Here is a 72,089-nt window from a genome sequence, read left to right as displayed (position 1 = left end):
GTCTAGTCAAGACGCCAAGTACAAAGGTCGAATTTGAAAAGGAAGTCCGTGATGATTGAACAAGGGAAAAAGAGGACAAAACCACTGGCTAATGAACCAGTAACTGAATATGAAGCTAAAGAATTTCTGAAGTTCCTAAAACATAGTGAGTATAGTGTTATGGAACAATTGCACAAGCAGCTGGCACGTACATCGATACTAGTTCTGCTCCAAAACTCAGAGGTTCACCGAAATGCATTGATGAAGGTGTTGAACGAAACTTATGTCGCTGAAGATATTTCAGTGAACAAGCTAGACCGCCTTGTTAGTAATATAAGTGCTGATAACTTCATCTCATTCAGTAATGATGAAATACCACCAGGGGGCATGGGATCCACCAAGGCTTTGCACATCACCACTCGCTGCAAAGAGTATACATTGTCGGGGGTATTAATTGATAATGGGTCAGCGCTGAATGTTTTACCCTTGTCCACATTAAATAGGTTACCAATAGATAGCTCTCGTATGAAGACATGCCAGAACATAGTGAGGGCATTTGATGGCACTAAGAAGAAAGTGATGGGAAGAATTAAGGTACCTCTGCAGATCAGACCAAACACGTACGAGGTAGATTTCCTTGTGATGGATATTACGCCTTCTTATAATTACTTGTTGGGGAGGCCTTGGATTCACTCGGCAGGGAAAGTACCGTCATCTTTGCACAAAAAGTTAAAGCTGGTGATAGAGGGCCGCTTGATAATGATAAATGCTGAGGAGGACTTTATTGCATCCGTTACTAGTAGTGCGCTGTATATAGAAAATGATGATAAAGCAATTGAATGTTCCTTTCGGTTATTGGAGTTTGTAAATGCAACTTTCATCTTTTTAGGGGGCAGGGTCCCAATGCCAAGAATATCTGAGGCTACGAGGATGAGCTTGCAATTAACAGTGGGAAAGGGAGCTTTGCCTGGAAGAGGACTTGAAAAGTATCTTCATGGACGAGTTGAGATGCCAGTTTTGGCTGACAAACAAGATCGTTTTGGCTTAGGGTATAGACCAGATGCAAAGTAGAAAAGAAAGGAGATGGAAAGGAGGCAGAAGAGACGAAGAGCACGACTGAATGGGGCAGAAGTCGAGTGGGAATCAATGACTTTTCCCTATATATCTTATACATTTGTGTCGGGTAGAGTTATTTATCCTGAATTGAAGATGACAAGAGAGGGAACAGCTGAAGACGCAATGGAAAATTTGAATATCAATGTCATATCTGAAGAGAAAGTGATGAAACATGACTTAGCAAGCATTCGCCCTTATGAGCCTGAAAGTGTTCTGAACAACTGGACTACGGAGGAAATTCCTGTAGTTTTTAGTGCTAATACAGAGTAATGTTCAAAACACACTTGTTGTTTTAAAAGCGTAGAAGCAATAAGAATCTTTTGTGAAATAGGTTCATGTTCAAAATGTTTATTTCAATATAAATGCACTTTCATTTTCCTTTCCTTTCGTTTATAATCATACTATACAAATAAAGTTATACTTAGGTCCATTTGTTTGTTGGATATTCTTTCGTGCCTACAATAGGTCTCTAGATATCAATGGCATGAGTGGCGCTGTTACAAACCCAGAGTTCCTTTTTGAGCGAGACGTGTATCTGGAGGGATCTCAAGATTTTGAAGATGATGAAGACTATAGTTTACCTTCAGATTTGTTAAGGATGGTAGAACAGGAAGAGAAACAGATTCTACCCTATAAAGAGACAATCGAGAGTGTGACCTTGGAAGAGGGGAAAGAGGTGAACATTGGAACTTGCATAACTGAGGAAACAAGATAGGACCTCATTGATTTACTGCAAGAGTTCAAGGATATCTTCGCGTGGTCATATCAAGACATGCCTGGGCTAAGAGCTGATATTGCGGTGCATCGCGTCCCCATAAAAGAAGAGTGCAATTATATTCAACAGAAGCTTTGAAGGATGAGACCCGATGTTGCAGTAAAAATAAGAGAAGAGGTCAGAAAGCAATTTGATGCCAGGATCTTACAAGTTGTTAATTATTCAGAATGGGTAGCTAACGTCGTCTCTGACCCTAAGAAAGATGGAAGGATGAGGATGTGTGTAGATTACAAGGACTTAAATAAGGCCAGCTCAAAGGACAACTTCCCCTTGCCTCATGTCGACACTCTGGCGGATAACACAACAAAGTTACTCACCGTTCTCCTTCATGGATGATTTCTCTCGGTACAATCAGATAAAGATGCATCTTGAAGATATGAAAAAGACCACATTCATAACCTTATGGGGGACTTTTTGCTATAGGGTGATGCCATTCGGGTTGAAGAATGCAGGAGCAACGTATCAAAGAGCCATGGTAACCTTATTTCACGATTTGATGCATAAGGAAATTGAGGTTTACGTCAATGACATGATCGCAAAATCCCAAATGAAAAAGAGCACATACAAGTTTAGAGGAAATTGTTCGTGAGATTGAGGAAGTTTCAGCTAAAGCTCAATCCAACAAAATGTACTTTTGGAGTTAGGTTTGGGAAGCTACTTGGTTTTATAGTCAGGGAAAAGGGAATGAAGGTCGACCCCGACAAAGTCAAGGCTATACAAAAATTACCTCCGCTGCACATTCAGAAGGAAGTTCAAGGTTTCTTGGAAAGACTAAATTATATCGTCCGGTTCATTTCACAGCTGACTGAGAAATGTGACCCTATATTTCGCCTTCTCAAGAAATACAACCCAGGCGAGTGGGATGATGAGTGCCAGAAAACCTTTGACAAAGTGATAAGATGGGAAAGAAGGAAAAGGCGATATATTACCTCAATAAGAAATTCACTGAGTGTGAAATGAAATACTCACCAATTGAAAAACTATGTTGTGCTTTGGTTTGGAATACTCGGAGATTGAGGCAGTACCTGTTGTACCATACGACTTGGTTAATTTCAAAATTGGACCCTTTAAAGTACATGATAGAGTCAGCTGCTTTGAGTGGAAGGATGGCCCGATGGCAAATTTTACTTTTTGAATTCGACATAGTTTATGTGAGTCAAAAGGCTGTGAAAGAGAGTGCAATAGCAGATTTTCTAGCCAGCAGAGCTTTGGAAGATTATGAGCCTTTGAACTTTGATTTCCCAAATGAAGATCTAATGTATGTGGCAATTACCGAAGAGGACACCTCAGAAGATCATCCGTGGAAACTGAATTTTGATGGAGCATCAAATGCCGTTGGTAATGGAATTGGGGCAGTCTTGATATCCCCAGCTGGAGATCATTATCCGTTCACTTGCAAATTGGATTTTGATTGCACAAATAATATGGCGAGTCTGAAGCATGTATCATGGGAATCCGTGTAGCCATCGAACGTAAAATTAAGGTGTTAGAGGTGCATAGGATTCGCACTAGTGATCTATCACTCAAAGGTGAGTGGAAGACAAGAGACCCAAAGTTGATCAACTATCGAGAACTAGTTCGGGATCTAATTAAGGTGTTTGATGATATCACTTTCTTTTATCTCTCATGAGGCGAAAATCGGATGGCGATGCCTTGGCTACGTTAGCTTCTATGATCGAGTAAATGGGCGAGAGAATATGAAGCCGATCCGATGAGTATTTATGAGGCTCCACTCATTGTTACAATATAGACAACGAAGAGGAAAGAGATGATTATCATTGGTATCATGATATTTTACGATATGTGAAGAATCGTGAATACCACGACGTGCAACGAAAAATGATAAAAGAACGTTAAGAAGGCTAGCCGGTGACTATGTCTTGGATGGAGAAATCAGTATAAAAGGAGGAAAGATCAGTCATGTTAAGATATGTTGATCTTTGTTGAAGGTAAGAAAATCCTAGAAGAGGTCCATGAGGGTGTCTGCGGGACGTATGCCAATGGGTTCACAATGGCCAGTCAGGTTATGAGATTCGGGTACTACTGGTCCACAATGGAAGGAGATTGCATCAGCTATGCCAAGAAATGTCATAAGTGCCAAATTTATGGTGACAATATCTACGTGCCTCATTCACCCCTTCATGTCATGATTTCTCCGTGGCCTTTTTCAATGTGGGGCATAAACGTTATAGGGTCGATTTCACCGAAGGCTTCTAATAGACATCGATTCATCTTTGTGGTCATCGATTACTTCACCAAATGGGTGGAGACTGCTTCATATGCCAACGTCATAAAGTCAGCAGTCAGCAAGTTCTTAAAAAAAGAAATCATATGTCGATATGGCATGCCAGAAAGGATCATATCTGACAACGCGTTGAATTTGAATAATAGCGTGGTAGTGGAGGTTTGCAGGCAGTTCAAGATTAAACACCACAACTGTCACCTTATCACCCAAAAATGAATGGTGCGGTTGAGGCAGCCAATAAGAATATCAAAAAGATCGTGGGGAAAATGATCGAGACTTACAGGATTGGCATGAAAAGTTACCATTTGCTTTTTATGCCTATTGAACATCTGCCAGAACTTCTACCGGGGCAACACCTTACTCATTGGTTAATGGGATAGAGGCAATTTTGCCCATTGAGGTCGAAATTCCTTCTCTCCGGGTTTTATCAGAGTTGAAGCTAGACGAAGCAGAATGGATTCAGTTTCGGTATGATTAGCTGAACTTGATTGAAGAAAAGAGACTGAAGGCTATCCGTCATGGTCAAATATACTAGAGGCGAATGATGCGAGCTTACAACAAAAAAGTTCGCCCCAAAGTATTCCGTGAGGGGGACTTAGTGTTGAAACAAATTCTCCCTATGCAAAAAAAATTTAGTGGGAAATGGATGCCGAACTGGGAAGGACCTTACGTGGTAAAGAAGGCTTTTTCTGGAGGAGCACTCATATTAACTGAGATGGATGGTAGAAGCCTACCTAACCTAGTAAATTCAGATTCAGTCAAGAAATACTTCGCTTAAGAGGTTAAAACCCACAAAGGGTGCCTAAAAAAATGAAAAGGAGAAGCCAAGGTGAAAACCCGTAAAGGGCGCCTTGAGACCAGAGGGGTTTTGAATTGAAAACCCGAAAAGGGCAATTCAAATTTTGACCAAGGATGGGGCATGTGGTAGTCTTGCTGTGCTGGAATTAATGAAGAGGAAGTACGCATGTCTTGTGGCATCGACAGAATACGTTAGATCTCCTAGGTACATGACAAGCTTAAAATGGTCCTCGTGGAGTTCATGCGGAGGAGCTTAGGTTGCGATATCTGGGATGTTCATTTTTGTTCCCCTTTACCTATTTTTGTACTCTGGCAATATTTGCTTCCCTTGATTAATTTATTTTTCTTGAATCGTTTTCCTAATAAACTTCAGTTTTGTCCATCTTTATTTTTATGTTCATGTGTTTATTGAAATAACAGTTAATGGATTAATAATACTTTTGCAAAAGAGGTTTTGCATATTACTCTGGAAGTTTCTAAATGGTGCAGGAACCTGAAATAGGACTGTCGTTTAGAACTTACCCAGCTTAAGGGTGGAATATTTGTGTTAAAATTGGGATTATCTCTTCATCAAAGATATTGATTAAAAAGCAGGATGTTGTGTCAACCAAGGCATAGGAAGGATCATGATATTCCTCATTAATGTAATGTTGGACGTACACATCTGGTTATGGTGCCCAGGGAGTGGGGTAATAGATCGAATTGATGGAAGAGGGGGTTTTAAAGAGGGGGCAAACCTTAGGTTCTAGAAGTGAATAGCCCCCGGAGTTGCAATGGGGCCAACCAGTTGAGCAAAATGAGTTATTTCTATAGGTTTTGTTGAGAAATGCTAGTCAAGTAAGAAGGCAGCATAATACGATAGTGATAAAACTCTGATGAATAGTGAGGGATGACACTTAAAGTTTTTAAAAAAAAAAGAAGAAAAAGGAAAAAGAAATCATTTTCATTTCTACATTCATATCATTCATAACACATTTGGTTAGGAGCATCTAATTCATTTCGGTCTTAGCATTCTAATCATATGGCATAAACATAAATATAAAACAGAGTCTGCAGGGCAAGCTCCCTAGAGGACAATGTAGCGACATCAGTGAAAATTACAGATCTTATCTCCATGTATCGGCTATGGAGCAGATCAAGAATGGCGAGTCTTATCTCTATGTATCGGCTATGGAGCAGATTTTAGCCACCATTCTTATCTTTCTAAAGTTGCGAGAGGCGGGTTGAAGATGCAAGTCTTATCTTCCGAAGTTGCGAGAAGCGATCGAAAATTACAGATCTTATCTCCACGTATTGGCTATGGAGCGGATCGAAAATGGCGAGTCTTATCTCCATGTATCGGCTATGGAGCGATTTTAGCCACCACCTTATCTCCGAAGTTGTAGAGAAGCGGGTTGAAGATACAAGTCTTGTCTTTCGAAGTTGCGAAGCAGATCGAAGATTGCAGATCTTATCTCCATGTATCGACTATGGAGCAGATCGAAGATGGTGAGTCTTATCTCCATGTATCGGCTATGGAGCAGATTTTAGCCACCAGCCTTATCCCTCTGAAGTTGCAGTGGAGCAAGCTCAATATACAAGTATTATCTTCTTGAAGTTGCTGTAAGACTACTTGAAGAAGAGGAGCACCAAAGAAGTCAAAGATTCAGCAAGACCGGGCAAAATTGGTCCTTTTAAGGTCTTTGCTCCGTTCTTGTTACACAACAACGCGCAAAGAGGGGCAGCTGTAGACCCAATTTTTGGCCCGGGCCCATACACATACAAAAAACCAAAAAAATAAAACAAGATATTAAATAAGTCCATTTACAAATAATAGTCGGCCCAATTACACTAAATAATAAACCTAATAAAACCCACATAAAAATCCAAAAAAGTCCAAAAATTACAAAAACAACAAACCCAATTATAAGCCCAAAATAAACCTAACCCTAGAGCCCAAACAGCCCAATACTAGACTAACTTTTCAGCAAAAAAGGAAACAGTTGCTGCTCCCCTCCACCACGTCTTGGCAAGACGCCGAAAGCACGACCCATCGCTCAAGGCGTCACGCCCCATAATCATGCACCCCTCCACAACTCCACAGCCTGCGATATTGAAGCAAGAAAATGGCCAGAAAACTGTTTGTATTTGGCTATAAAAACTTTGATTTTTTGTTTGTAAGGGAGGTTTTTTTATACTTTTGGTTAGAGAGAATATAGATACAAAATCAAAAGCAAGCAGAGATCTATAATAACAACACTTGTTAAAGGTGATTCTTGAAGTTTTTTTTTTTCCTTTTACGGTTTTACTATTTTTCTTTCCTTTTTCTTTTATGTGTAAAAGACGATCCGAGAGAAACTCACCAGACGTCGCACTCCACCACGGAGAAGCCTTGCTCCGGTCGTCGCAATCAGTCATTGAGGTGATCGAAAGCTTGGTGTTAGCCTTATTTGCGACTGGAAAAAAGAGGAAGTGGGGAAGAAGAAAAAGTTTGGGGTTTGTTTTAAAAAAAAGAAATCAAAGTTAAAATGCTTTCTTTCAAGTAAAAATTGATTTTTGTTAAAGCAGGTTTTAATTTAAAGAAATAAAGTAAAATAACATTGGGAAGGGAAAAAGTCAGTAGATGACTTGGTCCACGTGCATTTACTTTTTAAATGAGAGATTTACACTTTTAATCCCCCTCTTTTGAGCCCACTTCTAAATTGGCCCAATTCACATTTTATTGTCTTTTAAAATCTTCCCTGAAGTTTGCATACTGTTTTAATTTGGCCCGCGCCTGGGTGCTGCGTTTTGGAGATCTGGATCATTTGTGTTTTCTGTCCTTGTGAATTTGTGCGCATTGAATTGTGGTCCTTAGTTTTAATTTGATGTTCTATTTAATCATAAATTATTTCTTTAAGTTTAGTTTGTTTCAATTGAGTTCACTTATTATTTCAATATGTGTTTCTTTTATTTTAACGTGTTAAATTTAAATATCCCCATACCTTTTTATATTTTCACATCATTTAGCTTTATATATGTATATATATTACTGATGTTATACTATTTCATCTAGATATATTTTTCCCTTTTTACAATTTTTTATATAAACCTTATTTTGTCACTTTTATTAATTCAAATACTTTTTATATATTTATATTCCTATGCGCCAAGTATTTATATTAAGCCTCTTTATGTAAATTAATATGTGTATTATTTATTTTAAAAATATTCATATGTTATTAAATAATATATTATTCATTTATATCTTTTTTTTAAAGTTGTTGTATATGTGACTTGTTTTAAAATCTTTGTGTTGTTAGTATAGTAATGTTTTTAAAATTTGGTTTCTACCCAATTGTTTATTTAATTTTACTTTGAAACTTTATATTTCTTTAGTGTAATTTGATATAATATGTTGCTATATCCTGCACCCTAGTTCATTCTTCGTTGTTCATCATTTCTTTTATCCGTGTAATATTATTGCCCCGAATTTTTATTTCTTGCTCAATACTAAGCTTGCATGCTCTTTATTGCATCATGTTTTTGAATTTCAACTTCTTTTTCAACATCAATTGTTTTTATCTCCAAATAATCAAACAAATATATTGACTCATTTTTTTTGCAATTGTATTTGAAACTTCACAAATCAAGGCAATGTTTCGTGTTCGGAAATTCGAGGAATCGTGCCCTAACGTGCTGGGTTTCAATTTATCGTTGGACCAAATAACCGAATACCCTTTCAAAAATTTTCGTCGCGTGTTTTGGAAATTATAAAGTGATCTTGGTTTTTGGAGGCTTAAAATATCGTGTCCTAACGTACTGGATGTGGTATTTCATTCCTTTGGAATGAGTGAATCTCAAAATCCGATTGAGCCGCCGTGTGTTTTGGAAATCATGAGGTGATCTTAGTTTTGGAGGCTTAAAGTATTGTGTCCTAAGGTCTTTGGATGTGGTATTTTATTTCTTCAAGCGAGTGAACCTCAAAATCCAATTTGAATTGTTCATACATTTTTAAAGGAATCGTATTTTAAATTTTTTTCTAAATTTTCAACGATAGGACATTCAATAATCAATTGGTACCAATTTTGGGCGTTACGGGGGTGCTAACCCTTCCTCGTGAGTAATCGACTCCCGAACCCTTTTTCTCAATTTTCGTAGACCTAAAATTATTATTTTAATAAATCAAATGTTTTATTAAAATGATCAACCTCAAGGTGATCCGATTACACCTCAAAAAAGGTCGGTGGCGACTTCATAATTCGTTTTTTAAAAATCGATCCCCGTTTTTTTCCAAAATAAAAATGGTGGCGACAGCTTGGCGACTCCACTGGGGACTAATAAGAGAGTCAAGTCGTAAAATTGATTATTTTCTATCTTTTTGTCGAAAATTTAAAATTTAGATTTTAACGCACGATCCTTTTATTGCATTTCATGGGTTTTATGGTTTTGGTCATTTTATTCGTGTTTTACATTTTGAGTTTTTATATCTCTTCACATCATCTTGTATGACCGTTGTGGTCGCACCTTTTTAAGTGGGAGTGAGAAACTACGATCCGTGAGGTTTTCACCTCCGCATGGGCTAGTGGATCGCTACGGGATACATCCGTACCTATGCCTTCGTGAGGTTTTCACCTTCGCATGGCCATAGGAAATGTATTACCCTAAATCGAACTCGATCTGCATGAGCCTATAATGGGTGGCGTTGAGGAATCTGCTAGTTCGGTACCATTTTCTTAGAACCAGAGCAGATATAGTAAACTCTTAGAGCCCGCCTTAGGTAGAGCTATGTTGAACTCTAGTGATTACCCAGTTAGGTGTTTAATTATTTTCTATTTTGCTTAATTTTTATTTTTTGATTCTAACTTGTTGTGTTTTGTTGTGATTATGTTTTGCATGTCATTTCATATTAAAGAGGTGTCGATTTCTGTTCGGTTGCTAAATTAGAAAGCTTGTTATGAAGAGCGAATTCCTTGATAAAGTAGAGGATAATGCGGCTGTCTGTATATGGTCAGAGAAGATGCAACTTGAGAAAGGGGATAACCTAGCTGAGGGGTATACATCGGGGTTGTTGGGCTTCACTCGCATCAACATGACCCAAAACGAGTTCCAGGAATTAGGAGATATATTGGCTCGTTGGGATGATGAGACCAAGCATCTATTCTATCAAAGTTATGGTGACTTACCCTACCTGCTCGATATCAAGGTGGACAAGTACTTGTTTCGGGCTATGGCTCAGTTTTGGAACCCGGTGTATAGTTGTTTAACCTTCGAGAAGGTGGACTTGGGGCCTATTGTAGAGGAGTATACGGCTTTGCTTCGTTGTCCCAGCTTTTGTAAAAAAGTTAATGAGTATCACTGGGATAAGTGAACAATGGGTTACAGCTCGAATTCAGCAAAAGGGTGATGGTAGGTGCATTCCTTGGGTAAGTTTGAGGGACCTGATCGTAGCACATCCGGATACAAAGAGGAAAGTTGATGTCTTCGCCTTAAGTATCTATGGTTTGGTGATTTTCCCAAGGCTTTAAGGCATATAGATGAAGCGATTCTTGATTTCTTTGATCGACTTGATAAAGGGTCACACCGGTCTTGCAGTAATTCTTGCTAAGACATTCGGATCTTTGAGTGCATGTCGGAGGGCAAGTGAAGGTAGATTTATAAGGTGTGTGCATTTATTGTTGGCTTGGTTCCACAGCCATTTCTAGAAGGTAGATAAGGTTTCTTATTGGTTTTTTCTGAGAGTTACTCCCCATTAAAGGAGATAGCAGCCATGTCTAGGAGAGATGACATATCAGAAGAAAATTGGATCACGCTTCTCCGAAATCTTCAGGAAGAGGATGTTGAGTGGAGAGCTTCTTGGTTTGTTCCTAATGAGATTCTCTATCGGTGTGGGAGTTTTGATTGGGTATCTCTACTTGGAATTTGGGGAGCTGCTGGATATGCCCCTTTGCTCGTTTTAAGACAATACAGGTCAAGGCAGTTTATACCGATGACACATGGATTAGCCCAGAGTGAGTTCACGTATAAGGAGAAGAATTATAAGAAGAAGGTTTAAGAGATTTCTGATGCTTGGAAACAGACGCGCCGGATGAAGAGATTGGCTGTTGGATCAATGAGGACTCTTGAATACAAGGGGTGGTTGAGTAAAAGAGTTAATGATAATATCCCCGAGCCGAGTTTAAAGGATGTTTGTACGATGGAAGAATATTTGCAAGTAATCCTCTCCAAGCTTGAAATCGTAAGCGGGACTTCAAGAGAGAAATGCAGAGTTAGGGAAAAGATAGAACAATTAGAGGAAGAAAAGATGCATTTGAGATTGGATGTCGACGCTCGAAACTCGAGGTGAGAAGTTGAGAAAAGGGAAAAGAAGGTTGAGAAGACACGGACGGTTTGGCGATTACAAGAAGCTACGTATGTCGATGAGAACTGCGGGTTGGAGAAGATGTCAGAGCAGTGGCAATAGGAAATTCAAGCGAAAAAGGCTAGAGCTGATCAGTGGGAGAAGAGGTTTCATGATGCTCGAGCACGTGAAAGTGCCTTAAAGAAGAGCTTGGTTAAAGGCCAAGGTGAGAAAGAGATGTTGGTAGCTCGGGTAGCGGAGCTAGAAAAGGCCCTGCATCAGCACCCTGGTCGTAACTCTGATATTAAATTAAGAGCCAGCCTGAGTAGGATTGAAGATTTGAATGGGAAGGTAGAAGAGCTCGAGACTGCACTATAAAACTGTCAGCTTCGAATTGAATTACTTGAGTCGAACAATGAGCAGTGGAAGGAACAGCTCCGTCAATCGCAGGACCAGGTCAGAGATAGAGATCACATCATAGGTGAAGCTATGGCTTAGATTCGAGAAGTGGCTGATTATTTACAGACCTTAGCAGTTCAGGCTGATGTCCTAAGTGTGAAGTATGAGTTAGAGTCGGACCGGAGTCGTGAGCTAGCTTGCCTTCTTAAGAAAGTTAAAACTTTGAGCATTAGGGCTAAAATTTGATATGTGATCTATTTTATGTAAAGGATTTTGCTTTTTAATAAAGTTTTTAAATGGAATTGAATCGAATCGACGTCTCTCATCGCATTATGTGCATTAAATTTCACAAAAGAATCTGATTAAAATTATATTATAGTTACCTGGAACATCAATACTACACGGAAAAAGACCAAAGCTATGGATCAAAGGTTTGAAAAGTTGGAGCAAATGCAAAAAGAAATGCAGGAACAGATGCAAGCGCAAATACAAGAGCAATTAGCTAAGATCCAGCAAGATATGAAAGATCAAATGCTGGAATCTCAAAGGACTATGATGAGCGAACTGACTCAGCTACTAGTTGGAAAGCCAGAAAAGGGGAAGAGTCCCATGGTCAATGCTAAAGATGATAGTAGGATTCTTACTTACCCTCCGGGTTTCACCCCAACAAACACCTCAGTGCCTCCGCAAAAGGTGTCTGTCAGTATCAAACCCTAATATCAGACTAGCACTTCGGCACTACTAAATTTTTCAACAGGCTCGTGTTCTAACCCCGAAGACAATCGTGCAAATCCTACAGTTCCTGACTTCGATGAGGTCACAGAAGTAGGAAAGACAGGAGCAGAATTTCCAAAGCGGCTAGAAGACCGATACAAGTGGTTGGAGGAAAAATTCAGGGCGTTGGAAAGCGCTGATTATCATTGCGGAATGGATACCAAGGAGTTGAGCCTGGTCCTAGATCTGGTACTCCCTCCGAAGTTCAAAATGCCAGAATTCAAAAAATACAACGGAACTAGTTGCCTTGAGGCTCATATCACGATGTTTTGTCGGAGAATGACTGGTCATGTCAATAATGATTAGTTATTGATCCATTGTTTTAGGACGGTTTATTGGTGAAATTTGTGACTAAGTGGTACAATCAATTAAGTCGCACTCCAAGTCAAATCATGGAAAGACATAGCGCAGCCTTCATGAAACAATATGGCCATGTGGTGACATAGCACTTTTGATAGGATCACATTACAAAACATGGAAAAGAAGTCGAATGAAAGTTTGGGTAATACACTCGAAATGGAGGAGATTGCTACACAAATCCAACCCCTCATTGTTGGAAAAGGAAACAACCATACTTTTCATTAATACCTTGAAGGCACCTTTATTAATCACATATTGGGAATCGCAACCAAGAGTTTTACGGATAAAGTTATGTTTGGTGAAATGATTGAGAATGCAATAAGGTGTGGAAAAGATAGAGGTAGGGAAAGTACCGGAGGTTGGCCCAAAAAGAAAGAAAATGAAGTCAACAATGCGAATATGGTTTATCGAAACCAATCATGGTAAATCAACCGAAAGTGGTAGCCACGGGCCAAAGAAGCTTCGCCAAGACAGAGCCCAATACAAAGCGAACACGAGAAGCCCCGGTTTACTTCTATTCCAAAGAAAGTATCGTGAGTGTATAAAAGTTTGTTTGATGCACACGTTGTATTTCCTTTTATTTAAAACCATCGCAACCCCATACCCCAAGTGGTATGATACAAGTGCTCAATGTGAATATCATCTTTGGAATCATGGGACACTCGATGAGAAGCGTACCTCTTTTAAAAGGGTAGTCGAAAGGTTCATCAGCATGGGTATTGTGAAATTCGATGATGCACCTGCTGTAGGAAATCCGTTACCCAATCATACTGATAAAGGGGTAAACGCAATAGTTAAGAATATAGGAAGGAGAATTAAGTTCGATGTGGCAGAAGTGAGAACCCTGATGAGGGAGGTTTTGAAGAAGATGGTGGAGAATGGTCTAGTCATGTAAGACTTTTGGAGCAAATCCCAAGAAGCAGGGAACTATTGTGAGTTTCATGGAGAGGGGGACCATAAGATAGAAAAATGTAATGAATTTAGGGCCCTGGTACAGGCTCTAATGGACAACAAAGAACTGGAGTTCTTTGAGTTTACTGAGAAAGAAGATGTATGCTCCTCAGCGAAGGGGTTGATAGAGAAGGTTTCTGAGGTCAATCACCCAGTGGTGATTATTTCGCGACCGAAAATTAATGAAGTTGAAGAAAAAATTACACCGAGAGTTGTAATCCAGAGACCCGCGGCTTTTCCGTATAGGGATAACAAAAGGGTGCCTTGAAATTATAACTATAATGTGACATATCCAGGGGGGAGAGTCTAGTCAGCACGCCAAGTACAAAGGTCGAGGCTGGAAAAGGGAAGTCCGTGATGATTGAACAAGGGAAAAAGAGGACAAAACCACTGGCTAATGAACCAGTAACTGAATATGAAGCTAAAGAATTTCTGAAGTTCCTAAAACATAGTGAGTATAGTGTTATGGAACAATTGCACAAGCAGCTGGCACGTACATCGATACTAGTTCTGCTCCAAAACTCAGAGGTTCACCGAAATGCATTGATGAAGGTGTTGAACGAAACTTATGTCGCTGAAGATATTTCAGTGAACAAGCTAGACCGCCTTGTTAGTAATATAAGTGCTGATAACTTCATCTCATTCAGTAATGATGAAATACCACCAGGGGGCATGGGATCCACCAAGGCTTTGCACATCACCACTCGCTGCAAAGAGTATACATTGTCGGGGGTATTAATTGATAATGGGTCAGCGCTGAATGTTTTACCCTTGTCCACATTAAATAGGTTACCAATAGATAGCTCGTGATGAAGACATGCCGAACATAGTGAGGGCATTTGATGGCACTAAGAAGAAAGTGATGGGAAGAATTAAGGTACCTCTGCAGATCAGACCAAACACGTACGAGGTAGATTTCCTTGTGATGGATATTACGCCTTCTTATAATTACTTGTTGGGGAGGCCTTAGATTCACTCGGCAGGGAAAGTACCGTCATCTTTGCACAAAAAGTTAAAGCTGGTGATAGAGGGCCGCTTGATAATGATAAATGCTGAGGAGGACTTTATTGCATCCGTTACTAGTAGTGCGCTGTATATAGAAAATGATGATAAAGCAATTGAATGTTCCTTTCGGTTATTGGAGTTTGTAAATGCAACTTTCATCTTTTTAGGGGGCAGGGTCCCAATGCCAAGAATATCTGAGGCTACGAGGATGAGCTTGCAATTAACAGTGGGAAAGGGAGCTTTGCCTGGAAGAGGACTTGAAAAGTATCTTCATGGACGAGTTGAGATGCCAGTTTTGGCTGACAAACAAGATCGTTTTGGCTTAGGGTATAGACCAGATGCAAAGTAGAAAAGAAAGGAGATGGAAAGGAGGCAGAAGAGACGAAGAGCACGACTGAATGGGGCAGAAGTCGAGTGGGAATCAATGACTTTTCCCTATATATCTTATACATTTGTGTCGGGTAGAGTTATTTATCCTGAATTGAAGATGACAAGAGAGGGAACAGCTGAAGACGCAATGGAAAATTTGAATATCAATGTCATATCTGAAGAGAAAGTGATGAAACATGACTTAGCAAGCATTCGCCCTTATGAGCCTGAAAGTGTTTCGAACAAGCCGGACTACGGAGGAAATTCCTGTAGTTTTTAGTGCTAATACAGAGTAATGTTCAAAACACACTTGTTGTTTTAAAAGCGTAGAAGCAATAAGAATCTTTTGTGAAATAGGTTCATGTTCAAAATGTTTATTTCAATATAAATGCACTTTCATTTTCCTTTCCTTTCGTTTATAATCATACTATACAAATAAAGTTATACTTAGGTCCATTTGTTTGTTGGATATTCTTTCGTGCCTACAATAGGTCTCTAGATATCAATGGCATGAGTGGCGCTGTTACAAACCCAGAGTTCCTTTTTGAGCGAGACGTGTATGCCTGGAGGGATCTCAAGATTTTGAAGATGATGAAGACTATAGTTTACCTTCAGATTTGTTAAGGATGGTAGAACAGAAGAAAGCAGATTCTACCCTATAAAGAGACAATCGAGAGTGTGACCTTGGAAGAGGGGAAAGAGGTGAACATTGGAACTTGCATAACTGAGGAAACAAGATAGGACCTCATTGATTTACTGCAAGAGTTCAAGGATATCTTCGCGTGGTCATATCAAGACATGCCTGGGCTAAGAGCTGATATTGCGGTGCATCGCGTCCCCATAAAAGAAGAGTGCAATTATATTCAACAGAAGCTTTGAAGGATGAGACCCGATGTTGCAGTAAAAATAAGAGAAGAGGTCAGAAAGCAATTTGATGCCAGGATCTTACAAGTTGTTAATTATTCAGAATGGGTAGCTAACGTCGTCTCTGACCCTAAGAAAGATGGAAGGATGAGGATGTGTGTAGATTACAAGGACTTAAATAAGGCCAGCTCAAAGGACAACTTCCCCTTGTCTCATGTCGACACTCTGGCGGATAACACAACAGGTTACTCACTGTTCTCCTTCATGGATGATTTCTCTGGGTACAATCAGATAAAGATGCATCTTGAAGATATGAAAAAGACCACATTCATAACCTTATGGGGGACTTTTTGCTATAGGGTGATGCCATTCGGGTTGAAGAATGCAGGAGCAACGTATCAAAGAGCCATGGTAACCTTATTTCACGATTTGATGCATAAGGAAATTGAGGTTTACGTCAATGACATGATCGCAAAATCCCAAATGAAAAAAGAGCACATACAAGTTTAGAGGAAATTGTTCGTGAGATTGAGGAAGTTTCAGCTAAAGCTCAATCCAACAAAATGTACTTTTGGAGTTAGGTTTGGGAAGCTACTTGGTTTTATAGTCAGGGAAAAGGGAATGAAGGTCGACCCCGACAAAGTCAAGGCTATACAAAAATTACCTCCGCTGCACATTCAGAAGGAAGTTCAAGGTTTCTTGGGAAGACTAAATTATATCGTCCGGTTCATTTCACAGCTGACTGAGAAATGTGACCCTATATTTCGCCTTCTCAAGAAATACAACCCAGACGAGTGGGATGATGAGTGCCAGAAAACCTTTGACAAAGTGATAAGATGGGAAAGAAGGAAAAGGCGATATATTACCTCGAAGAAATTCACCGAGTGTGAAATGAAATACTCACCAATTGAAAAACTATGTTGTGCTTTGGTTTGGAATACTTGAGATTGAGGCGATTACTGTTGTACCCATACGACTTGGTTAATTTCAAAATTGGACCCTTTAAAGTACATGATAGAGTCAGCTGCTTTGAGTGGAAGGATGGCCCGATGGCAAATTTTACTTTTTGAATTCGACATAGTTTATGTGAGTCAAAAGGCTGTGAAAGAGAGTGCAATAGCAGATTTTCTAGCCAGCAGAGCTTTGGAAGATTATGAGCCTTTGAACTTTGATTTCCCAAATGAAGATCTAATGTATGTGGCAATTACCGAAGAGGACACCTCAGAAGATCATCCGTGGAAACTGAATTTTGATGGAGCATCAAATGCCGTTGGTAATGGAATTGGGGCAGTCTTGATATCCCCAGCTGGAGATCATTATCCGTTCACTTGCAAATTGGATTTTGATTGCACAAATAATATGGCAGAGTACGAAGCATGTATCATGGGAATCCGTGTAGCCATCGAACGTAAAATTAAGGTGTTAGAGGTGCATAGGGATTCTGCACTAGTGATCTATCAGCTCAAAGGTGAGTGGAAGACAAGAGACCCAAAGTTGATCAACTATCGAGAACTAGTTCGGGATCTAATTAAGGTGTTTGATGATATCACTTTCTTTTATCTCTCGCGAGACGAAAATCAGATGGCAGATGCCTTGGCTACGTTAGCTTCTATGATCAGAGTAAATGGACGAGAGAATATGAAGCCGATCCAGATGAGTATTTATGAGGCTCCAGCTCATTGTTACAATATAGACAACGAAGAGGAAAGAGATGATTATCATTGGTATCATGATATTTTACGATATGTGAAGAATCGTGAATACCCTGACCAGGCAACGAAAAATGATAAAAGAACGTTAAGAAGGCTAGCCAGTGACTATGTCTTGGATGGAGAAATCCTGTATAAAAGGAGGAAAGATCAGGTACTGTTAAGATATGTTGATGCTGTTGAAGGTAAGAAAATCCTAGAAGAGGTCCATGAGGGTGTCTGCGGGACGTATGCCAATGGGTTCACAATGGCCAGTCAGGTTATGAGATTCGGGTACTACTGGTCCACAATGGAAGGAGATTGCATCAGCTATGCCAAGAAATGTCATAAGTGCCAAATTTATGGTGACAATATCTACGTGCCTCATTCACCCCTTCATGTCATGATTTCTCCGTGGCCTTTTTCAATGTGGGGCATAAACGTTATAGGGTCGATTTCACCGAAGGCTTCTAATAGACATCGATTCATCTTTGTGGTCATCGATTACTTCACCAAATGGGTGGAGACTGCTTCATATGCCAACGTCATAAAGTCAGCAGTCAGCAAGTTCTTAAAAAAAGAAATCATATGTCGATATGGCATACCAGAAAGGATCATATCTGACAACGCGTTGAATTTGAATAATAGCGTGGTAGTGGAGGTTTGCAGGCAGTTCAAGATTAAACACCACAACTGTCACCTTATCACCCAAAAATGAATGGTGCGGTTGAGGCAGCCAATAAGAATATCAAAAAGATCGTGGGGAAAATGACTGAGACTTACAGGGATTGGCATGAAAAGTTACCATTTGCTTTTTATGCCTATTGAACATCTGCCAGAACTTCTACCGGGGCAACACCTTACTCATTGGTTAATGGGATAGAGGCAATTTTGCCCATTGAGGTCGAAATTCCTTCTCTCCGGGTTTTATCGAGTTGAAGCTAGACGAAGCGAGAATGGATTGATTTGGTATGATTAGTGAACTTGATTGAAGAAAAGAGACTGAAGGCTATCCGTCATGGTCAAATATACTAGAGGCGAATGATGCGAGCTTACAACAAAAAAGTTCGCCCCAAAGTATTCCGTGAGGGGACTTAGTGTTGAAACAAATTCTCCTATGCAAAAAAATTTAGAGGAAATGGATGCCGAATCGGGAAGGACCTTACGTGGTAAAGAAGGCTTTTTCCGGAGGAGCACTCATATTAATCGAGATGGATGGTGAAGCCTACCTAACCTAGTAAATTCAGATTCAGCCAAGAAATACTTCGCTTAAGAGGTTAAAACCCACAAAGGGTGCCTAAAAAAATGAAAAGGAGAAGCCAAGGTGAAAACCCGTAAAGGGCGCCTTGAGACCAGAGGGGTTTTGAATTGAAAACCCGAAAAGGGCAATTCAAATTTTGACCAAGGATGGGGCATGTGGTAGTCTTGCTGTGCTGGAATTAATGAAGAGGAAGTACGCATGTCTTGTGGCATCGACAGAATACGTTAGATCTCCTAGGTACATGACAAGCTTAAAATGGTCCTCGTGGAGTTCATGCGGAGGAGCTTAGGTTGCGATATCTGGGATGTTCATTTTTGTTCCCCTTTACCTATTTTTGTACTCTGGCAATATTTGCTTCCCTTGATTAATTTATTTTTCTTGAATCTTTTTCCTAATAAACTTCAGTTTTGTCCATCTTTATTTTTATGTTCATGTGTTTATTGAAATAGCAGTTAATGGATTAATAATACTTTTGCAAAAGAGGTTTTGCATATTACTCTGGAAGTTTCTAAATGGTGCAGGAACCTGAAATAGGACTGTCGTTTAGAACTTACCCAGCTTAAGGGTGGAATATTTGTGTTAAAATTGGGATTATCTCTTCAGTCAAAGATATTGATTAAAAACAGGATGTTGTGTCAACCAAGGCATAGGAAGGGATCATGATATTCCTCATTAATGTAATGTTGGAGGTACACATCTGGTTATGGTGCCCAGGGAGTGGGGTAATAGATCGAATTGATGGAAGAGGGGGTTTTAAAGAGGGGGCAAACCTTAGGTTCTAGAAGTGAATAGCCCCCGGAGTTGCAATGGGGCCAACCAGTTGAGCAAAATGAGTTATTTCTACAGGTTTTGTTGAGAAATGCTAGTCAAGTAAGAAGGCAGCATAATACGATAGTGATAAAACTCTGATGAATAGTGAGGGATGACACTTAAAGTTTTTAAAAAAAAAGAAGAAAAAGGAAAAAGAAATCATTTTCATTTCTACATTCATATCATTCATAACACATTTGGTTAGGAGCATCTAATTCATTTCGGTCTTAGCATTCTAATCATATGGCATAAACATAAATATAAAACAGAGTCTGCAGGGCAAGCTCCCTAGAGGACAATGTAGCGACATCAGTGAAAATTACAGATCTTATCTCCATGTATCGGCTATGGAGCAGATCAAGAATGGCGAGTCTTATCTCTATGTATCGGCTATGGAGCAGATTTTAGCCACCATTCTTATCTTTCTAAAGTTGCAGAGGGCAGGTTGAAGATGCAAGTCTTATCTTCCTGAAGTTGCAGGAAGCAGACTGAAAATTACAGATCTTATCTCCACGTATTGGCTATGGAGCAGATCGAAAATGGCGAGTCTTATCTCCATGTATCGGCTATGGAGCAGATTTTAGCCACCAGCCTTATCTCTCTGAAGTTGTAGAGAGCAGGTTGAAGATACAAGTCTTGTCTTTCTGAAGTTGCAGGAAGCAGACCGAAGATTGCAGATCTTATCTCCATGTATCGGCTATGGAGCAGATCGAAGATGGTGAGTCTTATCTCCATGTATCGGCTATGGAGCAGATTTTAGCCACCAGCCTTATCCCTCTGAAGTTGCAGTGGAGCAAGCTCAATATACAAGTATTATCTTCTTGAAGTTCCTGTAAGACTACTTGAAGAAGAGGAGCACCAAAGAAGTCAAAGATTCAGCAAGACCGGCAAAATTGGTCCTTTTAAGGTCTTTGCTCGTTCTTGTTACACAACAACGCGCAAAGAGGGCATTTGAGACCCAATTTTGGCCCGGCCCATACACATACAAAAACCAAAAAATAAAACAAGATATTAAATAAGTCCATTTACAAATAATAGTCGCCCAATTACACTAAATAATAAACCTAATAAAACCCACATAAAAATCCAAAAAGTCCAAAATTACAAAACAACAAACCCAATTATAAGCCCAAAATAAACCTAACCCTAGAGCCCAAACATTCAATACTAGACTAACTTTTCACAAAAAGGAAACATTGCTGCTCCCTCCACCACGTCTTGGCAAGACGCCGAAAGCACGACCCATCGCTCTCAAGGCTCACGCCCATAATCATGCACCCTCCACAACTCCACAGACTGCGATATTGAAGCAAGAAAATGGCCAGAAAACTGTTTGTATTTGGCTATAAAAACTTTGATTTTTTGTTTGTAAGGGAGGTTTTTTTATACTTTTGGTTAGAGAGAATATAGATACAAAATCAAAAGCAAGCAGAGATCTATAATAACAACACTTGTTAAAGGTGATTCTTGAAGTTTTTTTTTTTCCTTTTACGGTTTTACTATTTTTCTTTCCTTTTTCTTTTATGTGTAAAAGACGATCCGAGAGAAACTCACCAGACGTCGCACTCCACCACGGAGAAGCCTTGCTCCGGTCGTCGCAATCAGTCATTGAGGCGATCGAAAGCTTGGTGTTAGCCTTATTTGCGACTGGAAAAAAGAGGAAGTGGGAAGAAGAAAAAGTTTGGGGTTTGTTTTAAAAAAAAATCAAAGTTAAAATGCTTTCTTTCAAGTAAAATTGATTTTTGTTAAAGCAGGTTTTAATTTAAAGAAATAAAGTAAAATAACATTGGGAAGGAAAAAGTCAGTAGATGACTTGGTCCACGTGCATTTACTTTTTAAATGAGAGATTTACACTTTTAATCCCCTCTTTGAGCCCACTTCTAAATTGGCCCAATTCACATTTTATTGTCTTTTAAAATCTTCCCGAAGTTTGCATCTTGTTTTAATTTGGCCCGCTACTGGTGCTGCGTTTTGGAGATCTGGATCATTTGTGTTTTCGTCCTTGTGAATTTGTGCGCATTGAATTGTGGTCCTTAGTTTTAATTTGATGTTCTATTTAATCATAAATTATTTCTTTAAGTTTAGTTTGTTTCAATTGAGTTCACTTATTATTTCAATATGTGTTTCTTTTATTTTAACGTGTTAAATTTAAATATCCCCATACCTTTTATATTTTCACATCATTTAGCTTTATATATGTATATATATTACTGATGTTATACTATTTCATCTAGATATATTTTTCCCTTTTTACAATTTTTTATATAAACCTTATTTTGTCACTTTTATTAATTCAAATACTTTTTTATATATTTATATTCCTATGCGCCAAGTATTTATATTAAGCCTCTTTATGTAAATTAATATGTGTATTATTTATTTTAAAAATATTCATATGTTATTAAATAATATATTATTCATTTATATCTTTTTTTTTTAAAGTTGTTGTATATGTGACTTGTTTTAAAATCTTTGTGTTGTTAGTATAGTAATGTTTTTAAAATTTGGTTTCTACCCAATTGTTTATTTAATTTTACTTTGAAACTTTATATTTCTTTAGTGTAATTTGATATAATATGTTGCTATATCCTGCACCCTAGTTCATTCTTCGGTGTTCATCATTTCTTTTATCCGTGTAATATTATTGCCCCGAATTTTTATTTCTTGCTCAATACTAAGCTTGCATGCTCTTTATTGCATCATGTTTTTGAATTTCAACTTCTTTTTCAACATCAATTGTTTTTATCTCTAAATAATCAAACAAATATATTGACTCATTTTTTTTGCAATTGTATTTGAAACTTCACAAATCAAGGCAATGTTTCGTGTTCGGAAATTCGAGGAATCGTGCCCTAACGTGCTGGGTTTCAATTTATCGTTGGACCAAATAACCGAATACCCTTTCAAAAATTTTCGTCGCGTGTTTTGGAAATTATAAAGTGATCTTGGTTTTTGGAGGCTTAAAATATCGTGTCCTAACGTACTGGATGTGGTATTTCATTCCTTTGGAATGAGTGAATCTCAAAATCCGATTGGAGCTGCTTCGTGTGTTTTGGAAATCATGAGGTGATCTTAGTTTTTGGAGGCTTAAAGTATTGTGTCCTAAGGTGCTGGATGTGGTATTTTATTTCTTCGAAGCGAGTGAACCTCAAAATCCAATTTGAATTGTTCATACATTTTTAAAGGAATCGTATTTTAAATTTTTTTCTAAATTTTCAACGATAGGACATTCAATAATCAATTGGTACCAATTTTGGGCGTTACGGGGGTGCTAACCCTTCCTCGTGAGTAATCGACTCCCGAACCCTTTTTCTCAATTTTCGTAGACCTAAAATTATTATTTTAATAAATCAAATGTTTTATTAAAATGATCAACCTCAAGGTGATCCGATTACACCTCAAAAAAGGTCGGTGGCGACTCCATAATTCGTTTTTTAAAAATCCCCGTTTTTTTCCAAAATAAAAATGATGGCGACAGAGATTATATCTTAATTTAATTCAGGATTTAACATTTCTTATAAAGGCCTTCTCAACATCTGCTGAAAAATTGTCATTTTAGCTTGATTAAAATTAAAAGTATATATTGTTATTTAAAAAAAAATCATTGGGCACCTTTTTATATAATAGCTTTTATAGATATAGAATTCAAGTATGGTTTGATTATTATTGTAATAATTTGAGGGAGTTTTTTATAAGTAAATTATACCAACAATCACTCAACTTTAATCTCAATTATAAAACAGTCACTCAGCTTTCAAAAAATAACAAATCAATCCTACAAACCATTTTCCGTTACAGACATAACGAAAAGTTAACTTGTCATCCCATTGTGTAAATGACGCCGATTTAAAACCCTAGCTGGGCTAGGCAGTAAAAGAAAAAGAAGAAGCAGAGAAGAAGAAGAATAAGAAAAATAATAAGAGGAGGAGGAGAAGAAGAAGAGAAAAATTCTAGAGTGGTTCAGCAGTAGCATGAGGTTGTGGATCGCAACGACGGTGGTGGGGCAAGCTTCACAAATAACAGTTTCGATGACGAGAATGATCAAGAGCTTTTCTTTGTCGTATCTGGCCAAATGCACTATTTCGACAGGAACAAAGCAAGATCCTTTGTTATAATACCCCATCTGATTTCAAATTTGGGATCCGGCTAATCACTGACCCAACCCAGAGTTTCATTTGTCGGCATTTGGCTGTCCCTTTGAAGGAACCGCTTCCTTTGTTCCCGAAAATCATGGGTTCAATCGATTGTTTAGTTTGTCTGGATGTTCTCCTTATTTTGCTTCTAATTTTGTTTTATACAACTTAGTAATTGAGTTAGTGTTGTTTAGCTTAATTGATGATCCTTTTGTTTATATCATCATATCCATGAAGATCTTGACAAATTCGAGTCATTTTGGTCCTTGAATCACTTGAATATTGTCTTGGAGGATTTTCTCTTCACCGGTTTGATTGCGGGCACTGATAGTTTGACCCTAAATTGTCTCCAATCCCATTTCAATATGATTTTTTTCAGATTTGATGGCTTTGGGCAACAGAAAAAGACAATTAGATCCCAACTGTGGTGGCTCATCTATTAGGGGGTTGAAAAAGAAAAGAAAAGAGGATAGGGTGGTGGTTTGGAGGTCAACGATGGTGACGCCAAATATGGTTGTGGAAGAGGTGGCGATGGTGAGATTGTTGGTATGAAGAAGAAGAAGAATAAACATATTGGATCATTTACGCAAAAAGTAAAAATATTGGGCCATTTTTAAAAACACGGAAAAGGCAAGACTAAAAAGACAATCACTCAACTTTGCCTCGTCCAACTTGACAAGTTAACTGGCCATGTCACCTGTCCCATTAGGCTTGTAATGGAAAACGTTAATGGATGACTGATTTGTCAATTTTCGATAACGTTAATAACTAATTTGTTAAATTTTTAAAGTTAAGTGACTCTTTTGTCATTGAGGTCAAAGTTGAGTGACTATTGGTATAATTTACTTTTTTTTTATTAAATATATGTATTACAATATTTAAATATAAAATAGAGAGTAATTAGTAGTTGAAACATCGGCATTGTTGTTAGTACAAGAGAATGTGGTTTCGGGTGTGGCGCTAAAACATATTATCTTCTTATTTAAGGGTCGAAGAGGAGCTATGAATAGTTTCTTCTAGGTATTGTATTAAAAAAAGTAAGAGAGAGAAATTTAATTTTAAAATTAGATAAATGAATAAAATAATACATTTTAAAATAAACAAAAAATTTATTCTCTTTTCTCAAAACAAATCATGAGAATAACTAAAATTACCAATTAAAATTAATTAACAATTAAAATGTTCCTACCAAATGTAAGAAATTATTTAATAATTTATTTTAAATTATTTAATTTAAATTACTATTTCAATAATAACATTATTTTTCAAATTTAATCATAAAATATAAACAATGTAGTAAAAACAATTACAGTATTTTATTATTTTTGAGATAGTGAACTAATCTTAGACTTACTTTATTTTCACTCGAGATAAGAAATTAAAAAAATAATTGAACCGTCACCCAACTCAATTTATCAACCTTACAAAAGCTTTCATTTTATAAATAATAAAATTATACTAAAAAGTTTTTTAATTCCTTAAAATAATAAATTAATAAATTAATACATAATAAAATTATATACTTAAAATGATTAATTAAATTAGTGTCATGAGTCAAACCATACTAACTCAATTAAAAATAGAGTAAAACATCATTATATTTAAAAAGTAATAAATATCATTATTAGAGTATTTTATTTTTAAAAAATTTAAATAGAAATTATTTAAAAATTATAAATCCACATATTACCAAATTTGAACTTAAGACATCAAGATTCAACTAAAACTTCATTCATCTTTTTTATGCAAGAATATCATGAAGACACTTGTACTAGGAACTGTATTGTATTTTATACCTTTAACTAGAAAAAACGGGTACAATAGTCTATGTATGTTAGATTAAAGAACAAACCGGTTCATCTATTAAAAATTACATCTATTTCTACGGTTAAAAATTGATCTCTATATGTCAACATGAGATAAATGTGGCACATCATGTGTCACTTTCTGGTTATTTTATCAACTACGCTAGTTTTTACTAATACAAATGGATAACATTTAAAAAAAGAAGACCAATTTGCTCTTTTATTTAATGTACAAGACTAATTTACTCATTTTTTAAGTAGAGTGGCAAAATGCAATCTAACTCTTAGATATTGGCCTCTATGGCAATTTTATCTAAATCTTTTTATATATTCTTCGATTTATTACGCGCGTGTGTGGTAAACTTATAATAAAAATATAAAAGGAAAAGGAAAAAAATTGGATTTCCCGCTTCTCCCGCTACCCGCTTGACTAAAAAACAAAAAACTGTCCCTCACCTCCTTTCCAACAATTTCCTACCGTTTCATTTCATTTCAATGCAATCCCCCAACGGAAATTCGTAACTCATAATCAATTTCCATTTGAATTATGCAACTCTTGTCACTCTCTCCGGATGTGTAAGCTCTCTCTCTCACTTTCGTTTTTCATTGTTTCCAATACGATTAACTTGCGAAACGTAGTTTCTTTTCATCAATTCGTAATTTTCTAGGGTTTATTGATTTTTCTTTTTCATTTTCTGGACAGCTAAGTAGTCTGATAACGAAATGAAAACGTGATCAAGCGTTAAGCGCTTAAGGTTTATTCTTCTTGTTATATGATTTTCAATTATCTCAACTGAAACGAAATAGTTTGGCCTTTAATTTAATTTATTTTTCACATGGCATGCATTTGTCTGCTAGTTTTTTTTTTTTTTTTGTTCTTTTCCCTTTTCCCTTTAGCCTTTATGTTTTTTTAGTATTGTAGTATTATATAGGCATATTCTCGCTTTACTAGCACCATATCGTGTTAAAGATGAGCTACTCGTTCGACTATGGTCGATAATTAAAGCTTCGTGGCTTGGCTTTCTTGCTAGATCGCGACTAATGCTCAAGAGATCATTTCTCTATCATGAGTATTTTGTAATTAAGATTTGATTAAATATGTCTGCTTATATTTGTAAATTTGGTGTCAGAATGATACAAAAAAGTTAGTGTGCCTAGGAAATTCAATCAATACGAACTATGGACGCGAATTTCAGATGTTCGTTTTTGTAGCATGTTCTTGATAGACTATACCAGTTTTACCATTTTTCTGCTTTTTCCAACTTTTTGAATTGCTAAAATGTGAAATCGGGAGAACTTATTGTTTGTCAAGCAGTTTTGGTATAGTTATCTATTTTCAAATCCGACTGTGTATGGGATATTATTATTGAACTTTTGTCCCCAATGGACTGATGGAGTTGGTCTTCTGTTGAATTTGGCTAAGTCATGTGCAAAATCCCTGCAGGAATCTGCAATGAAATCCTTGATTCTTGTGTCTAACAAGTACTAGAAGCAATTAAATGTTTAAGGGCCCTGCTTCAGCAAGTTGGATGACAAACTTTATGTGCTGCTCACATTATGGAAAAGGACAACTATGGTGGCAAGAATGCAACAGTTTCTCTGATTGATGAAAGACTAGGGGAAATTACTGATGGAATTCAGAAAGTTCAGGGAAAACCTGAGGAGACACGAAGTCTGAATGTCAGTAATTACAATGTTATTAAGTTAGATGAGGTTAATGGACAAGACAGATCAGGTGATGACAGGGATCAGAATCAAGCCTTCGAATCTAGAGCTGTTCAGGACAATTTAGGTGATAAGAAAAAACATGTTAAAAAATGTGACAAGATGGATAAGGATAGGGAATCATATTCTAAAGCACTAGAAGAAATGTATGAGACTGCAGAAGCAGTTCATTTTGAGGAGCCAGAACCTGTCTTTGATGGTACAGAGGTTCCAGGGATGGAGTCCAAACTAAATTCATCAACTTGTTCCTCGGGTTTTAATCTGGAAGAGGGATATATGTGGCCTGAGAAAGCAGTGGTGCTTAAAAATTTTGTGAAGGAGAAGGGTGCAGTTGCAGTGACCAGTGTCTTGCATCACCTTTCTTTTAAAAGAGATGATGTTGAAATGGGCACTGTTCGTGTTTATCAGGGTGCCCCAGGTTCTTCTAAAATCGGGGAACAAACTGCAGAAAGATCTGCCTGGAATCCCCTAAACTATATTAAGATGTCATGTACAGCTGATGCAGGATGGAAAGCTGAACAGGGGGAGGATGACACTGAAGGATCACTTATTCCTGTTGTCACAAAAGGAAAAGTTTTGTTATATACAAGGTTAGGATGCCAAGATTGTAGAGAAGTTAGGTGGTTTCTGCGCAGCAAAAGACTTAGATATGTTGAGATCAACATTGATTTATATCCCAGTAGAAAATTGGAGCTAGAGAAGTTATCTGGATCTTGTGCTGTTCCTAAGGTCTTCTTTAATGAAGTACTGATTGGAGGCTTGAGCGAACTCATACACTTAGATATGTCTGGCAAGCTTGCAGAGAAGATTAATTTTTTGATTACTGAAGCACCGTCCACTGAAGCTCCTTTATCACCTCTTTCTGGTGAAGATGATGTTTCTTGTAAAGGGCCTGTGGATGAGCTAGCTCTAATTGTCCAAAAAATGAAAAGATATATTGTTGTTAAGGATAGGTTCTACAAGATGCGCAGGTTCACTAATTGTTTTCTAGGTTCTGAAGCGGTGGATTTCCTATCAGAAGATCAGTACCTGGAAAGGGAAGAGGTTAGTTTGGATTATTATGTTCTCTCAGACCATTATAGTGAATGTCAGGTGATAACTGTTTGCTTCACGGATTTGTCATCTATTTCTATTATTGTTTTTCTCCAGAGAGTGTTAGGACCCAATATTTCCTGAATTAGAGCACTATTTTAGTGGTTTCCTATGGTGAATGCAGAGTAAAGCCAAAGAAACATTTTTTTGCTGCGTATTAAAATTTTAATGAAGGATGGTATGAAAATTTTATCTTCTGAAAGTTCCGTTGATGTCTTTTCTTTCCGTTCTTCCTTTCAACTTTCAAGTGGTCAGATGAAAAACTAGATAATGAATAAGTGTGTGCATTATAGATGGTAATTTTATCTTTACTTTCATGTCTTATGATAAACAATCTCAGAAATATAGTTGTACATATTGCAATAATGGCTCTTCTTGTTTTCCTCGTTCTCTTGTTTATTTGCTGTAAACGAATGGTTTTGGGAGATTTTATTTATGGGGTTAATATTTGGTACTCTGGCAGTGTACTGTTTTTATTCCATAAGCTGCCTTAAAAAATTGCCACATGTCTTTTTTCTTAATATTTTACTATACTCCTATAGGACACTTATTAACCCTCTAATCCTACTTGTGGAGTCCAAAAACTCCACTAATAGTGTATCAAATATTTTCCATTTATTTATTTCGTTTCTCTTAGTTTTTGACTGATCATATCAGACTACTTAAGAGTTTTGAGTTGAGTTTAAAATTCCAGATTTTGTATGCCTGCTCTTTTTATACATTCTTGGAAGTGGTTATATCAGCATTATTTCCCCCTTTCTTTTCCTTTTCATCGTGTAACAGGCTGTTGAATTTGGGAGAAAGCTTGCCAGTGAACTGTTCTTTCGACATGTTCTTGAGTGAGTCCAAACCCTCCCAGTTTATCAAAACTTTTATTCAGCAGTTGACAATCCTTCTCATAAATTTTTTTTCTTGATGAGACTTAATAATAGTGAGAATCTATTGGAGGATAGTAACCACTTGTATCGGTTCTTGGACCATGATCCTGTCGTATCAACTCAGTGTCACAACACTCCAAGGGGTATGATTGAACTGAAGCCAAAGCCCATCACTGAAATTGCATCAAGATTGAGGTTTCTGTTCTGTGCCATTTTAGAAGCGTATGCATCAGAAGATGGAAGACATGTTGACTATAGAAGTGTTCATGGAAGTGAAGAGTTTGCAAGGTTTGACAACTCTTACTGTATGATATTGCTCACTCTACTGTCTTCAAAATTTTGTTTGATTCTTTTTACTTATTAAGTTTTTGTTGTTAATGGCTAAAAAATTTTAGGTATTTAAGAATAATTCAAGAGCTCCAAAGAGTAGATGTCCAGGACATGCCAAGGGAGGAGAAGCTTGCCTTCTTCATAAACTTGTACAATATGATGGCCATCCATGCAATTTTAGTGTGGGGTCATCCTAATGGTTCATTGGAATGGAGGAAGCTGTTAGGAGACTTCAAGTACGTTGTTGGTGGGTTCACATACTCGCTTTCATCTATTCATAACGGCATTTTAAGGTGCAATCAAAGGCCACCATTCAATCTTTTGAAACCATTTGGTGTCAGAGATAAACGGTTACAGGTGAGACCATGTTGGTAAAATAACTAAACTAAAGCCTTGAATGTCTCATGTGGAAATTGAATTTAGATCATTCGGTGTTATATGCTTTTATCAGGTGGCTCTACCATATCCTGAGCCTCTAATTCACTTTGCCCTTGTTTGTGGTACCCGATCTGGGCCTGCTCTTCAATGCTACTCTTCCAGAAATATTGATAAAGAGCTGATGGATGCAGCTCGGGTTTTCATAAGATCTGGTGGACTTACTGTTGATTTGAGTAGCAAGGTTGCATATGCTAGTAAGCTCCTCAAATGGTAAGTTAATTCAAGAGTTTTTGTTGCACAAATTTGTATTTCTTCCCAGAGGCCATTACTGTTCAGTAGGTAAATTTAGATTTTAAAAGTTTCTACATGCGGAGATGCACACTCATGGTAACACCCATATGCACAGAGCCACATTAACATACACGTTCATGCAGTCTAATTCATTGGCATAAGGGAGCTTCTAAAAACTGATGCTTTCATTTTGACTTGTATAAGCCTACAGGAGTTCTTAGTTGTAGAGTTATGCAAGTCTTGGTCACCTAAGGTTCAGAACTCAAGACAACTAGCTAATAGCTATAAAGCAGAGCAGTCATTGGTTTAAAATTGCTGCACTAACAAATATTAATTTTGCAGTTGCCTTTAGTACACTGTACACGCATGAACTGATAAATTTCACTAAAGAGAAACAGCATACAGGAAAGATGCCATGCTGTTATGAAGTGATATTGTTTTGAATAGTTAGTAAAAGTTGGATGATTCAAATGCAAACCACTTTGTTGGCTAGCAATAAATTTTCCATAGGTATTAAGCTTGAAAATTTTACTGCCTTATAAATTTACTTCTTCTGCGGGTAACAACTTGTGTCATTTGCTGTTAATAAACAGGTTTAGAGTTGATTTTGGGCAGAATGAGATAGAGGTATTGAAACATGCCTCAAATTACTTAGAGCCAACTAACGCAGAAGCTTTCCTGGGGATAATAGCTGATTCTCAATTGAGGATTATATATCAGCCCTATGATTGGGGATTGAACTGTTACAGTTAGAAAAATTTTCCCCTTTTCTATACATCTCATATACTTAATCATACGGGTTCCCCTTTCGTATAAAATTTTCACCAGGGTTAAAACTTGTAGATTCATTGTTTTAGAATATATCACATCAGTCAGGCTTCAGTTTTATTTTTTTCATTTTTTGTACTTCTAGAAAGTAAGTTCAACAAAGTAATTGTTTAATCTTCTCTTTTAGATTCATGGTTTGGTTAATCTACATATATTTATTGAAATGTGTTATACAAAAATAATACATGGGGCTGGAATGAAAGTTTGTCTTGTTCTTTTCCCTGATAAGATTGGGGGAGCCTGTAACTGAATATCATTGTGCCATTGACTACCTTCGGGAGGTTTAGGGTCTATGACATGTGTCAGTTAGGGACGTGAGTGTTGTGGCCGTTAAGGTTGTTAGGCGGTAAAGTCTGTTGTTTTAAAAACTGTTACTTCAAAGGTTCTTTTTGTTTCTTAAATCAAACATTCCATTATCTGTTATTTTTGGGTACCCAGCAGTTATCTGTAATTGCTTGCAAACACTAAATTCAACATAAATTGCTTCGATGAATTCAACCGTACTACTAATGCTATCTTTGATAGATTTCATTCGTAATTTTTAACCACTAACTTGATTTGTTAGTGGTAAAAAAAATGAATTTTTATTTTCTATTTTAAAAAGTTCTTATTTTTCACAAGGGTTTTTCTTGATGTTTCTAATTTAGTATTAATTATTTTTATTTCATGTATAAATATTAAATAATTTTTCTCATTATTATACTAATAACCAAAAATAGCATAAAATTTTTTATTGGTAATTAAATATTTAATTTAAGATTATTAATAATTTAAATTATCTTGAAGTTTTTGATTTTTTCTCCAACTCTGATATATATTAATTATGTATGAAGCTACATTTGAAGGTAGTGATGAGCAGGAGTCATACATCCTATTTCGTGTTTTTTATATTATGATTTTAATAGAATATGATTGTTGAAAATGTTATTTTACAAATTTTGGTATAAGAAAGTTATATTTTTACGTTTGGTTCATTAAATATTTTTTTAGAAATGTAATAATAATTTATGGATTTGTCCTTATTAAATAAAATATAATATTCATGTATTTAATTTTTAAAATAAACTTTATTCTTAACAAATATTTAGATTAAGTATTTAATAATAAGATTTAATTGATAGTTTTAAATTATTTTATAATTTATAATTTTAATTGAAAATAAAATTGTTTCAAATTTGTCTTGCATATATTTTTAAATATAATAAGGAAAATATTTGGTATACTTTCATTGAAGTTTTAGATTTCACACGTAAGGTTAAGGGGTTGATAAGTATCCTATAGAGGTATAGTAGAATATTAAAAAAATATATTTTAAAAAAAGAGACTTATGTTAATTTTTTTAAGGTTACTTATCCTAGGTCTCCTTTGCTTGTTTGGACTTCAGATATGGAGAGAGGGGGACGAGAGGCATCGATTTGGAGATTTTTACATCTCCGACCGCTGTATACGGCGGACACCGGTGACCGACGGGCACCGATCCGACGACCGAAAATCGCCTAGGCCGGATTCCCTCACATCTCTCTTTCTTCTTTTTTTTTTCCTCTGCACTGACGAAATGAAAATTTCACAAATTTTTTTTACTTTTATAGCCCCTTGGTACGGCGTCGTTTTGGGGCAAATATCCAATACCCAAAACGGCGTCGTTTAATCGCCTGACCCGGACTCCGACCCGAAAACAGCCTAGGATCCGCGTGTTTCTAGACTGAGGGTCTATTTGTGCCCTCAGTCCTTCTGCTTTTGAAGCTGTTTTTGATGTTGTCCCATTCTCTTTTATTTCTTTTTTTAATTTCGCCTAGGAATTTCCTTATCGTTTCACCTGGGTCCCTGATCGAATGGTGCGTTTTGGACGGAAGGGTTTTATTTCCCATTTGGTCCTCCTTGGTTACTCGCGCATCTGTCTGGGTTACTATTTTAACCCTAGTAGCTTTTTTTATTTATGAATTAGCCTCCTTATTTTAATTTGATTTCAATTAGGTTTTGTTTAAATTCATTTTTATAGTTTTCTCTATTATTCGTGTTTATTAGTATTGGTTGTATTACTTGCATAATTTTGTTTATTTATTTGTTGTAGTCGATTAATTGTAATTTCATTTATTATATATTGTTCTATGTTTTATGCATTATTATATATATGTATATATATATACCTTGAAATGAAATTAACCTTATTTTATATATTATTAGTATTACGTTATTCATACATATAACCCTTTTTATATTTTAAATATCTATACTTGTTGATTAAAAAGAAATCACATGTTTTATACATTATCCTAATTATTATTATACATATACGTAAACATTGGTGTATACATCACTAAACTCATGTAGATTATACCTATATTTTTATATATAAATATGTTTCTAAGTCCATTGTATAATTTATAATAAAACTAATTTAATTTCGTATACGTATTCCTTTCATTTTAATTTTATTTACACATATACACATATAATTTGTAAATCTAATAAGTTCTTAAAATTATTATATATGCTTTTATTGTCTTTGCACATTTTTTAATTTTCCTTTATTATATATAAGTTGTCAATTTTAAACCAATATCCTTTAACATTTCAGTATATTATTCAATTTAAATATTTATTCTATAACATATATTTTAATGGTCACATGTATTCCTTTATTTTGTTACTGTAAAAGTGTCTAGTTTAACAATTCATATAATATATTATATATTCATCCTTTTAAATTTATCTCATACATATATATTTTTCTTTAATTTTCATTTTGTTTTGCATTTTGCATTTGAATATGTTGTATTAGGTTATATATATTATTGTGGTATATTATTTTTGTTTTGTATTGCCATCATATTGATTATTCTTCATCCATGATTAGGAAATTGATAATATTTTTTTAGATTGGTGGAATTCGATTGCTATCTTGTTAGTTGATTAAACAAATTATCTTATCTCTATTCATCCATCCTAGTATCTCGTACATGTACATTATCTTGTGTTTTTATTTCCTTTCCGATTAACAAATAGTACTCTATAATTTCTAACTCTTTAGAATTAATTATTCCATTTTTAAGTCAAATTATTGCATTTCAAGCTGGTTTTATAATTATTTATTTAAAAATTCCTTAAAACAAATGTAATATTTGATGTTTGGCAATTCGGGGAATCGTGCCCTACCGTGCTGGGTTGCAATTTCCTGTTTGTTCGAAACGATTGAATATTCCTTCAGAATTTCACCCATGTCTTTAAAAATTTTCTTTAGAACAAAGGAAATGCTCGATGCTTGGCAATTCGGAGAATTGTGCCCTATCGTGCTGGGTTGCAATTTTTCGTTTGTTCAAAGTAATCGAACGTCCCTTTTGAATTTCACTCACATTTTCTCAATCCTAAAGCAAATCAATGTTCAACGTTTAGAAGTTCGAAGAATCGTGCCCTACCGTGATGGGTTTTGGTTTTTCGTTGGACTAAATAATTGGACATCCTTTTGTAATTTTCGGGATATAAATTTTTGGAAACCAAGATTTATCATGTGCTCAAGGGAATAAAGTGTCGTGTCCTATCGTGTTGGATATTATGCTGCATTCCTTTGAAACAAGAAAATTTTGACGACCAACTTGAGCTATTCAAATTTTTAAAAGAATCATTCTTCAAAAATAGTTTCAAATCTCAGACATATGGACAGTACTTAATTAATTTGGTACCAATTTTGGGCGTAGTGAGGGTGCCAATCCTTCCTCATACGTAATCGGCTCCCGAACCCATTTTCTTATATTTACGTAGGCCAAAATCGATTTTAATAAAACAAAGTGTTTTATTAGGTGACCCAATCACACCTAAATAAAATATTGGTGGCGACTCCATGTTTTGTTTTCAAAAAGTCTATCCCCGTTTTAAAAAAAAATGGTTTCGACATACACCAAATATTTACCCATATAATAATGCATATATAAAATAAGTACATATATAACTTGTTTTGGAATATATCAATGAGCTAAACCAAAACTTTAATTTTTTTTCCCTATTGCTCGTAAATATTTATAAAGATTATAATAAAATTGAATTTTAAATTAATATACCAAAAAGAAAAGAGAAAAACAATGTAAAATAAATATAATATGCATATAAAAAGTAAAATTAAGGAAAAAACTAAATAAAATCAGGTAGGAGAAGGAGACAATAGTTTGTTTGTTTTGAGTTTATTAATAGGTTAATATTTTAAATTAATATAAAATATGGTTAATTTTGTCTTATTAATTTTTTTAAAGTTCCTAACTTATGGGAAAGTAATTTTCTCATCTTTTATTATGAGAATCAGGTTGTCATATTTATGACAAAGTAATTCTCAAGAAAAAAGTTAATTTTCAAAAAATAAAATAAAATTTGAGATACCAAATATTAGAATTATTTTTCAGCTGATATTTCTATCATTCCAAATGCTTTTGAATATTTTATTTTCAAAGGAGTGGGTTGCTTATTTTACTTTGTTTTCTCAAAATTCTTGTATTGGTCATATTTCTCTTGTAATCCTCCCAATTCTCGTTAGCTTCCTCAATGTTAGATATGTTAGGTTTCTATTTGATTACACTACAATATTATTAGCTTTTATTTTTAAATATAAAATTTAAATTTGCAAAATTACTTTTATCATATCTATTTTTTTTTTCAAGTGTTACAAACTCAAAATAAAATTTCTAAACTACTTATGCATTATACAAATTTTTTCTAGTATTCGCATATGCTTTAAAAGTGTTTCTAAGTCAAAATACTACAGTTTCAAAAAAGTCTTGAGACATAGGGTAATATGTCTTGAAACATAAAATACTTTAGGGGAGCAAAGTCTCAAGATAATTTCAGAAAAGTCTCGATTTGTCTCGAGACATAAAATACTGAAGCTAAAGTGTTGCTTCAATGGTGAAATGTCTTGAGGCAAAACTCTCCAAGTTTTGAGACATATTATGATGTCTCGAGACATTAGTCTTACTGTCTTGGGACACTCTGCTCTCACGATCATATTTTTACCTCTATGTGTTGAGACAACTCTCTTATGTCTCGAGACATAGACTTGCATATTGCATTAAATGCGCGAATTCAATGCTCTCGACGGTTAGAAATTCCCTTCAATGATTCCAAACATCATAAAATTAATGAGAGGATATAAATATAACCCAAGAATGCTCAAAAGATGATAGGAAACAAGCTTATTAAGATCAAGAAAAAAAAAATCATTTCACCTTGTTCTCATTTTCACATGTAAACAAACTTGTTGTTTTGTAATCGTAAGAGTTTTATCATTGTATATCTACCTTTTAGAGGTGCTTATTCATTCTCAATTGTATTTCTCAAAGTTGTGTGAGATTACTTAAGGTTTTTGGTAAAAAATCTTAAGGGAAGTAACTCTATCTTGTCTAACGTTGTAAAGGTTAAACCTTGTCAGTTTCAAATTAGATAATTTGAGAAATTCTTAATGATAATAAGTTAAGATAGTAGAAGTAGGTAGTTGGAGTCAAACCACTCTAAATCTTTTATGTCAATTTTCTTGAACTCCTTATTTTAATTTTTTTTAAACACCAGTTTACCCTCTCTTTGTATATTTGTTACAAGACAATATAACTTCTAAAATGTCTTTTGATGAATGTAAAATACTACCACTTGTGCTTTTGTGTTATTCTTATTTCTTATTTTAAGTCTAATTTTGTATTTCATCTCTCTATTTTATGAAAATTGAGAAATTAAATTCTTTTGTTTTAATTTGTTAAAAGTTGATTCTCGTATTTTGATAAATCTAATTTAATCATACGGTTAAACCTTACTATTAAATTATTGACTCGAAAATTAGCAATTCAACAATTTACATTTATACGTAAGTAATTAGTAAAAACTAACCTTTTCATTTATTTACTAACCATTCAACAACTCAATTTTCATAAAATATGTGAATAAACAAATTAAAGTCTCAATTTTAATGAAGTATATGAATAAAATTCATAATCAAACCTGCACCAAATTGCAAACTTTGTTCACTTTGAATTACTTTAACGAACCTGGTTGGTATTTAGAGCATTTTTCTTTTCTTTCTGGTAAGCCTACTTTCGGCATATGTTGATTTCATACAGATACACAGTCTACACGTAATTGCAAACATTTTTTTATTTTTAGTTAGGAGGATGAAGGATTAAAGTTTTTATAATATAAAAATAAGAAATTGCTGACATATATTTGGTCCAAAATGTTATAATAAACGTCGATAAAAGCGGTAGAACGATCACAAAGTAATAAAAAAAAATAAAAACACATATTTTATATAGAAACCCTTTCAGAAAAAAATCAAAGGTAGAGGAGGAGAAATTTACTAATGTTGAAAAATGAATATTACATGAGGAGTTTCGACTACATTTATTCAAGGGCTGAAAATCCTTATTTTAATCAAAGTTAAATACAAGAAGAATAGTTTTATATAAATTCAATTTGTGTTGTATGATCTTCTTATTTTGTCACTATATTTATTTCTTTAATAAGTGACGGGATTCGGGTTAGACAAAATCTAACATAACAAATCTTGCCCAAGAAATTTCTATTCAATATCTTGTAGATGTTTTCTTTTGAATAATTTATTTAATAACAATAGAGGAGTATGCTTGTTTGAAACTAAATATATTTAATCGAATATTTGTTATAAAAATAAAATTATAATGAAGGTAGAATGGTAAATGTGATTCACATCATATTGGTGTGGAGAATACAGGTATTTATATATTGGATTGGATCTATATATATATATAGATATGATATTAACATATTTTATATTTGTTTAATTCGACTCATCTCAAAATATGAGCCTAAATTTTGTCTAAGCCCGTTCGTATTTTTAAATAGTTAACTAAGCCCATTTTAGACCCACCCATATTATTTTTTAAAATTTTTAAATATATTTATATAATTTTTAATTAAATATTTAATAATTTTATAGATTTTTTATTTGTTAAAATTTTATGTATACTCACCTTAACATTTTTAATGTTTACATCATAGTAATACTATATACTATAATAGATTTAATTTTTATGTATTATAAATTACATAATAACATAATATATAAAAATAATTTAATATAAAACAATAATAATTTAAAAACTCAGTCCATATTTTAAACGGGCCTTATTTTTTTGCTCAAACACATTTTTCGAGCCTAATATTTTTACTCAAACTCTCTTAAATTTCAAGTAGGCCTTCGGACTTAAACAGGTAGCCTAACCTATAAACAAGTCTAGTAGAGAGCTACTAACGGGGTGTTTCACACCATAGATGGTGTGGAGAGCCATTAGAAATGATGATTTTTGGAGATTTCATGTGTTTGGAAAGCTTTTTGGGAAAGATTTAATGGAGCTGTAGCTTATATCCTAAAGTAGTCTTCTTTTTGTGATGGAAAGGGTATTTATAGAGGAAGAGCTTTGATGTGATTTCCACTAGAATAATGTCCTTCTATATAGGGTAGTTGTAGAGACACGAGTGTTTCATTAAGATGTGATGAGGTGACTTGATGATTGTGCGTAAGAATGGGTATAATAATTGTCACCCAGTCGAAGGGGAAGTTATAATGTGACTTACTCTGGGACTATCGAATGTGAGGCATAGTTAAGAAGGTTAATGTAGATCCTCATTTGTCATTAGCTTGTACTTCTTTAAGAATGTTTGTATCTTACACAATTGTGGTGTTCTAATATTGTCCATTGAGGTCTTAAGAGGTTACACTTAATGGAGCACTGGAAACTTAGAATGTTTTGCTGGAAATGACATTAGGGTCTTCGGAAGGCCTTCAACTAATAGGGCACTGTAACCTTAGAAAGCTTAGCCGAAAATGACAGTCTAGGCCCTCGGAAGGCCTTTGCTCAACAAGACATTGGAATCTTAAAAAACTGAGTCTATGAAAAGCTATCTTTTATGACTATACTTACTGTAGCGACATAAAAAATTTGCTTAGCTCGGTCGCTAATTGTGGCGATTTATTGAAAAAAAGTTTGAAATTTGACGTTTGATTTTTGAAATAAACAGGGAGTCGCCACCGATCCTTTTTCCTAGGTGTGATCGGACACCTATTATATCTCTTATTAAAACAAATAAAGGCTGAGTTTAGGTCTACGTTAAAATCCAGAGAAAAATTAGGGTTCGGGAGTCGGTTACGCGCGAGGAAGGTATTAGCACCCTCGCGACGCCCAAAATTGGTATCTTATAAACACGTGTTGTCTTGATTTTCAAAAAAAAATACGAGTTCAATATAACATTTAGTCGTGATTCATTTGAAAAGACAAGAATTTTCAATCTTTTTGATTTTTTTAAGAAGGATATACCGTTTTAACACGAGTCGATTGATGTTCACCCAACATAGTGATGAAAACGACAACTTAGTGTTAAACCGATATGTTGCCTTTGATTATTGAAATTAATTAGAAACAAGAATGTGATTTTTGAAGAAATGCAAAACAAAATTGATATGGAATAAAAATAAATAAAATAAAAGAGCTAGGTACATATTGAAGCAGATAATCAATGTGACAATAATATTAAAACGTAATAACAGTGCATGCAAGATTAAATGCAATGATAGTATCAAATACGAGGAAACAATGAATATACATACATAAAAATGATATTAAGAACATGCACGTCAAAACACATATATATATATAATTAGTAAAATGTTAGAAATATATTATATATAATATTTGAAATATTCATGAAATGATAAAATATATATAACAATTAATGTTAAAATATATACATAATAATATATATTGAAGGATGTATGTACATAAGAAATATATACACCAATTTGTATAATCACATTATAAAAGAAAAGAGACAAATAATAAAGTGTTGAAATGAAATAATGGAAAAAACTATATATACATATACACATATATGATGAAATATATACGATATTAATAACAATAATAAGGATTTTACATTTATGAAATAGCATGAGAAATATACACATGAAATAGTATATAAAACTAATTAATAGAGTATAAGTGTATGTACACGATATATAAAAGAAAATATATGCATGAAAATATATACATGAAATATTATAAAATATATAACTACGGTACTAAAGTACATACACGAAATAATGTATAAAAAGAATATAACTAATGATATCAAAAATAAAAAAAAGTATATACATGATAATATATATGTAAAATATTAGAAATATATGTACATAATATACGTGTGAAAAATATACACATAATATAGTATTAGAACATAATAATAATACAACATTAAAATATATATGATATATATAAAGTATAGTGTTAAAAACACATGTATATAATATATGAATAATATATATATACGTGTAATACTAAAATATTTAGGTGATGTATACATATTAGAATAGAAATCTTAGTAATAATATTACATAAGTATATACAAATATTAAGTATGTACGTATTATAAATATATGAATATATAATAAAACCTAAACTAATGCATAATAATAATAATAATAATAATAATAATAATAATAATAATAATAATAATAATAATAATAATAATAATAATAACAAGAGTATTTAATAAGGAAATAAAAATAAACGAAAAAGGACTAAAATCAAATAAAAACAGAGTTGTGGGGCCAATTTAAAATAAAAATAGAGAAAAGGGACTTAACACGCGCATAACTTGGAGGGATCAAAAGCTCAATAAATCCGAGCCTCCAAAACGTACCGTATTGAACGGGACCAAATTGAAAACCATGTAAAAATTTAGGGCCAAAGTAAAACTAACGTAAAACTTGATTATAAATGCCAGAAAAGCGGAAGGATTGCGCGCATAAATATCCCATTCATACAAAAACACGCGGATCCTGAGGCGGGTCAGGTCAGATAGTCCGACCCAGGGCAAAACGATGTCGTTTTATGCCCTGGGTTTTAAACCCAAAATGGTGCCGTTTTCAAGGGCTATAAATAGCCTTTAAATCAGAAAAAAAAAATCATTTGGGGCTGGGAAAGAAAAAAAAAGAGAGTGAGGACAGAGCGATTTTCGGTGGGACTCGTCCGGTCCGATCACGGAGCCTTCTTGTTGTGGCTGTGGCCACCGCATACCTGATGGTAGGAGAGGTAGGATTTTTCTCTTTTTTTTTCCTAGTTTTTTTGTTTTTTGTGTTTTTGTTATAATTTTGTACTTGTTTTAATATATATGTGTGAGAAAAAGAAACAAAATTGAAATTAAAATCACCTTGGATTTTGTATTTCGGCTTTCTGATTCGTGATGTTTGAATCTGACTTTGCATTATTTTTTTGCTTTTGATGTTATTCTTGTATTATTTCAATAAAAATCCAACAACCACAAAGCTTTTTAATCGGCCTTTTTATAGCCATTTTGGTTACACTATCTATATCTATTTTCTGTTCATTGTTGTGTGTCTTGTGCATGCAGTGGAGCAGTCCGTGATGAGAGGTAAGTAGGGAGAGTTGGTGGCCATGGCATGGGTGTTCTTGTTGAGGTGACTTTGTCGATGGGGGTAGGTGGGTAGGTTCGGCGCGAGTGGGAAGGTTAGGGTTTCAGTTTCTGAAACCCTAAGTCTAAAGTTGGGCTCCTAGGCTTGGGTTGAGTATTTGGGTTTAAGTTAGTTCAATGAATATTGTAAGCAGTGTGGGTAGTTAATGGGTTTGGGTAGTTTTAGGTTCAATTTGGGTTAACTTAGATGGGTATTAGTTTAATGTAAATGAAACTGGGCTGAGGGCATTGTAAATGGCCCAAAATTGGCCTATAACAGCTGCCCCTCTTTGCTCATTATCGTGTAGCGGGAATAGAGCAAAGACACAAAGAAAGGCCAATTTTGCCCAGTCTTGCTGAGCTTTGACTTCTTTAGTGCTCTTCTTGTTCAGATAGTCTCTTTCCAGTCCACTGTATCTTGTAGCTTTGGTTCAATCCACTGCATCTTTTGACATATGCCTTGTAGCTTCAATTTACTCCGATGTGACTTTAATTATATGCGACTTGTGGCTTCGAACTGCTTCACTTGTAACTTCAGAAAGATAAAATCTACAGCTTCAATCTACTCTTCTATCGCTTCAGTGAGATGAGGTTTGTGATCTTCTCTTCTATCGTTTCAGAAAGGCAAGATTTATTATCCTTGATCAGCTTCATTGCAACTTTAGGGAGACAAGACTCGCAGCTTTTGACCTGCTCCATTGCAACTTTAGGGAGACCAAGTCTAGTGTCTTCTATCAGCTTCAATCTTTATTCTTTATTCAGCATGTGATCTTGAGCTCAACTCATTTCTCGCAATATGAATTGACTCTTAAAAACAGACATTAAAAACAGAAATTGAAAATAGCTCAACACGTGAGCCAAGGCTCAACTCATCTCTCACAATATGAGTTGGTCTTTTTAAAACTTGATTTGAAAAGTAGATTTTGAAAAACAGAAATTAAAAGGCTCAACTCACCTCTCGCAATATGAGTTGATTTTTAAAAACATGAACTAAAACAGAAATTGGAAATACCTCAGCATAGCCAAGGCTCAACTCACCTCTCGCAATATGAGTTGATTTTTTTGAAAAGCAGAAATTAAAAAAAATGAAATTGAAGTTACCTCAGTGTGTCCTGAGGCTCAACTCACCTCTCGTAACATGAGTTGATTTTTGAAAACAGAAATTTGAAAAACAGAATTTGAAATTACCTCAGCGTGTCCTAAGGCTCAACTCACCTTTCGTAATATGAGTTGATTTTGAAAAAAATAGAATTTGAAAATACCTCAGCGTGTAACTCGAGGCCCAACTCACCTCTCGCAATACGAGTTAATTTTTTTAAAAAACAGAAATTAAAAGGCTCAACTCACCTCTCGCAATATGAGTTGATTTTTGAAAACATGAATTAAAACATCAAAATACCAAAACTTGTCATTGGTAGAACTCAGGCGTCTTTTCCTTTGATTCAGTGTAGCTATTATCATATCTTCTTGCTCTGCTGGAGTACCTGTATATATCATGCATGATGTTATCATGATATGCACATGTTTGTCTTAAATGCCTTTATGCCTACATGATTATGCAATGCGCCTTAGGCATGTTTGTCGTATGCTCCTTTTTTGTCAAGATTTTTGATGATCTGTGTTCATTGTTTTGACTCTTGACTTTCTCTTCAAGCTTTGTACCCGTCTCCAAGTTTCACGAGTAATCTGTGTTTCTCAGATATCACTCTTTTGTCCTTGGTTGAACTTTGTCCTTGCTTTGAGGCTCTTGTATTTGTCAAATTTTCATTCAGGTAATGCTTAACATTTCTTTTGTTTAGAGTATGTCATTTCACTATTTATCATGTAAATAAACACATAATGAGATGCATAAAAATGGTTAGGTAGGGGCAAAAAGGCTACCTCACATTTATTTATTTCAAATGTAGCAAACAAAGAAAGTTAATCAATGATAGTAAAAAGTGTCATAAAGAGAAAATGGATCGCATTCAACGAATACAAATGCTCTAGATATTCAACACATGAACTCTTCCACATTCCTTCATCTAGAATTTTTTCGAGCATGGCTTTTTGCGTAGAAGATTTCGAGTTTTCATAAATGCTTCAAATACTGTAGTCTTGCTGTTTGACCCACCGTTCGAAATGCCTTGTTCTTTAAGCTTGGGTTTGCTTTTCGGGTTTTCATCCTAATCTTTTGTGTTTAATCAAGACGCCCTTTTCGGGTTTTCACCTTGATCCTCCTTTTTCTTTTTCTTTTTTCTTTTTTCTCTTTTTTTTTAAAATGCCCTTTTCAGGTTTTCATCTTGGTTTCCTTTTTCAAGCATAATATTTCTTTACAGCATCTGAGTTCACTGGATTCGGTAACTCCTTCCCATCCATCTCGGTGAGAATCAAAGCTCCACCCGAGAATGCCTTCTTTACGATGTATGGACCTTCCTAATTTGGTGCCCATTTTCCTCGGAAGTCTTTTTGTATTGGGAGAATCTTTCTCAGTACGAGTTCTCCTTCGTGGAATTCTCTTGGCCGTACTTTCTTGTCATGGGCTGTGATCATTCTCTTCTGGTACATCTGTCCATGGAAGATTGCCTTCAGACGTTTTTCTTCAATAAGGTTTAACTGGTCATATCGAGCTTGGACCCATTCTGCTTCTTCTAGTTTTGATTCCATTAAGACTCATAAAGAGGGGATCTCAACTTCGATAGGTAGCACAGCTTTCATTCCATAGACCAGAGAGAAAGGAGTTGCCCCCGTAGATGTCCGTACAGATGTGCGATATGCATACAAAGCAAAAGGTAGCTTTTCGTGCCAGTCTTTATATGTCTCGGTCATTTTCCCAATGATCTTCTTAATATTCTTATTGGCTGCCTCAACAGCTCAGTTCATTTTCGGGCGATAGGGTGATGAGTTATGATGCTTTATTTGAAATTGTTCACATACTTCTTTCATCATCTTATTGTTCAGGTTCATGGCGTTATCTGAAATGATTCTTTCAGGCAAACCATATCGACAAATGATTTCTTTTTTCAAAAACCTACAAACTGCGGTCTTTGTCACATTGGAAAACGAAGTGGCTTCTATCCATTTTGTGAAGTAATCAATGACCACAAAGATAAACCGGTGTCCATTAGAAGCTTTTGGGGAAATTGGTCCTATAGCATCCATGCCCCACATGGAAAAAGGCCACGGAGAAGTTATGACATGAAGGGACGAAGGGGCTACATGAATTTTATCACCATAAATTTGGCATTTGTGGCATTTTCGTGCAAAACTAATGCAGTCACTTTCCATCGTTAGCCAGTAATAACCGAGTCTCATGATCTTCCTGGTCATAGTGAAACCATTGGCATGTGTCCCACAAATTCTCTCATGGATATCTTCAAGTATTTTTCTAGCTTCAGCAGCATCCACGCATCTTAAGAGCACTTGATCTTTTCCTCTTTTGTACAGGATATCCCCATCAAGAACAAACCCCGTTGCCATTCTTCTGATTGTTCTTTTGCCGTTCTCATTTGCTTGCTCAGGATACCTTTGATTCTTGATGTATTCTAAGATATCATGAAACCATGGCCGTCCATCTGGCTCTTTTTCAATGCTGAAACAGTGTGCAGGGACCTCGTATATGCTCATTTTGAGGGGCATTATTTCTGTTTCTCTACTTGCTTTGAACAATAAAGCCAAAGTGGCCAGGGCATCAGCCAATTGGTTTTCTTCTCGTGGGAAGTAATTAAAAGTTATTTCTTTGAATTCTTTAATCAGTCCTGGCACTAGATCACAGTATTTGAATAATTTTGAATCTCTCACTTCCCATTCTCCATGGATTTGGTATATCACCAATGCTGAGTCTCCATACACCTCTAAGATTTCAATGTTTCGTTCAATAGCTGCACAAAGTCCCATGATACAGGCCTCATATTCCGCTATGTTATTGGTACAGAAGAAATTCAGTCTGGCAGTGAACGGATAATGGTTCCCTTCTGATGATACTAAAACTGCTCCAATCCCATGCCCCAATGCATTCGATGCACCATCAAAGCTCATCTTCCATGACTTCTCTTTTAATGACTCGCATTCTTTTCCCGTGATGCACATCAAGTCTTCATCCAGGAAATCAAATCTCAATGGCTCGTATTCCTCCGTTGTTCAAGCTGCTAAGAAATCAGCTATTGCACTTCCTTTTATCGACTTTTGACTCACATAGATGATGTCGTACTCCGATAGTAAGATTTGTCATCGTGCCATCGTGCCATTCTTCCAGAGTGCAGGTGACTCCATCATGTACTTTATTGGATCTAGCTTTGAAATCAACCATGTCGTATGATACAACATATATTGCCTAAGTCTCCGAGCTACCCAAACCAGAGCGCAACAGTATTTTTCAATGGACGAATACTTTGCCTCGTGTTCATTGAACTTTTTGCTGAGGTAGTAGATCGCTTTTTCTTTCTTTCCTGACTCAACGTGTTGCCCCAGTACGCAACCCATTGAATTCTCAAACACAGTCAAATACAATATCAATAGTCTTCCCGGCATTGGTGGTACTAGCACTAGAGGACTAGACAAATACTGTTTTATCTTGTCAAAAGCCACTTGGCACTCCTCGTTCCATTCTCCAGGATTATATTTTCGAAGGAGTCGAAAGATTGGGTCGCACTGGTTAGTGAGTTAAACAATAAACCGAGCGATGTAGTTCAACCTTCTTAAAAATCCTCTGACTTCTTTTTGCGTGCGCGGAGGTGGGAACTCTTGAATGGCTTTTATTTTATCTGGATCAACCTCGATACCTCTTTTACTGACAATGAAGCCTAGCAACTTTCTCGAGGTAACCCCAAACGTACATTTGGCCGGATTGAGCTTTAACTGAAACTTTCTCAGTCTGTCGAACAACTTCTTCAGGTTCACTACATGCTCTTCTTCCCCTCGGGACTTAGCAATTATATCGTCGACGTAGACTTCTATTTCTTTATGCATCATGTCATGGAATAATGTTACCATAGCCTTCTGATACGTTGCCACAGCATTCTTTAATCCGAACGGCATCACCTTGTAGCAGAATGTTCCCCATATTGTTATGAAAGTAGTTTTCTCCATATCTTCAGGGGCCATCTTGATCTGATTGTACCCCGAAAATCTATCCATGAAAGAAAACAATGAATGCTTTGCTGTGTTATCCACCAACGTATCAATGTGTGGTAAGGGAAAATTATCTTTGGGACTTGCTCGATTCAAGTCACAATAATCCATGCACATTCGTACTTTGCCATCTTTCTTTGGTACCGGGACTATATTAGCCACCCACTCTGGATATTTGGAGGCTTGAAGGAAGCCAGCATCAAATTGCTTCTTGACTCCCTCTTTTATTTTCAATAACATCTCAGATTTCATTCATCTTAGCTTTTGTTGAATGGGTTTGCATTCTGGCTTTAATGGGAGCTTATGGACTACTACATCTTCATCCAATCTTGGCATGTCTTGATATGACCATGCGAATACATCTTTGTACTCGAGGAACAAAGCAATCAAATTATGCCTGGTGCTCCCTAAAATGGAGGTCCCAATCTTCACCTCTTGCTTCTTTTCTTCAGTTCCCAAATTTATTGTTTCAACAGATTCTTGATGAGGCAAAATCTGTTTATCCTCTTGCTCTACCATTCTTAGCAAGTCAGAGGACGAGACATAGTCTTCGGCATTTTCTTCAACTTTGAATTCTCCTAAACAAATAGCCTTCTCAAAATCGATTTCAGGACTCGTAACGGGTTTGTTCATGCTGTTGATATCCGAGAACCTGAAAGTTAAATGGAAAAGGAAACTATAGAGGGGCATCCCAGTATTGGAACCAACAAACAAAATGTTATGGCATGGTATGAGGCAAATGTACAGATAGGCTATGAAGTGAGAAGATGGTTATGAAATTAGTGATAATGCGAAAGATCGTGACAAAATGTATCTTCATTGATATTCATTTAAATGATAAAGAGCGAATGCAAGCTCTTACAAAAGAATTCTATTATGTCTAAGGACACAAAAGAGGGGTAATGTTTGAGCATTACTCTGAAGACTTATAAACTATAAGAAGGTCCTCGGCAGTCCAATTGTTCAACATGAAACCAGGAGGACAAGGGCGTATCGTTGAAACATCTTTAATAGCCTCACTTCCTTTGTCAATGACATTTATACTGACATTCTGAAGACCCCTTTCAATTAATAATAGCGTGCTTTGTATATTATCCTGTCCGGGGTATATCATCCCTGCAGATGTAAATGTTTTTGACAAAGGAGGGTACGTTATGGGCTCTTATTCTACTTCTCGGCCCAAAGTTCTCGCAATCATTCTCTCTTTATCCTTCTTCCACTGTTTTCTTCTTTAACGCATGTCCGGCTAGAACCCCAAACCGTATCGGGCCTTGTGGTGCACTAGCTTTAGAGCCCTGACTATTCCTTGCAGGTACCTTCCCAAACCTTTCCTTGCTCGAGCCCCCTTCCTACAGTCAGTTTGACACTCATCCTAATATTTCTCGACAGTTTTGGCTCAGGAATTCTGTTTCCCTCAGCGACGAATATGGCATTGACAAATTCAAGAAATCAGAAGAAACATTTCATAGCATCTTTACTCACTTCAATGTATGGTGTGTCGGCAGAAATAGATGCTACAATGTCTTCTTCTCCCTCAACAGTGACCAAACAGCCATCCATGATGAATTTCACCTTTTGATGGAGGGATGATGGGACTGCTCTAGCAGAATGGATCCAAGGTCTTCCCAAGAGACAATTGTATGATGGTGTAATGTCCATGACTTGAAACTCAACATCATATATATAGGGACCCACTTCTAGAAGGATCTTGATTTTTCCTATGACTTCTTGTCTTGTTCCATCGAATGCCCTTACTGTAGAATGGAGGGGCCTTAGATAGGACAAATCCATCGGAATCCTAGAAAGTGTGGCCAAATGCATGACATTGAGTGTCGATCCATTGTCGATGAGCATGTTCGGTATTATATAGCCCTTACAACAGGTTGTGATATGCAATGCTTTCACTGAGCCTCTACCATTGGGCGGTATTTCATCATCACTAAAAAAAATGAAATTATTCGTATTCAAGTTGTTCACCCACCTATCCAGTTTTTCAACGGATATATTGTTTGCCACGTAAGCTTGATTCAACACCTTTAACAAGCCGTTCTGGTGAGGTTCTGAATTTAACAGTAGAGATAATACCGAAATTCGTACTGACTGCTTACTCAATTGTTCCACCACGTTGTACTCACTGTGCTTAATAAATTTTAAGAATTCCTGTGCTTCCTCCTCGTCCACAGACTTTTTAGCTTCTTGCTTAGGCACAGTTTCATGTTCATCTTCGGTCACACGCATTGGTGCTTTTCCTTTCTGTTTCAAGTCACTGTTCTTCTTCACTGGTTCAACCTCTTTCGAATAATATCTTCCACTACGAGTGAAATGACCTACTTCCCCAACGCTTCTAGTCATGGCTTTGGTTTTTTCATCTTCAGGTATGACGATATTGACATCATATTTTCATGGTACTGCTTTATCGTCCTTGTAGGGGAAAGGAGATGGTACCTCGATTATCACTTTTGGTTTCTCCGGCTCCTTCTTCACGTCATAATAAATTATTAACGGTCGGTCAGCGCTATACGGGAAACCTGACGATTGATGGTCAGAGGCGCATATTTCTCCTCTATCGGCCTCTTCTCCTTCATAAAAGATCTCAATCTCTTTATTATCCATCATGTTTTGCAGTAATCTCCTGAACTCCTCGCAGGATTGAATGTCGTGTCCTTCAAAACCATGGAATTCGCAAAAACTTTGACCTTTTTCATTTCTTCCTTCGAATATTCTATTAAGATGATAGAGCAACCCCTTTTTAGCTAGTACCTCCCAGATTTTCCGCAGAGGTGTTCTTATTTCAGAAACCCATCTTCTACTTTTTCGTTTGTCCTCCTCTCCCACTGCGCTCACATTCCCTTCGGCGTGGTTTGGGAATGGGTTCTCGAATGTACCGCCGGTGCCATCAAATCGCAGAATACCCTCATCGATGAGTCCTTGAACTCTCCTTTTGAAGGCCAGGCAGTTTTTCGTAGAGTGCCCCTGGTTCCCGGCATGGTATGCATAACTAGCATTAGGATCGTACCATTTCGGGTATGGAGGTTTTAGGGGTGCCATGTAATGGGGAGATATTAATTGCTTCTCTAAGAGTTATGGGTACAGTTCCCCATACGACACAAGAATAAGGGTGAATTGCTGTTTCTCGGGATTGGGCCTTGTTGGTCTTGGTTCATTTCTGGGTTGGCTTTGAGCGGGTAGAGTGTTTTGTGGGAATGTAGTGATGGGCCTTTGGTTGTTCATGGCGTATACAGGGTAGGAAGGAGGTGGTGCTTGGTAATAAGAGGTCTGAGGAGGATAATAGAAATTCAAAAGATGATAATTTTGAGGTCGGGGTTGGTTTGGATATGGATTAGGGGTATAACGGCTTCCCATTCCCACTATGTGGGCTTCTAGTTCTTTCTTCTTCATGGGCGCTGCCCTTTTTGAACCTTTTAAACCTTCCATTCTACCGCTCTTGACGGCATTCTCTATGAGCTCACCGGATATTACAATATCCGCAAAATCCTTCGTGGCACTTCCCACTAGTTTGTCATAAAACGGCGCTTTCAAAGTGTTGATGAAGAAAACGGTTATCTCCGTTTTTGTTAGTAGAGGCTCCACTTGGGCTGAGATATCTCTCCACCTTTGCGCATACTGTCTAAAAGTTTCTACTGGTTTCTTTTCCATCATTTGTAGGGTCATTTGATCAGGCACCATATCTGATACATGCTTGTACTGCTCACAGAAGGCTGACGCCAAGTACTTCTAAGATCGGATCTTTTCCCTACTAAGCTGGTTGTACCACCGAAGAGCCGATCCTACTAGACTATCCTGAAAACAATGTATGAGTAGCTTATCTTCGTTCACATAACCCGTAATTTTCCAACAAAACATGACAAGATGCACCTTTGGACATCTTGTGCCATCGTATTTTTTAAAATCGAGTACCTTGAACTTCGGAGGCAGAACCAGATCGGGCACCAAGCTGAGTTCTTTGGCGCTCAATGCAGAAGAGGCTTCAGTACCTTCTATCGCCTTGAGCCTTTCTTCCAAACTCCTATACTTGTGCTGAACATCATGATCATTCATTTTCAACCTAGCTATCTCTGCTGGATCGTCCAAATCTGGAACGAGTGGATCAGCAGGACTAGCCCCCGGGTTTGATACAAACATTCCTTACCCTATGTGAGCAGGTGGCACCGCCCGTTGCTCCAGGTCTGTGGGTTCCCCTTGGGTGTACCCTCTTTGTGTTGCGTGGGCATGCGGCGGAGTGAATCCTGGGGGATAGAGCAGATCTTAACTGTGATTAACTCTTGATCGAGGTTCCTCGATGTCAGGGCTCTGCATGGGTCCCTTTCCTTTAAATAAAGCTGACATCATCTCCATCATCTTGGACATTTGGTCTCTTTGTTCAAGCGATTCTTCTCGAGACATCTTGGCCTTTTCTCGTTCAAATTCTTGTCTTGCCATTTCTAACTCAGACGGTATTTCCTCTGAGAAAGGATTCTGGACGGTGTAGTTCGTTGACGGGATTTGCTGACTATTCATCCGTTGCTTTCTCCATATGTCGTAATCTTGAGTGAGGGTATCAGCATACAGAGCCAATTCCATCAGATGAATTTTCTTTCAAGACTTTGCAGTATCTCGGACCCTTTTCATATACCCTTCTCTTGCAAAAGCGAACTCAGACTGTGCTAATCCTCCAGTGGCGGGTATGAATTGTCGCGAAGAAAATTGCCTTTGGACTAATAGCGGGGCTGATGCGGTCGTTGAGAGCACCAAAAATATCCTATTCCCTGTAAAATAACAAAAAAAAAATAGTAAAGGGGAAATAGGGTCGAATCCTCAGGGACCGAATTATACGAATGCTTGTCTCTCGAAATCCTGGGCAGAATCGTGCCTAAGAAAACCTGCGTTCTTGGAAAAAATAAAAAACAGAATTTAAGAATTGATTTTGGAAGCGAAAATAAAATAAAAACAGAATTTAAAGTTTACTGAAATTATGATTACGAAAATAATAAAAATAATAAAGAGAGTTTTAAGAGAAAATAAATTCTTATGGGAAAGTTCCAGCCTCCGGTTGTCTCATTCCACCTTGGGCTCAATCCTTGGCTTTCGGATGATTCTTCTTGACTCAAGTAAGCCAGTTATAGTGGAAGAGGACGCCTACGACCACCAGCTCCAAAGATTAGATTTACGATTTTTAGGGAACGACTCTAGCCAAGAATCTATGCTAGATCAACGCTTCTCAATGGCGAATCCACGCCATTTTGTCTCTTTGGCTCGCCAACCTCGACGATAATTTAACGAACCGACTATGCAGTCCTTCCAAAACATACAAAGCGGCCGCCTTTGCATATGCTGAAAAGCTTACTTAAGGGCCATGGACGGAAGCGTCACCCGTAGTCTTGAGAAACGATGAATACTTGGCGAGAAGGCTAAGTACGGATTCTAGGCCTCAAGAACCCTTTTTTGGGAAATATTGACAACTTTTGGCTAGAAGGGTTTTTTAGTGGCTCATGATAATGGAGGGAAAACAAATAAATAAAAATATGGAAAAAGAAATTTTATTGAAAAGAATTATGAAAGAACAAAAGACTTTTGGGGGAGAGTGTTTACAGAAAAAGATGCCCTCAAATAGAGTCACTTCACCCCCTATTTATAGTGCTAGGGAGATAGTCTAATTGAACTTAAATTCTAAAAAGATAAATACATTTAATTAAAGATAAACAAAGATAATCAAAATAAAATCCTAAATTTGAATAATCCTAATAATTATCTTAATATTAATTATCCTAATAGAATAAAATAAAATAGAGTCTTCCAAAATAAAATCTCTTCTATTTGCTTTTAAGTCCTTGTGCCTTCCATGTTCGCACTTTTGGCACCATATTTGTCCCACATTGCATATTGGCCCATTTAATCTCCAAATTGACGCTTTTTCCCTTGAATTTACTTTTCGCCTCCAATTTAGTCCCTAAAAGATAAAAAGACATAAATAGCTCAAATTAGTAGGCTCAAGCTCAAAATAAACACATGATTAATGTATAAAAACACGTTATTTTAGAGTATTATCAGGGGCATATCCAACTCCTCCCTATAACCTGAGTAGTGGTACCTAATCTTGATTTCCAACCTTGTATAATAGAACCAGAAGGCGGATCACAGTGCTCTCCATGTTATATCCTCGTGTGAAGGTTTCAAAAATCGAGACCCAATCTTTGTTCAGTGACTTCCTTTGGCCATTCTTTCTTGAGATAAGCTTCCAACGGGGCAAATATTTTTGAAAACATATGGAACGGTATGCGCTCTACTTTCCAAAAGTGACTCAAAATCCAGACATTTAGTAACTGCACGCATCCGATAAAGCGTCCTTTCCCCATTTTCCTACAACTGTTTAAGGATCTGAAGGTCTCGGCTAGGATAGTCGAGACGGGGTTGATTCCTTGTTTTAATTTTTTGAAAAAATCCACCATCGCAACTTCTATGTGTCCAAGGACTTTCGGGAAGATGATCAAACCGTAAATGGCCAAAACAAACAGATTTACCCTTTTCAACATGTCAGGATGGTTCAGAACCAATTCTCGTAGGGAAGACCATGGAATGCAAATTGTTTCATTTTTCGTCTTTATCTGTTTTTCGACCCATGCGTCAGTCATATCTGTCAATCTCACTAACTTCTTCTTGAAGGTCATCGGCTTAGGCTCCTTCACATATACTTTATAGAATTGTGCATTTTCAACACGAATCAAAGCAACGTACTCCTCTATAGTCGGAGTCATATCTTCTAGATTGAAGGTAAAACATTGGTAAGCCGGATCCCAAAATCTGACCATGACTTGGATCAATCGCTCGTCTACGTTGACAGCGATCAAATTGGCTATGTCTCCATATCTCTAGGTGAAGATACCCCTAGTGTCGGAATCCTACTGATTCTAAACCCGAACCAAATCTTCAAGGTTATTCTGGCAAACATTCACAGTTACGTGCTCGGGCAGATTAGTAATACATCCCTCCACTAGACTATCCCCTTTTTCTTTCTGAGTTTTTAGAGACCAGTTCCGAACCACGGCATTCTTCTCGGTTGTTTGCATAATTGACTCTTCCATTAGAAACCCGTTTTTTTGGCAACCAATCTCTAGTCAACACATTCCTAATATGATGCCTATAATGCATGATGCAAAATAAGAACACAGACAAATATCTTAGTTAGTACAACAAATATGAATTACGAAAAATCAAAATAGAAAGTGTAAATGTCAAAGAAATAAAAGGGAAGAGGCGTTTCTCCCATGTATTTATTTTAGTGACCATTAACGGACGGAGGTTCGACATGGCTCTAGTTAGGTGGCTCGTACGGTTCACTATATGCAGTTTTGGTTCTAGATAGGTACTCGAATTGTCCGTACTGTCATCTACTAAGATCAGTACGAAGCCTCGGTCGTAGCCCATCACAAGCTCACGAGTTCAATTCGAGGGATTACATTTACTTATGCCTATGCGAAGGGACAAGTTAACTCACGAAAGCATAAGTCATATGTATCCCGAAAGTATTCACTAGCCTGTGCGGAAGGACGAGTTAACTCACGAAGGCGTAGCGTTTACTTTCACTTAAACGGACGGAGCCTGGGTATAGAGCTCATGTTATGCAAGAATGCACGTGCACGGTGTGTGGGGAGAAACTCACAAACCTTTACGTTTTATTAAAAAAATTAAATCAAAACTAAAACCATAAAAATTTAAAGCTTTAAAACAACCAGACAAAACAAGTTAAAAGAATATATACAACACGATGCAAATGCATGATTTTTCAAAAACACAATTTTAGGATCACGACTAAACATTAATTTGAACAAGGAATTTTAAAATTTTGACAACAAGCGTTTAATCTGACTCGACTCTCAAAATGCAACGTCCCTAGCAGAGTCGCCAGCTGTAGCGACGTAAAAAATTTGCTTAGCTCGGTCACTAATTGTGGCGATTTATTGAAAAAAAAGTTTGAAATTTGACGTTTGATTTTTGAAATAAACAGGGAGTCGCCACCGATCCTTTTTCCTAGGTGTGATCGGACACCTATTAGATCTCTTATTAAAACAAATAAAGGCTCAGTTTAGGTCTACGATAAAATCCAGAGAAAAATTAGGGTTCGGGAGTCGGTTACGCGCGAGGAAGGTATTAGCACCCTCGCGACGCCCAAAATTGGTATCTTATAAACACGTGTTATCTTGATTTTCAAAAAAAAATACGAGTTCAATATAACATTTAGTCGTGATTCATTTGAAAAGACAAGAATTTTCAATCTTTTTGATTTTTTTAAGAAGGATATACCGTTTTAACACGAGTCGATTGATGTTCACCCAACATAGCGATGAAAACGATGACTTAGTGTTAAACCGATATGTTGCCTTTGATTATTGAAATTAATTAGAAACAAAAATGTGATTTTCGAAGTAATGTAAAACAAAATTGATATGGAATAAAAATAAATAAAATGAAAGAGCTAGGTACATATTGAAGCAGATAATCAATGTGACAATAATATTAAAACGTAATAACAGTGCATGCAAGATTAAATGTAATGATAGTATCAAATACGAGGAAACAATGAATATATATACATAAAATGATATTAAGAACATGTACGTCAAAACACATATATATATATAATTAGTAATAATGTTAGAAATATATTATATATAATATTTGAAATATTCATGAAATGATAAATATATATATAACAATTAATGTTAAAATATATACATAATAATATATATTGAAGGATGTATGTACATAAGAAATATATACACCAATTTGTATAATCACATTATAAAAGAAAAGAGACAAATAATAAAGTGTTGAAATGAAATAATGGAAAAACTATATATACATATACACATATATGATGAAATATATACAGTATTAATAACAATAATAAGGATTTTACATATATGAAATAGCATGAGAAATATACACATGAAATAGTATATAAAACTAATTAACAGAGTATAAGTGTATGTACACGATATATAAAAGAAAATATATGCATGAAAATATATACATGAAATATTATAAAATATATAACTACGGTACTAAAGTACATACACGAAATAATGTATAAAAAGAATATAACTAATGATATAAAAAAAAGTATATACATGATAATATATATGTAAAATATTAGAAAATATATGTACATAATATACGTGTGAAAAATATACACATAATATAGTATTAGAACATAATAATAATACAACATTAAAAATATATATGATATATATATAAGTATAGTGTTAAAAACACATGTATATAATATATGAATAATATATATATACGTATAATAATAAAATATTTAGGTGATGTATACATATTAGAATAGAAATCTTAGTAATAATATTACATAAGTATATACAAATATTAAGTATGTACGTATTATAAATATATGAATATATAATAAAACGTAAACTAATGCATAATAATAATAATAATAATAATAATAATAATAATAATAATAATAAGAGTATTTAATAAGGAAATAAAAATAAACGAAAAAGGACTAAAATCAAATAAAAATAGAGTTGTGGGGCCAATTTAAAATAAAAACAGAGAAAAGGGACTTAATTATAACACGTGCATAACTTGGAGGGGTCAAAAGCGCAATAAATCCGAGCCTCCAAAATGTACCGTATTGAACGGGACCAAATTGAAAACCATGTAAAAATTCAGGGCCAAATTAAAACTAACGCAAAACTTGATTATAAATGCCAGAAAAGCTGAAGGACTGCGCGCATAAATATCCCATTCAGACAAAAACACGCGGATCCTGAGGCGGGTCGAGTCGGATGGTCCGACCCAGGGCAAAACGACGTCGTTTTATGCCCTGGATTTTAAACCCAAAACGGTGCCGTTTTCAAGGGCTATAAATAGCCTTTAAATCAGAAAAAAAAAATCATTTGGGGTTGGGAAAGAAAAAAAAAAAGAGAGTGTGAGGACAGAGCGATTTCTGGTGGGACTCCGGCCAAGGGTCCGGCCACCGGAGCCTCGCTGGCGCCGGCGCTGGCCACCGTACAAAGTCGCCGGAGAGGTAAGATTTTTCTCTTTTTTTCTAGTTTTTTCGTTTTTTGTGTTTTTTTTATAATTTTGTACTTGTTTTAATATATATGTGTGAGAAAAAGAAACAAAATTGAAATTAAAATCACCTTGGATTTTGTATTTCGGCTCTCTGATTCGTGATGTTTGAATCTGACTTTGCACTATTTGTTTGCTTTTGATGTTATTCTTGTATTATTTCAATAAAAATCCAACAACCACAAAGCTTTTTAATCGGCCTTTTTGTAGCCATTTTGGTTACACTATCTATATCTATCTTCTGCTGCTGCTGTGTGTCTTGTCTGTGTAGGTGGAGCAGTCCGGTGACAGAGGGTAAGTAGGGAGAGTTGGTGGCCATGGCATGGGTGTTGCGGTGCTGAGGTGACTTTGTCGATGGGGGTAGGTGGGTAGGTTCGACGCAAGTGGGAAGGTTAAGGTTTCAGTTTCTGAAACCCTAAGTCTAAAGTTAGGCTCTTGAGCTTGGGTTGAGTATTTGGGTTTAGGTTAGTTGGGCTGAATATTGTAAACGGGCTGTGGGTAGTTAATGGGTTTGGGTAGTTTTAGGTTCAATTTGGGTTAACTTAGATGGGTATTAGTTTAATGTAAATGAAACTGGGCTGAGGGCATTGTAAATGGCCCAAAATTGGCCTATAACACTTACAATAGAGTGGTGTCAAGAGTTGCCATATGATACCTTGATGCATAAAATATGAGAGGTGCAGATTGTGTGTGGTTCATGCCATATAAGGTGAGAAAAGGTATTAATAATTTTTGGGATCTAGAAGTTTTCCATGTGATCTTAGTGGAGTTTTTTTTTTTTTTGGTAGAACACACTTTTTGAATTTGATCCATGAGAAAGATCCATGGGTACACCTTTTAATATGCTTTTTTAATTAGCCCACTTTTGGCTTCTGGCTAGCTTCTCTTTTGCTTGTGGTATTACATGCTTAGGATGGGTTTGGATGGGCGATCGGGTGCGGTGCGTTTAGCATACTTTTTCTTTTACGCTATAGTATTATTATAGTATCTAATCTTACTGTCACAACTATTTTTATACTAATCGCAAGTAAACGTATTGTCCGTCCAAACTCACCCTTAATCAAACTAGATATATATAATGAGATCTACATATAATAAAATCATACTTTAGAAAAATGTTTTTGAGTAAATGAGGTAGAGATATAATAACATAAGTTTTTATTAGTTTTGTAAATATAAATATAATATGAATATGTTAAATTCATAACACAAATATGACATTGGATTAGTGTCCATGACACATACAGTATTGGAACTTTGAATATTAAATTGTAGTTTGTTGTGAAGTAGTTTGAGTCTAGTATACTGTTTCTCATCCACAAATTTTGAACTTTTTCAATGGCAATGAATCAAGGAAGAAGGACTGCCATGAAATAAAAAGATGTAATAACAAATTGGTTCCCTCTAACCTTTCCCTTTTAACAAAAATGAGTAAAGACTATGAAACCCTACCAAGATGAGTTTCAATTTTTGGGCAATTATTGAGTTGTTGTAAAATTTTATGATGGGTGTGTATCGTTTTGCTCTGTGGGGTCTTCTAATAATACCTTCTTCCACATACCAAAATGAAAGCCAATCATTTCTCAAATTATTTAGTGGATGAGGACTCTGCTTTAGCTTCATCTATCACCATACTAAGTTCATGAACTTATATTATATGAATCGCGTATTTAAATTTTACATTTTTTTTTAATGTGATACTTGCGTTATTTTCTCTAATGTGATATCTATATTTGACAAACGTTGTACATTTTGATACTTAAAAGTGGCGTGTTAATTTTTAATATTTAATTGAGTTTTAGAGTTTATTTGATGAAAATTCATAATTAGCTAATAATATTAGCAATTAACTTTCACCAAACCAATCTTGAAACTTGAAATTAAACATAAAATTAAATAAATTCACAATTAACCATCATTTTATTATATTAACGAAAATATGAAAAATTTAAACTTAATAATATTAGCAATTAACTTTCATCAAATTACCCTAAAACTTGAATTAAATAAAAGTTAACACCCTTAACTTTGGATATAAAATATATAACTTTTGACAAATACATATCTTTGGATTGGACCAAAAATTAACACAAATATCACGTTAAAAATAATGTCAAACTCAAATACCAAATATTATATTAAATCTATATTAATTTATTTTTTTCATAAAAATATGTATATCCTAGAAAGCCATTGATTCCACATATATAAATGACTAATAATTATCAGAGTATTTGGCAGTTCACCTAAATTTATAAGGTGGTGGGGAAAATAATTGATGATATTCCTTCCTAGCAGACCAAGGTGGTAACAGTGATGGCGACGGCAAGTTTGTTGATAACACTGGTATGGTATCAGGGATTGCCAAGTATTATGATACAGCTGCTTGCTTACAAAACAAGTATTTGACTGGGCCACTAGGGTCTCTACCCGGGGGGTCTCACCACAAATGTTCATTAATTAAGGATGGCAATAAAATTGATTTCCCTGCTGCAAAATGGAGATATGCTACTTGTTATGAGTCCCAAATTAGGTTGGTATAATTTATGAACTTCATTCTTATGGCTGTGGTTCACAGACTCTGGTAGGGATATTAATCAATACCCAATGTCTAAATGTAGAACAGTTTTCTTTCTTAATGATTATTTATTATATATGCGTAATAATTCACGTTAATTCTGTTGAATTTGTTGATACAATCATAGATTTGTCTCATGAGCATGGGAATTTGTTATACCTCTTTTAACTTAGGATACGTTACAGTGCGATAGGTCATTTGAGGAGTGTCCCCACCCAAGAAGAACCAAGAGACCATCAGAAGCTCTACCTTCCGACTTAGCTATCCGGCTTGGTAGGAGGCAGTTGCTCGAGGAAAAAAGTCACTTGTTCTTTACGAAAGGAGACCACCACTCGTTCCTTCAGGCACTCAGTCTTTTGTTAAGAACGTGATCCTTTAGGTCACAAACTTAACGTGCGTTCAACCATTTTGTACAATGAATTAAAAGGAATGACAAAATACATTCTATCACAAGGATACTCGTCCCATCATGGACATCCACCCCATGGGTCCTACAATGATGGTCTGATAGCGAATCCGCCACGCTAATGTTACTTAACATGGGACCACACCTATAAATAGTCCCCAAAATGATGGAGCAGAGATCGACTCTCCAAACACTTTATCTTGCACTCTGCCACTTTATCCTCCACTTCCATCATGTCCACTCTCTTTACTCTCCAACCCTTCGCTAGAGAGGGTGAACAAGCTTCCATCAACACTATCACATATTTTCTTTTGTATCTCCTCCTTATTAAACTCATACATCAACAATATCTATCTCTCTATAAAAAAAATAAAATTTTAGTATCATTCATAAATTAAAAACTTGAAAGATTCCGTGCTTCAACTTAAAGAAGAAATAGTAAATGGTTTCTTTTATAAGGCTCGACAAATTTTAGGCAAAAATAATTTTTCTATCCTCTAAATTTTGAAAGTGAGAAATTTTGGATAATTAATCATAAAATTAATGTATTTCGTCAATTTTACATTATTTTGATTGGTATAATAATAAATTTAACTCTCAATGTTTACAAATTTTATTAACTTGATCTTGATTATAAAAAAATTAACAAATTTAGCCTCAATATTTATAAATTTACACACTGCAAGTAAAATTGACCAACCATGACCGAATTGATAAAATGTATAAACATTCACAATTAAATTTATTATATCAATTAAAATTATGTAAAATTGATGAAAAATATTAACCACATTTAATTACTTATTTTTAAAATTGACAAAATTAAATTATTTCTAATTTTTCAAAAAGGTGAATTAAGCTTCCAAAATTGAGATACACTGCACTGGTTTTTACCTAAAAGTTACAAAACCAAATTCTTGGTGATGATTGAATTTAGTTAAGTTGTCAAGCAATCTCATGTATTGAAGAAAGGTAGTAATTTATGTGCAACTTTTGTTTATATATATATATATATATATATTAATAAATTTAAATTATATATATTTTTAACACAATATTTATAATTATTCATAATCTTTCTTTCATAATCTTTCTTCAACTCATAAATAAAAAAATAATACATTTTAAAATATTCAACGTATAGTAATTAAGTTAAGACTTAATACAAGTATAATTTTATATTTATCCCACCGCCCAATGCACTCAACCAATCAAATTTGTTTAGTGGGACACTAATAGCACACTCCTTTCAAACAAGTCCAAAGCTAACCCTATCCAATCAGTAATTTTCTCTGCCACGTGGCAATCAATTCCTTTTAAGAATCTTCTATATCCACGTGTCATTTTCATATCTCCTGGCATGAACGTGGCAACTGCTGGTGCCATCGCAATCCATTCCATGTATATTGAACATTTACATAATTTCGTTGAAAACAAATCTTTCCTACTATTTGTTCTTTACTTCTAATTTGGCGTTATTCCACACTTAATTTATTTTTAAAATATATATTTATTGATTGGTTAAAGGGTTAATAAGCATTATTATTTTTTCAAAAAGTCAATTAAATTTGATATTAAAATCTATCAATTGAATTTTTAAATAATAACTATCATTGACTATTATTGTGTTGACATCTCAATTAACAATTATCAATTTAATTGTCATAATATTTATGTGATAATCGATGTTAATAATTATTGTTATTAACGTGCAAAATTCAAAAATTGAAGTCCAAAATGAACTTGAGCATGAACGTCGGGTTCATTTAAATATGATCTTAAATGAATTATGATGCGTATAATTTTTAATATATTTTGAAATTTTTTAAAATTATATCTTGAATGAATATAGATAAACAATTATCTAGATTAAAATAAACTTAAATACATATTTATTTAGGTTTATTCTGAACCCAATTTTAAATAAATTTTTAATTTTTAAAATAATATTTACTTTTTGAAAAGTTTGAATTTTGTGGCCATTTCAATATTACGACACCTAGTTGAGCAGCTATAGTTATAGTAAACAACAAAAATCAATAGTCAAAAGATTTAATCGATGAATTTTTAATGTTGGAACATTTATTAAGTATGCCTTTTTTTTAAGAAAATTTGGTTTGATTTTTCGAAAAAGTAAAGAGATTTATGGAAGGGTTTTTAATTTGATCTACTTTTAGATGGGGTTTTAGAAGGTAATATTTGTTTTTTAAACTTATGTATATTTTTGTCTCCTTCCATGGGGCACTTTCACCTGCTTGGCTTTCACATTAATTAGTATTTCTAAAGCATTAAACTCTGTTATTGAGTGAATTGGATTGAATTTTCAATTTCCTTTTACTGAATACGTAATTCTTAATAAACATCTAATTAAACACTTTTTTTTCTCTAATATTCTCCATCAACATAAGGTTATATATAAAAAATCAAGGAAAAAGTGAAGGTTTAAAGGGAAGATTTTTATAAAGCAAAAAACTTTAGTGTTGGTTCCTCCATGAGAAAAAAGAGTGAAAAGGGCGAAAATCCTGTATGTCCCAAGGAAGTTTCGTGGAGTTTCCAGGAGAAACCCCACTTTTTAATATCTTATACTCCTAAAATTAAACTCAATATATATCACCTTAATTAAGATGTTTTATTTGTTCGGTTAAATATTACATTCTCTCTCTATAAATCCATGCATGCAAAGGTTTCCATGGCGACCAAGAGTATCCCACTTCCCTACTTTCTAGTCTTTACGCTTCTTTCTTTTGCATTTATTTTTATATATATCCATTTGAGACGAAAGGTAGTGTGGAATAGTCCTTGTCTTCAACCCAAGACTTGACCCATCTTATATATATAGTTCTTTATTTGTTTGGATCAAAATCCAGTATACTAATCCTTCAAATCATATTACAAAAGATGGGAGTAGAAGGCACCTTGGAATACATCTCTGATTTGCTTAGCAGCGTGAAGAAGAAGAAGAAGAAGAAGCAAATTCAAACTGTAGCTCTCAAAATCAGGATGGATTGTGAAGGTTGTGCTCGTAAGGTCAAGAAGGTCCTCTCCGGCGTAAAGGGTAATCTTCATTTACCATATACCAAATAAATTATGAATCAATCACTATAAATTAATGCTGGATTTTGGTAGGGGCAAAGTCTGTGGACGTGGACTTAAAACAACAAAAGGCCACCGTGACGGGTTACGTAGAGGCAAAGAAAGTACTGGCGGCGGCGCAGTCAACCAAGAAGAAGGTGGAGTTGTGGCCTTATGTGCCTTACACTCTGGTGGCTAATCCTTATGTGGCTCAAGCTTACGACAAGAAAGCTCCTCCCAATCATGTCAGGAAGGTTCCGGCCAGTGCCACCGTTTCTGAGACCACCATTGACAACCGCTACACCAACTTGTTCAGTGATGATAACCCTAATGCTTGCTCCATCATGTAAAACACTAATAATAATAACAAGTGGTAATAAGAGGATTGTAAAGTTTTACTTGCAACACAAATTTTTCTTGGAGATTTTGTGCTACGTTGTGAGCAAATGAGGGGAACTGTATGAGTAGCTTTGGGACAATTATTGATTTGATGTGTATTAGCATCGTCTCTATAGTTGTCCTTCTGTTTTTTTCCTCTGGAAAATATAATTATATTAATAAAAAAAGTTTAGTAAAATAAGATCAGCTAAACACAAACATCATCCTCTATTGTTGTGAGAAGAGGCAATGGTGTTTTTTCTTTTCCTTCAGTGACACTTGATTTACCCAAAAGGAAAAATTATCAAAAAAAACTAAAGTTGGTTTATCTATCATTTATTCTTTATTTATAACTCAGGTTTTTTAGTGGGAGGGATGGGCTTAGTCTCAAGTCCAAAACCGAAAGGAAAAAGTGGATCATATTTGGGATCCCCATAATTCATAGGAAGCTGATCTACTCTCTTAAACCAAGTACGAGCTAGCTTGCCTGTGAATCCATAGTCACCAAATAGGACATCAGCCACCCCTTGTCCTTCACTTCCAGGTAGCCAAGCCGCTACCAGGGCGTCTATCTTGTCAACATATGGCTCTATCACAACCGGACGCCCTGACACGATGATAACCACGCATTTGGTTTCCTTGCAAACGTTCTCGATCACTGCCGGACCTGGAGCAGGGATGGTCAAGTTTTGGCTATCACCATTTGTCTCTGCGTAAGGTACCTCACCAACCACCACTATCCCATAGTCCATCTTTCCCTTGCTAGAGTAGGTATCGCTAGGTTTCTTCTTGTAAACCACTTTGGTGCGTTTGTCAACAGTGGCTTTGATGCCGTCCAGGATGGTGGTTCCTGTTCAATACAATTGAATTGTAGAGTATATGGTGTATGTTATGTTTTTGTTTTAAAATTATTTATGATAACTATACCTGCAGTCCAGTTGTTCCCACTGACTCCTTGCCATTCTATAGTCCAACCACCGCACTGATAGCCCAAATTGTTAGCATGGGATCCTGCAACAACTATCTTGCCAGCATTCTTTGGGAGAGGCAAAATAGGTGGATTTCCTGGCTTTCCATTTTTCAATAGTACAAGTGATTTCCTCACTGCTTGCCTTGCCAATTCTCTATGCTTCTGCAGTGAGTGTTTTAGTTGGTTTTTGAAAGAAACAGCTGAATATTGGGTCGAATGGAAAAAACCAAATAATTCAAATAATTCAATTCGATTAAACCTAAATTCAGTTTTTCAATTCGAATCTAATTTTGTTCATCTTTAAATATACAACAAGGTTTCATTAAAACCTGTTGTATAGTTTGTGCAATGCAACAACTCACCTGTGACCCAACCTCGTTAATTAAACTGTAATCACCTAAGGGATTTTCAAAGAGTCCCATGGCGAACTTAACACGCAATATTCTCGACACGGCGTCGTCAATTCGGCTCATTGGAATTGCATTCTTCTTAACCAAATCAATCAAGCCATCATAAAATTCTGTGTAGTTGTAAGGAACCATAACCTGGAAGCAATATCAGCGACCCTCAAACAATATAGTTTTTTAAGTAATAACATATAACACCTACAAGTCTGCAACTGACCATGTCAATACCAGCATTTATTGAAGCTTGAATTGAATAACTGTAGTTGGAATGTGCGGGAGAGGTGATCCTGTCGATTCCTTCCCAATCCGAGATGATGAAACCCTGCCATATTCATAAAATTTAAGTAAGAAACATCATAATCTGGGCTCATGAATGTGCTAAAATTAGTTTTAACCTTGAAACCAAGTTTGCCTTTAAGGTAGTCTGTAAGCAGCTGTTTATGAGCATGCATCTTAACTCCGTTAATACTTGAATAAGAAGCCATGATGGTGGCAATACCCTTGGCTACTGAATTAACGTAAGCAGCCATATGCATGCCATACAAGGCTGAGTCGTCCACGATGGTGTTGTTCTCGTTAATGCCTTTGACGGTGCCGCCATCACCAACGTAGTGTTTGGAACTACCTGCTACTTTTGTTCTAACATCATATACCACAATGATCAAATCATTGATTAATATGATATAATATATATAAATATCAGTTGTTTACATACTTCCCATTAACATATGGCATGCCCTTCATGTCAGTTTTGGCTTCTCCTTGTAACCCATCGATGATCTCAGTCAGCTGTTGGACAATTCTGTGGTCTTCACTATAGCTCTCATAACATCGGCCCCATCTAGGATCTCTGCAAACCTACATATATATATATACACCTGTAAATGTCAATATGATTTTTGTTTTTGAAAATGACTAACGAAAACTGCACCATTAATCATTAAATTATAAGTAATTTTTATTATTTAATCACTTAATTAAAAATAGTTATACTTTAAAATTAAACTATTCAAAAATCTTCATTTAAGTCAAGTTTTTATTAAAAGTCACTGGGTTGATAAATATTTTTTAAGAAAAATTTCTTCCTGTGAGTTTCAAGCAATGATTAGATAATTAGCGATTAATAAAACATACCTTAAATCTAAGTTAATCTGATGGTAAGTGTCGGAGATCGGAGAAAAAAACTGTTTAAATTTTGATTTGCAGATACCTGACATCTAAAGCTGTTTGATAAAAAAAAAAACTAAAATGTAAAAAAGAAGGGGAAAGAAAATCATATAACATTGATTTTAATAGCCGAGCTATTTAAATGAAAAATTTTGAATAGATCGCTAACCAAAACAAAAAAACATATTTATATTTTAATGATTAATGGTGTAATTTACCCAATGATTAATTATGTTGCTTACAGCAATGCAGGGGGCAAAAGCATAAGGAATGCCAGTGGCTCGAACTTCGAGTGCAGTTGCAGCTCCAATCTCTTTAAGAAGTTGGGGATCCCTGGTTACACCAAGGCCAACATTATGTGGGAAAATGGTGGCATTCATAACATTGTTATGGCCATGAACAGCATCAATTCCATAGATCATTGGAATACCAAGACGAGTGGAAAGAGAAGCCTGTTGCATGCCATTCACCATGTCCACCCACTCTTTCACAGTAGCGTTTACCTTGGGTGTACTTCCTCCACCACTCAAGACACTACCAATGAAGTAACTCTTGAGGACTTCTGCCGACGCGTTTTTACGTTCGATTTGCGTCATTTGCCCGACCTTTTCTTCTAGGTTCATCTTCCCCAAAAGGTCTTTAACCCTTTCGTCAATTGGTTCCTTTGGATCTTTGAATATGCCCTGCAGTCGCTGCTCAGTCAGTGAAGCATGGCAGCACAGTATCACAAGTCCCACTAGGGAAACTGACTTTCTACTCATCGTTGTATTAGATTTCATTTCAAGCACTGGAACCAGTATGATTAGTTACTAGGTTAATAGAGCATATATAAATAGATTGTAATGTCTTCCAACAACGAATAAAATGTAAAGAAATTCCAAAATTAAAAAAGATTAGATAACTGTTCCGCGCTTTGCATGGACATGTAAACAACCTCTGAAATTGTTTACTAAATCAATTAAAGTAAAAAGTGTCTGCCTCTACCATGTACCATGAATTTACTTAATCCTAAGCCTAACTATGGCATCCTAAAAGTGATAGGGTTTATTATCTATTATTAGAACAAAAAATTGCAGTATATTCATCTTTTAGCTACTGCATTATTACATGTTCTCCACAAACAAACAAACAAAAATCTTGTCTAAGATTTCGGCCACTCTCTGAAGCTAAAGTTTAGTTTACTTTCACACTTGAGCTTGATTTCGAACTAAATTATTATGTTAGTGTCATTTAGTATGTTCTGTCGATAATTTGCATCTTTTCTTCATTTTTAGTGATAATTGAGTCTAGAGCTAATTTGGACTTAATATGCAAGCTGAATTTTTTTTTTTTTTTTTTGCATATATTAATTTCAATATACTTGAGTACAATGAGTCATGTTCTAAATGGCTAAAGGTATCATGTTGCACATTTTATCGACAACACATGTTAACCAGTTTTTTTAATGCTATTATAAAAACTAGAATGAACCGTTAACAAAATTATAGTTTAAGTATGAGAAACCAAATATAGCTCAAAAGCCCAAAATTAGCTTTAAACCTTATTTTCAATATACAATAAGAATACAAATAGATTGTATGGAGTCAAAAAGTGAGACAATGGCTGGCCTTTGGACGGCAATGGGTAATTAATATTAATATGATAAGAACAAAGGGAGAAAACCAACTCATTGATAAAACCCGAAAAGTTTGCTAAACAACCATTTATAAATAATTCAACATTGAAAGAGAAAAAGAGTACTTGCAAAGAATACAGCCCAATGTGTTTCAGTGTGAAAAGACAACTCACAAGAGAAAAGCTGAAAGAGATAGAAAAGAGAAAGAAAGCAAAGGAAAAAGAGAGAAAAGAAGAGCAGAAGAGGAGGGCCAAGGAGGAGAGAATGAATAGAGAAGAAAAGGAAAAGAGGAAAAGGAGGGAAGAGAAAGATATGAAGAATCGAATTCAAGAGTTGGAGAAGAAGAAGAAAGAAAAAGAGAAGAAAAGGATCCAAGACTTTAAGAAGAAAGAACGAGAAAAGAAGAAAAGCAACAAGAAATAATTATCACCAGAGAGGAAGATATTTCAAATGTAATCATATGTAATCGTCAGGTTCAAACTCAGACAACCACTTCCGTTGTATATTTTATAAATTTCCTATGAAAATGTAACATTTCATGTGCTGAAGGATGAAAGTGGGAGCATTTACTAGCCAAATTTATTGTCTATGATAAAAAATATCAAAGCCAAGTCACCAACAATGCAGAAGAAGCAAAGTGGCACAATATCCTCAACCCTAAAAGAATTTGCATTCACAAGTAGGAATAATTGATACTTCCCTACACATTATTACAAAAATTAATAATATATGAGCAAAGTTTCATCACATCTGCAGCAAACAGATCAAACTGAGACTGTCCAATGATTTCCTAGCGGCACAAAATCTAATACTCGTATCAACTACAACCTGCTAAGTTTACACTTACAAAAGCTACCGGCTGCACCAAGGACTCTGCCACCTCCACTTCTCATGAAGCTACGTGAATTGTTACAGAAGATCCACGCCAGGTGTGGCAGCAAGTTACCAAAATATTAATGCAAGTAGCAGAAGAATGAGAAAACCCAGGATCTTATAGGTAATTTAATCAACCGAGCACCTTACGAAGTTCATCAACCATTTGTTTTCTGCTTGATGGCTCCATCTGCATTAGATTAACACATTTATCAATAGGTTCTGAGAGACATAAACAAGAATGCTGTAAAAGTAAGAAAAGATAGTTGGATGGTTTACCTTGCTTAGAAGGGCAGCAAGACCTTGAGGTAGAGCTTGTATATCTGAAGATGAATTGCCAATATTCGTAAGCTGAAGTAATACCTTTTGGACCCGCAGTTCTTGTAGCTTCTCACTATAATTACCCAGATCATCCTTCCATGAAAAGAAAGCTTCATCATTAACCCAAGCATCTTCTCTTCCCTTTGCAACACTGGAATCCAAAAACCATTTCTTGATCAAGTCCATTGCAGATTTATGCGACAGTTGATCACCAGCAGCATCTTTTACAATTTTGACCAGAGAACTCTCAGCAATTCTCCGGCGCAATCTTCTATAGAAGAAAGATCGTGAGCGATCCCAGTCAACTACTTCTTTTATTACCCCTTTCGCTGCCATCCTCAGAGAAGTATCATGAAGCTCGGCAAATTTAGTGGCTATCTGGGTGTATACTGGTAAAAGCTGTTTCTCACGTGATCTTATTTGCTGCTGCAGAGAATCCATCTGTGCATGGGCTCCATTGCTCTTTGCTTCCTGAAGTTTTGCCTTCATGTTTATAAGCTGTTGGTCAAGCCTGCCCATGCACTCCAGTAGCTCCTTTGTCCTAAACTTGATTTCAATCATTCCTTCTGGCTCAAGTACATTACCCTTAGCAGTGCGTTCAGCATACATTTCAATATGATCTGAATTGATCCGGCTGTCCACAACTACCCATGCCCCACCACGGAGCTCACCCATCATGGGAATGTACACAAAGACAGGTTGTTTGTATGTTCTAAGATTCTCAACAATGGTTGATCCAGCTTGAAGGATGCCCTCAAAAAGATCCCTTTGCCCACCAGAAAAGCCTCTCCAATTGGCAAGAATGAAAAGCGGAAGCTCTTCCCTATTGAAATCCATTATTGCCTGAGCTGTCTTTGTAGCAGAATCTGGAAACCATACCTGTCCAGCTTGAGGGACAACTCTCTCATGGGAATCAAGTTGTCCTGGATCAGCAGGGATAACCTGCATCACCGTCTGTGTCTCAACTGCAACTATTCCTACAGGGATTCCTCCAAGCTTTGCCCTTCCTGTCACAACTGTTCTAGCCCAACCTTCAAGCGTCTCCACAAAGCTATCCCTGTCAAAAATACCTCCCTTCCAGTTGCCACTACTATCTAAAGCACCAGAAATAGCGGCCCGAGGATCACACGAATTTTCAGGTAAGTACTCCACAAGCCTTTCTGGAGGATCTGATGGATTTAAAATGGGAAGTGGACCACCTATACGAGGAGGAATGCAACTTAGCCAGTTCAATATGGCTGACACCCCTTCAAGATCATCTGAAACTGTGAGATGGACAACCCCATTTGTTGCCATGATTTTAGGTCCACCAAGTTGCATGTGGGAGCTGTACACCTCACGACCTAGAAGTTTGTTCAATGCTGAGAAACCAGTCAAAATAATGGGTTGATCGAGTCTCTGTATGCACCGCATGCCAAGACGAGCAAGATAAGCACCAATTCCCACAGTTCTACCAGTCACATATGTTAGGGTAAAGGTTTCCTTGTATGCCCGAGAGTATGCACCAGCAATGGCCCCACTACCAGTTAAGTTCTCAACTCCCAAACCATCCTCTTTCCCAACAATGGTATCTATCACCCATCTGCTCTCTCCACTGGCCAGCTTCATCTCATGTGCAATGACTGATGATCCAATCTTAGTATAATCCTCAGAAGTTAAGTAGACATACTGAAAACCACGCTCAGGGCTGGATTCATTAGACCAACCAACTTTAAAACAGGCTTTGACTTCTTCAGCTACCCCAATACGGGCACCAGAGTTAGCAGCCAAATAAATTAAAGGCAGTTTCTTACTGCAGGCAAGATCAGTTACAGCAAGGAAGAATGCATCCTCTCTTGGGCCAAAAGAACCAGCTTTGAAGGTCACATCATTCGCAACTACTAATATTGTTCTTCCAGAAGGGAACTCAGGAGTGAACATTTCCATGCACCAGGCTACCATGCCAACATCATTGAGTCCAGGCTGGCGCTCAATCGGAACAAGGGGAGTGCCCCAGTTACCCTTTTGGTCAGCAAATACAAGCTCCATAACCTTAGGAAGAAGTTTAACTTTGGGTCTTTTAATACCTGGGAACTGGGATGACCATGACTGCTGCAAGGCAGTCTCGAATGCCTACAAGTAATACCGCAGTCAGTAATATAGCTTTCATCTGCTATGGATTCAGAGCATAAAAAGGGAAAAGAACAAGCAGCCAATATCACTGTATGCCCATAACACTGTGCTTACCAATGGAAAGTCATAGCAATAAGTGGTATTATTTTTCCTTGCCAATAGACGTTTACGGTCAAGAACACCCAAAGCCTGATATTGAGCATTAACTGGTACACCATGCAGAGGACCCCTTACAGAAAGAGAATGGTATACGACTCTGTGTTTGCTAGTATCTTCTAGTTCTCGGTATATCTGAAAGTACAACACAGCAATATTATTTTTTATATGGCCTAAATTCATTCATGAGAACTCCATTTTCATTGAGCTTGAGATTTAGACTGGTTCTAGTTGGATAGTGATGTATGGTTCTCATACCATACAGCTGGATATCTTTCAGCAACATGAATGCATTTCTGCTAAATGATCTAAGGAAAAAGGTAATATATGGATTTTCTTTTTAATTGAAACCACGTATCTCAATATGTAAATAAATCAGAAAGAGCACTACATAAAGGAAAAAAGGGAGGGAAAAGAAAAGAAAAATCAAAAGAGATGCAACATTTGTGGTCTATGGTTCCTCACAATTTAACCATTTTTTGGCTGTCATTAAGATTTGTAAGCTATGGTGTATGATGTCTCTGCAAACCAAAAAAGTTGCTAGTGGGAGAAAACTTTTCCCTCTCTCTCTTCCATATATAAGCACTATAGCTAGATCCCGTAGGAGAATTCTTGAAGCACTACTATTAACCAGATAAAAACTTACATGTAAAGTGCATGTCTGGCCTGTCACATTCGTCACTACAATTCTCCAAGCACCATTTGCTTGTCCAGATGATGCCATCCAGAGCTTTACTTCCCACTCACAAACACCCAACTTATGCATTCTTACACCAACAAATGCATGAAGTTCCTGAGCCAGTTCTTCTAAGATTGACTCTACTCCAGCTTCTTCTTGTCCAGCATCTAGGTCAACTCTCCTGGTGAAATATCTCAAATGTAAGAAAATTTATAAAATGCTCACCGACCATGCGGAAGGAAGAGGAGGGAAAAAAAGGAACTAGAAATTTAATATTGGCTTAATTACTTGGGGTAAGGCACAAGATCATTTATCTGTTGTTCTCGTAAGATGCAAAGATACATATGTGCATGGTCAGATTTTAGAGTTGCATTGTGCATGTTAATCTCCAACTCCTCCATTGCACCCATTAAGGACCTCAAGATGCTCCTTGACGTAAAAGACATAGCTGACTGACTACGCATCATGTCAACATCAAGTCCCCGATATGCTGTAAGCCCATCATCGGAAGTAGGCTGCCTGA

The 72,089-nt window shown here is 35.9% G+C and overlaps 3 protein-coding genes and 1 pseudogene across 5 annotated transcripts in view; 2 read left to right on the top strand and 2 right to left on the bottom strand.

Moving 5' to 3' along the window:
• The first annotated feature begins 26,010 nt into the window (after positions 1–26,010).
• LOC108466553 (uncharacterized) lies at positions 26,011–31,575 on the top strand. The gene is made up of 7 exons (XM_017766922.2): positions 26,011–26,206; positions 27,075–28,399; positions 29,231–29,286; positions 29,380–29,613; positions 29,721–30,012; positions 30,107–30,303; positions 30,918–31,575. The coding sequence occupies exons 2-7, from the start codon at positions 27,188–27,190 to the stop codon at positions 31,075–31,077; spliced, it is 2,151 nt and encodes a 716-aa protein (XP_017622411.1). The 5' UTR covers positions 26,011–26,206; positions 27,075–27,187; the 3' UTR covers positions 31,078–31,575.
• Positions 31,576–62,433: 30,858 nt separating this feature from the next.
• Positions 62,434–63,468, top strand: LOC108463661 (heavy metal-associated isoprenylated plant protein 24-like). The gene is made up of 3 exons (XM_017763562.2): positions 62,434–62,598; positions 62,715–62,871; positions 62,943–63,468. The coding sequence occupies exons 1-3, from the start codon at positions 62,488–62,490 to the stop codon at positions 63,236–63,238; spliced, it is 564 nt and encodes a 187-aa protein (XP_017619051.2). The 5' UTR covers positions 62,434–62,487; the 3' UTR covers positions 63,239–63,468.
• LOC108463650 (uncharacterized) lies at positions 63,223–66,714 on the bottom strand (annotated as a pseudogene).
• Positions 66,715–67,990: 1,276 nt separating this feature from the next.
• LOC108466878 (acetyl-CoA carboxylase 1-like) overlaps positions 67,991–72,089 on the bottom strand; it is a 14,278-nt gene continuing 10,179 nt past the window's right edge. For all 3 annotated transcript variants that reach the window (XM_053025137.1, XM_017767231.2, XM_053025136.1), the window contains exons 28-32: positions 71,855–72,089; positions 71,534–71,747; positions 70,846–71,022; positions 68,578–70,731; positions 67,991–68,488 (exon numbers count right to left, since the gene is read on the bottom strand). The exon at positions 71,855–72,089 is cut by the window's right edge and continues 118 nt beyond it. In XM_053025137.1, the coding sequence (XP_052881097.1) occupies positions 68,432–68,488; positions 68,578–70,731; positions 70,846–71,022; positions 71,534–71,747; positions 71,855–72,089 (2,837 nt within the window). In that variant the 3' untranslated portion in view covers positions 67,991–68,431. The remainder of the gene's footprint in view (positions 68,489–68,577; positions 70,732–70,845; positions 71,023–71,533; positions 71,748–71,854) is intronic.

Source organism: Gossypium arboreum, chromosome 2 (assembly GCF_025698485.1).
Source record: "Gossypium arboreum isolate Shixiya-1 chromosome 2, ASM2569848v2, whole genome shotgun sequence".
NCBI lineage: Eukaryota > Viridiplantae > Streptophyta > Magnoliopsida > Malvales > Malvaceae > Gossypium > Gossypium arboreum.
The sequence above is the reverse complement of the archived record's forward strand: the minus strand, read 5'-3'. Positions and strand labels throughout refer to the sequence as shown.

Excerpts from the sequence above, each read along its gene's own strand:
- LOC108463661 (XM_017763562.2), top strand. The coding sequence starts at position 62,488 with ATGCATGCAAAGGTTTCCATGGCGACCAAGAGTATCCCACTTCCCTAC. Across the intron at positions 62,599-62,714 it reads ATATCCATTTGAGACGAAAG|ATGGGAGTAGAAGGCACCTT; the intron begins GTAGTGTGGAAT and ends ATATTACAAAAG. Across the intron at positions 62,872-62,942 it reads GGTCCTCTCCGGCGTAAAGG|GGGCAAAGTCTGTGGACGTG; the intron begins GTAATCTTCATT and ends GGATTTTGGTAG.
- LOC108466553 (XM_017766922.2), top strand. The coding sequence starts at position 27,188 with ATGGAAAAGGACAACTATGGTGGCAAGAATGCAACAGTTTCTCTGATT. Across the intron at positions 29,287-29,379 it reads TTCTTTCGACATGTTCTTGA|TGAGAATCTATTGGAGGATA; the intron begins GTGAGTCCAAAC and ends ACTTAATAATAG. Across the intron at positions 29,614-29,720 it reads GGAAGTGAAGAGTTTGCAAG|GTATTTAAGAATAATTCAAG; the intron begins GTTTGACAACTC and ends AAAAAATTTTAG.